Below are 72,089 nucleotides of genomic sequence, written 5' to 3' on the forward strand. Positions count from 1 at the left end.
ACTCCAATCCTCTCCTTCCGCCGCCTTAACCTCCTCCTATGTGTATCAGACTTCCATTTCTGCTAACAAGCTGCTGGGTGGGCAAGTGGAGCACACCAACCGCTAGACTGCAAACCTTAAATTAAATGTTGGCTTAAACTGACAGCCCTTTCCCTCGCTGCTTTTTACATCAGTTCTGACCCATCTTTTTACAGTCAGCAGGCATGTGGGCCAGCTTTTCAACTCTTTTTATATTCGTTTCCATGGAGTGTCTTTAAAAACAGCTTTAAAATGTGTTTTGCACATGGGACAGAATTATATCAGGAATCCAGCTAGTTCATCCGCACTTTACAGTCATTTGCCTTGAGTTTTTTTGTTTTTCTTTTTTGTGGAAAAAGTTAAAAGTTAGCTACATCCAGCCTGCACGAGCTTGTAATTCTAATGAAAGATTCACGAGTCCACTATCCAGAGAAGGGAGACGCTCTGAAGAAATCTATTGGACTTGGTCAACGATTTGTTGTTGTTTGTTTGTTTGTTTTTTTTTTTTTTTTTTCTCCTTAGGGGAAAAACTTTAATATTTTCAAAGAAAAAACTCAGACTTTGCCTGTCAGACGAACAACATCGCATCCACTTCCTATGCAGGAGGTAGTAATCAAGCAGCACTAATTAAACTGAAGCTGAGGAGACCCCCATCTCCCCGTCTCTTACTCCCCTCCCCGGAGTTGAATGACACTGCTCATCCCTTACGAGACCAACTAAAATTGCCGAATAAATTTGGAGAGGATTTTCACTAGGCCTCCATAAAGTAGATTTCGTTGAGCAGTCGATCGGAAATAATGAGTGTTGAAACATATTTACCCATCCTGGCTTAAGGACACACCGACAGCTCACAGGAGAGAAAAATGAGAGGAAGAAAAGGTGGTAGTGAGTCGACGTGGGAAGTCCCTACATGCTGGCAGGATGAGTGCTAGTCTGCATGTCTTCACGTTTGTTATAGCGGATCGTGTGATTGCACCGTGATTCTGTCCGCTCGTCCTCATCAATCATGTGATCGAGCGGTGATTCTGCCCGCTCGCCTGTATCAATCATCCGCGCTGTAGGGGTGCGTACGGCAACTGCACAGGCGTCCTTCCCTATAGTTATCACCCTTCATGCAAACCTAGCGAATAATAGCACTACCGAGAGACTCGGGTGGCCCTAGCAACCATCTGCTTCATCATTTTCCTCGATTATTATCGCCGTCTGCAACTTCCCGTCGGTCATTTATGCATCTTCCTGGATAGTGACTCCATCCCTTCACCCCTTCTCCCCACGATTAGATGGCGAAGAGCTTGATAAATTAATTTTTTTAAGAGAAGTAGTTTTCTTAAAATCGATTGCGGAGTGTTGAATACTCGAAAAGTGTTTCAGAAAGAACACGAGTTGATGTAAATGTCTATCGAGTTCTAATTAAAGACCCGAAGTGTGTGTGTTATATATCGCATATATGGTGCTCTGTTGGCCAGCATTTTGCACATCAGATTTAAAAATAAAAATTGCATTACAGAAGAGCAAAACATAATGATTGATGATGATGATGATGATGATGATGATGATGACGACGACGGCAAGTTGAAATCTTTCAATGCTTTCATCATTCTCCAAAGCAAACCAAGCGACGTTGGAAGGGAGAAAACTCTTACAAACTTATTTCTTTAAAGTTGATTATCTTTCTTGTTTCTGCCTTACTAACATTTACTGGCACGCTGATCAAGCACGTCTAAACACGCTTCACACAAAACTTCGCGAGCTGATTAAAGAATATTTTACATATTATGCCAATTTAAAAAACATTGATTTTTTAATTTTTCTGCTTTTTATCAGTTTATTCTGCTGAGGCTCGATCGGAACTTTTGATTCTGAGGCGAGACCTCGCGAGACTTCACGTTTAGAAAACAGTGGAACATTCTGCTAGCCGGTCGAGGAGGTCAATTTTTAGAACAGTTATCGAATCATAATGGTGAGTTTTTGTCATCTTTCTAACGGAAGACACAATGGTAATGATCGTATGTTATTGCTTGTATGCATGCAGAGGGTCTGATTAATCTTGATCTACGGATGCCGAACTCACGTGGTCACCATGCCTGGCAAAATGTCTGTAGGCAGACGCTCCACTCATATCCTCAGACACAGTCCAGTAATAATTATGCAAGTGTAGGCACTTGTATTTTGAGTATAAACAATGAACAGTGCATCAGTCCTTTTTAAGCTTATGACCTTACTCATTTGTCGGGGTATAATTACATTATGCTAAGCAGCTAAGGAAGTTAAGGTAGGAATAGTTGACATGGAAACATAGTAACTAAAAACGTCTCAACTTAGCTACTGTCCGTAACAGTAGATACATACTTTTTGCTGACATATACACTTATTAACACGTCCGCTATTTTATTTTCTCATGCAGGTTTCCTTAAATCCAGTTCAGATATTTAAGTATGGCGCAGAGGAGGAAAAGTCGGAGACGGCTCGAATGGTAAGTCTGTATTTTTTATAGCAAAAAAAAAAAACCAAAGAAACGGGACATAAAATTTTCATAGTACCGAAACACACGTACCAGAAATATAAAACAGATGACGTAAGTTGTTACCGGTCTTTCTAAGAAACATAATCATGCAATTAATTGTACTGGTACACTGGTAAGGATTGATTACATGAGTAAGCTTTTAGGCCCTTGGTCACCCAAGGTTTGTTGTTAGGATAAACATAAACTGCTTTGATGGACTGGTGCAACCTACACTTTTTTACTCCTAACTTTTACTCCTAACTATGTGTTAAATGTATGTATGAGTATGTATGCCTGCCCTCGTGAGCGAAGACAAATTTCTGTCATGGGTCTCCTCGACAGACAATAAAGTCTGTTTTGATTGATTTTGATTTTTGATTTGAAGCAAAAATGTTCAGGAGTTATCAAAGGACAATGTAACTAGAATGAAATAAATACAAACTGACTTGATGTCATACTAATCTTTTGGACTTGTAACACACTTTTTCCTAACTTGTGAAATCTCATGTACAATGAGAATGAATGCATTTTTGAAGCACACTATATGTTGGCTCAAACTGTTGAATTTAATTGCCTTGCACATTTTTGTCAATGATGGAACGCTATAGCAGTGAGAACTATGCAGTAGATAGCCCATGTCAGAATGTTAAAATATCATCCTTTTAGAATAGTTACGGAAGATTTGTTGGAGACATCTCCAGAATAAATTTTTTTTAGAACTTGGGTTTTGGTTCTTTGGCAAATGCTAATTTCTACAAACAAATCTAGTAACTATCTTTCATTTGTGAAATGGGTAGTTGGAGGATCATAATGAACTACTAGAAATACATAGATCCTGTCATACTATAGTTTTTATTTTTTAATTATATTTTGATGTTTTCTTAAGCACTGTTGCATTAATCATGGTCACTGGTACAAATGACAACATTCAGGGCAAACAATTCAAAAAGGCATAAATGTATAGCTTTTCTTTCTTGTTCTTTCAGCTCATCTAGAACCTTTTTGTTAATTGATTATTAACAGTGATTACATTTTAAAATTTATGCGCCCTCACCTTCTTATAGTAGAAACATTTTACATTCAGCTATTCTTGTTTTCAGTCATCATTTGTTGGTGCCATTGCGATTGGAGATCTTGTGAAGAGCACTCTAGGACCTAAAGGAATGGTATGAATCCATGTAGCTAAGTCAAAGATTTTATGACAGTTTTCAGAAATGTCTAATCACTAGCATTTCAGATTCATCATATAATGTTGGTGTTAAAGCACATGCATGTCTGCATTCTCCATCCCTGATGACATAATCCAGAGAATATTTGCTATACATTATACCTTAGAGTTGGTCAATGATCCAGCAACCCCCATGTTTTTAATTACTTTAATTTTCATGAAACACATAGTTTGATTCTAGTATTCATTAATGTTCTATCATCTTCTGCATATAACTTTTGTAATCTGCTATATCACACACAATCTTACCATGTCCTTAAAAACCATTGTTGCAAGAGAACAGCAAGGAAGGGGCAGCGGTTGACTTGGGAAACATTGTAAAACACACTTTTTGCTTGTTTCCTTTAAAGGACAAAATCCTGCAGAGCAGCTCCAACAATGACACTGTCCAAGTTACTAATGATGGAGCAACTATTCTAAAAGCCATCGGCGTTGACAATCCTGCTGCCAAGGTCCTGGTTGGTAAGTTAAAATTTTCATGGGCATTGTTCCTGTTTGCATGTCAGCAGAATTCTAGCTGCCTCTTGTTAGTTTTATTGATGATTTCAGCTGCCACTTGCTGCTCACAAGTTCAGCCATTTCTTGTATTTTGAGCATATGGATTAGATGTATGGTGATAGTTACAGACTACTCCTTTTCACAAGTTTTAACAAGTTTTTATAAGTATAAGTCATTTATAGCAGCCCTTTGCTCCTCAAGCAGTAACTAAAAATAAAAACAAAAGTCATTTATAAATTGTATGTTTGAAATATGCTTGTTTGAAAATTATATAACAATTTTCAGACATCTCCAAGGTTCAGGACGATGAAGTTGGTGATGGAACAACATCGGTAGTTGTACTGGCATGTGAACTTTTAAAAGTAAGTGAAGCATTTCTTTAAATTTATTAGTTTAGCAGCCTTTTTGTTTGAAATTTTAGAATCTTGTAAAAGCAGGTGAAAATGTTAGGGTTAGGGTGTGAAGTGTGTAATGATTGTACAATATCGGAAGATTATATAAAGTCACACATACACATTCAGTGAACATATTTTTAACATATATAATATGTACACTATATCCATTATATATGTAATTTATGTAAGCAACACATGAAAAGAAATCAAGAGGAATGTGGACTGGCTGTTACAGGAAGCAGAGAGTCTGGTGGGCCAGAAACTTCATCCACAGACAATAGTCTCTGGCTGGCGCAAGGCAGTAGATGAGGCACGTCGTGCTCTGACAGAAAGTGCTCTCGATAATGGGTAATTTGTTCTCTTGTTTGTTTGGGTTTTTTGTTTTTTGTTGTTTTTTTTTTTTTTTAAATCATTGTGCCTTGCATTTGTACATATTTGATGTGCAAGTGGATAATGTTCCAACATGCCGGCAATGGAAGATCCTTTGACTGGTGTATAGGTCCTGTGATAACTTCACACTGCTTATTTGGGAAGAAGTCAGGCTTTTATTGTCATCTAAGCATGGTGCACTCATTTCTACTGTGAAATGAATATGCATGTATAAATTGCAGGAATGATCCTGAAAAATTTCAGGAAGACTTGATGAATATTGCTCGTACGACTCTTAGTTCCAAGATTTTGACTCAGCATAAGGACTACTTTTCTACCCTTGCTGTTAATGCAGTTCTTCGTCTCAAGGTGAGTGCTCCTTTTCACAAATCATGCCATGTGTTTATTTTCATTGCTGTACAGTTGCATAAACTCTGATATACACATGTGAACATGTGCCAAAAAAAAACTTGCTAAAACTCAAGTGTAAGACAGCTTGCACAATACTGTTAATAAGGATCATCTGGGTTATTTTTGCATCTCATGTGAACTTATTATTACAACGGTATGTATAACAGGGAAGTGGCAACCTTGATGCCATTCAGATCATCAAGAAGTTGGGTGGAAATCTGCGGGACTCTTACCTGGAAGAAGGTGAGTAATTTAGCTTAGGGTGTGAATCACTAACTTGGTGCTGAATAGTGTCTGAGCATTAACTTGTGCTGTTTAAATTTTAGGTATGGAATGCAAAACCTTTAAAAATATGACCATTGAGTTTCATGATTTGTTAAGAATTTACAAGTGTCTGCATAATTCTAGATGTGAATAGACAAACACATCCACTACGGATTTCTTCATTTAGATCTTTTTGTTCTCAGGGTTTCTGCTGGATAAAAAAATTGGAGTTAATCAACCAAAAAGAGTTGAGAATGCCAAGATCTTGGTTGCCAACACACCCATGGATGCTGACAAAATCAAAGTATTTACTCTTGCAGCTTTTACATGGTTTTATTGTTTCCAAGATTTCTCTCGCTTGCACACACATATATGCACTTTTTTCTTTTGTCTTTGCCATAGAAATTATGATAAAGAGCATAGAATTAGGTTTTTGCCAACAATTTTTCGTGCTGTTGGGATATCTGTTATACTGCATTCAAATAGATGCTTTGATTGCAGGTATTTGGATCACGCGTACGAGTGGATGCTGTATCGAAGGTTGCAGAACTAGAGCTGGCTGAAAAGGAGAAAATGAAGGACAAGGTAGAGAAGATCCTGAAACATGGCTGCAATGTTTTCATCAACAGGTTGGTGAAATCTTGCTTATGGCTTTGAAAGAGTCAGTTTCAATCAAATTGCTTTAGAAAGACACTTTGTTTTAGAAATGATTGCAATAATTTTTTTTTTTTTTTTTTTAAATTTTCAGCAGAGGATTAAGGTTGTTGTAAATTTTATTAGTAATGTGGGTGTTTGTCTTGCAGACAGCTTATTTACAACTATCCAGAACAGTTATTTGCCGATGCTGGAGTGATGGCCATTGAGCATGCCGACTTTGAGGGTGTGGAGCGGCTAGCTTTAGTCACTGGTGAGTTCTACATCACACTGTTTGACTGTTGAAGCATTTATGCTCATTATTCCAAACTTAGTGCATTCACCCACTGTGCTCACAAACATTTGACAGTGATGGCTATGACAACTCCAAACTTGAGAAAAGCAGCAAATACACAAGGCAAGCACAAAAGAGGGAAAGAAAATTTAATGTTGATGACTGCATCAAACATAGATTCTTCCCTCCTCCCAGTTCAAAATTGTAGGGAAAATTCAGCTTTTAATGCAGTATATTTTACTTCCTTATGACTGTATTATCAGTTGCAGCAAGCTCGTGCATCTACACTGTGTTAACCTTTAGCATCATGGTCTCTTTCAGGTGCAGAGATTGTGTCCACTTTTGACTGTCCAGAGAAGACCAAGCTTGGCCAGTGTGCAGTCATTGAGGAAGTGATGATTGGAGAAGACAAACTACTTAGATTTTCAGGTATGCCTTGTTTTACAGATTTTTTTTACAGTTTTCTATTTCCTACCAGAAAATATTTGCCAGTCTGTGAAGCATTTATGTATATACTATATATTCCACATTTTTCCTTGACACATGTTTATAGCTATAGCTAATATTTTAGTTGGCTTTGTGCATATGTCATGTATAACTTGCATGAACACTTTCTACTAATCAGGTGTGAAGCTGGGCGAGGCCTGCTCAATAGTCCTGCGTGGTGCCACCCAGCAGATCCTGGATGAAGCAGAACGTTCGCTGCATGATGCACTCTGTGTTCTGTCTCAGACAGTAAAGGAGACACGGACTGTCTTTGGTGGAGGTAACACTGGATACTAAAATATCTGCTAGTAAGAGCCCTGTAATGTCCTGCTTTTGATGGGGGACTAAGAAATGCAATAAAATCATTGGTTGGAAAATCATAATTTTTAATTTACAGCAGTTTACAAGTCAGACTTTCAAATATTGTTCTAGGCTGCTCAGAGATGCTGATGGCTGAGGCAGTGTCTCAGCTGGCGGCCAGAACACCCGGCAAGGAGGCAATAGCCATGGAGGCTTTTGCTAGGGCTCTGAGAATGGTATGTACAGCTGTCACGTGGTGTATGTAGTACACAATTAACATTTGAGCATGTGTCCCTTCCCCCTCCCCAAAAAAAGACCTGAAGATTAAGATTAAAATTAAGATTCTTTGTACTTGTGTACAAGCTCATAGCATTTTGACCATATTATGTGCCAGCTGCCCACCATTATTGCTGACAATGCTGGCTACGACAGCGCAGAGTTGATTGCTCAGATGCGAGCAGCTCATGCACAAGGCAAGCACACTATTGGTTTGGGTGAGTATATTGTACTGCCTTGGATAACTCAAAAAATCCTCTATTACTTTTACATATTGCATGGGTTTGAAAAAAAATGTGGATGCGGTGCTACTTTTGTTGTGGGTAACTAGCAACATTTTTTTCTTCCTTTGGCAATGGTTTCAGACATGGTGAGAGGTGAAGTAGGTGATGTGGCTGAACTGGGCATCACGGAGTCCTTCCAAGTAAAGCGTCAGGTGCTAGTCAGTGGTGCAGAGGCAGCAGAAATGATTATGCGAGTAGACAATATCATCAAAGCAGCGCCACGCCAAAGGGTACCAGATGACAGGTGCCATTGATGAGCTGCCATGGAAGTTACAATTCAAATGTGGCCATCGTAACGAACGTATCAAAAGACAGTTTTGAAACACGAGAATGCTCTCCTTCAGCTTTCCATTTGTATTTTTCTGGGATCAATGAGGAGTGTTGAGATGCTTAACTGATTGACCTAGAGACTTTTGTCTATGGCCTGCGAGTTAAAAGTGTGGTTTTTCAACCTGAATTTCAAATAAACTTGTGCAAAAAAGAAATGCTGAGATAAACGTTTTTTATTCTGTACTTACAAAAGCTTTGAACTAATACTAATCATCTGCAACATACAATTAGATTTGTACAACAAACTCTTGCATTATTTTTTACAAGTTACAGGTAAATAGTTCTCATACAGAGAAGTGAAACTAGATGCCAGGTTCACTTGCCAGCAGAGATCCCATAACAATGAACATGAGAAACTAAAATGTCAAATTTTCTATTCCCTTTTAAGTGAGATCATTCAAGTTACCATGATGAAAAGTTCTTGGCTGAAAGAGAAAAACCAAGGTTTTGTAATTTTTTTTCTCAACATTATTGGCTGTCTTCACATTCTGTGATCTTAACATCATTTGTGACACCACCTTGCTTTTCCAAGACATACCTGCCAAAGAAGAAAAGAATGGCTCAGGGCATATGAAGTCTAGTCAGGCCAATTTCTGAACATGAAAGTCACCCTTCACATTCTGATATACCTACTTGTGACCTTTATATTTCAGTGACTGAAATAGCTTACAAGTCATCTGCTTTAAAATAAATGATTTAAGTTCATGTCTGCAAGACTTCAAGTTGAAAATATGCTCCCATGACATCCCATTTCACCAAATGCTCCTGATCTATGTCATATATTAAGCAGAATTAAGAAAAGCTACGAAAATGCTGCTTACAAAGATGATGAGACAAGACCTTCTTTGATCAGTGACTCGTAGGAGAGAGAACTAGTGCTTTCATCTGGATTGTCTGTATAAAGCTCCACTGTCAGTGGCGCTGTATTCTGGTTCAGCAAAAAAAAAGAAAAAGCACAGCTAAAAACTTGTTCAAATACCACAGTATGGTGCTGCCTTCAACATCTCATGCAGTTTATCAATTATTCATTAGTAACTATGGCCTATCCTATTTCAGTTCACATAACATACACATAATTGTGCTCCACCTATTTGCAAATGTGACATTAACTCTCAAAATTTGCTGGAACATGCTGAATACAAAAACTACATCTACTTTGCAGCCAAGCAAGAGACCTTGAACCATAACTTGTTAATTTTGATTTCATTTAAGGCCTAACTGCAACTCCAGATGTCTGTAAGCAACAATGTTTTATCACTGAATCGGGCCTTTATTGTCAAGATTTAGATATAACCCTACCTTGATTTTGGCCCAGTGACACTTGATATAAATAGCTTCAGCCATCTTCGTGTATAAGTCTAGTGTCCAGTACTTGTTGCCTTCTGGCAGACGAAGGTTCAAATACGCCCTCACAGCCTGGGCCTTTGTGTCTTGGAATCGCCGTGGCAGTACACGCAGCCTGCAGATGGACAAAATGCCCGTGAGACGTTATGCTTTCAAATCTGCTGCATAAACGAAACATTAACACTATCCAGCAATCCATGCTGTATAAGGTCATCAATTTAGTATGTTGCTCTTCATAATAAAATGAATTTTAGTGTTCCTGCCATCTGGTTTTAAGAATCTTTGTTACACAATATAACCTGCTTTTCCTCTACACAAACCACATCCCCACAACCTTTTTCATTGATCAGTCGTTAAGGAGGAAGACACCTGCATTTTGTTTTGCTTTAAAGGTCACCCTTCACATTCTGGCAGATACTGAAGATGCCAACTGACCCATCATCATCTTATCTGTGTATACCAGCTGAGGTATAAGCATACATTTACTGTGCTAACCATATCCATTACTTGCATCACTGTTAGCCGCCTACATAGCATTCTGGCCTGGCACAGATCCATAATGCAGTAGTGTGATTTCTTTTTTCCTTATGATATTGCTATTTCCCCCAAATGTAAGTGAATACTTCTCTTTCATTCTCAAGATATATGACTACAGACATCATCATGCACAGAAAGAGATCAAAATCATTATAAGCCTGATGTTTCCAGCTACCCCATTGGCTGAGGACTTTGCAACATAAATATACCTACTATCCTGATGTGTGGTGTTAGTATCTTTCTGTGCCTGGTAATGTTTGTAGACATGTATCTCAAGAATGGGAAGGTAACATCTTTTCATGACATACCCCTGCAAGCTGATGATCTCTGAGTTTCCATAATCTACATAGAAGATAAGCACAGTGTTTGAAGCAGGGTAGGACTTCACTACCAGCCCACGATACCACCGGTCATCTAGCGAATACTTTGCACAGCACATCATGCCAGGGATCGGCAGCTCATTTAATGCAGGTGTCTGTGATGGCAAATTGTTCAGATCATCCATCAAAGTGATGAAGTCTCTCAGACTCTTCTGAACAACAGTCAGATGACTTGATGCATCTTCTGACAATGGTGCATCAAGATCAGGTGAAAACCGTTGGAGGTAGACCTTTGACAAATGTGGACATACAGTTGACAGCGTAAGTTTGTAAGTTTTTCACATTTTTTCCATTAACATCAAAGATTCCATTAATTATATAAAAATATCTCAAGTTAATTTTTAATTTAAGAAAAATGGTTAGAACATTTTTAGTAGTCTTTGCCTATACTGATTGTCAGTTGAAGAAAATACCAAACAGTGAACAGGTTAAAGCATCCTCACCAGATCTGGTAGGTCCAGATGTGTCACAAGAACTTGCACTGTGTCTTCCACCTCCCCAAGATTGACAGACAAGTAGGGATTGAAATGCTGGATTATGACAACAAAAAAAAGACACTAAGATTATGCAGCAATGAAGATGATGGTAAAGAAATACAAACTTTACTGTTCAGTAGATCTGATTTCTTGCAACCAAAGCTTTTGTGAATGATATGTACTGTCTCATTCTTTATGGCAATTTGACATTCTGAGGCACTTATCTAGGGGGAGAGAGTGTTGCAGGCTCACCATCCTGAGTTTTAAGTTTTGCAATACACAAGTTTCAACTAAAAGCCAAGCAGTTACTTTGAGAGCATGGGAGATATCAGCTGCGCGCTGGTACAAGTCCTCCATGTCATTTTTTGGCACCACCATCCCCATGTCCAGCAGAATGTTGTTAAGGCTTCGACCATTTGACAGCACCAAGTTCACCTCTATCTGCGTCTTGCCATCATCACCATTATGCTGCTGTGCTGCAGAACTACTCTGAGGCCACAAAAAATATCCCATCATTCCATGTATATCCATAATGCACGTCAACCTAGCTAGCTTTTCTGAACTCTGCCTATCTGTGATTTATCCACCAGCCTCTAAGATCTAGAGTTTGCTATGCTTCAAGTTTAATTTAATTTAGCTTAAAGTCCATAGCTACCTTTGATTTTGCTTCAAATTTTAGTTAGCACCTAGGCCTCAAAAACCCAGGCTTTCGTCATATGTAAAGTATTGCTTAATGACAAATAATGCGAGTAACTTGATGTACAAAAATAACTGTAATGATTGCATCATTATCACACCTAGTATGTGAATAGCACAGCAGCAAGCACAGAATGAGAAAAAGACAAGTCATTCATTAAAAACTTAACTTACTTTAACCTCTGCTGTACACTTGTAATTTACAATCTCAGCATGCATGTACTCCAGGACAGGTGTTGGCCATGACCAATCAGATGTATTCTGTAAGCAAAATGGGTGTCAAGCTATGTCATTTTTAATTTTAAAGGTGTTTTACTGAATCGGTCAAACAAAGCATCTGTTTTGCTTATCATTATAGACTTTGAGAAGAGTATCTTGAGGTTTACCTTAAATTTTGATTACATGATCAACTAATTAATGAATCATTTTACCTGCTATCTTCTACATACAAATTAATTAAAGTTCAGCCTCCAAAAAGTTGATTTCTTTGATAATTTTTTTTTTAACCAAATGTAACTTCCAATATAAGGCTACTCACAGGTCTGATATTATGGAGGACTAGCTGTAATGCCAACTGAGGAATCTTGCAGATGTCTGCTGTGGCAAGCTTCAGCTTCTCTCGTGACACATTGGCTATGTTCCCAAAGTCTATATACTTCACCTGCAAGATTTATGTGCATGGAAATAAGTTTGTGATTTGTGAGATTCACATATTAACAAGTCACCAGTCCACAGGTAAAAAACAAATGTTAGGTGAGCTGGGACAATACATATAAATATATTGCTATGTACACAAATATAAATGAAATATAAATATCTGCCAGACAATGAAGTAAACTGATATGCTTGATTTTTTTTAAAGTATTTATAAAATAAAAGATTAAACAAAACTAAGAAACAATCACCTTATACTTAGACAAAAAAAAAAAAAAAAAAAAAACCACCTGCAATCATCCAAACAGTACAGATAAAAGAACGCATACATCACCTTTACATTATCCATGTCCACCTCTAATACCCGAGCTCGGTACCAAACATTATCTGCAGAAAAGTGGGCTAGACAAATTGACCTGGCTTTACTTCCAGGCATCCCTTTGGAGCCTCCTGCTGTGCATACTGATCCATGTTTTGTATTAGCTTGGTCAGCATTTCCTCTGTAGACATGTATTTGACACCAACATTTGCAATAGAATAGATACATTATAGTGGGGTAAAATGAATGGGTTATACCCATTTGTGAGCATACAGTTTTATATGTTTACATTTCATTTTTAAAATTATTTATCAGCCAGTCATTCTAATTTTGAATATGAAAATAATCTTACTGCTTTACTTGCATTTCTTGCACATTTCCATATGTCTATACTTAACAGTTTCTCTACAACCTACCCTCAGTAACATCATGAGCGAAGATGACTCCACAGTGATCAACGTAGACAGGAACCACAACCATTGCAGAGGCAGAGGGAGGAGGATGGGGTGCAACATCAAAGTCAGGCTGTATTAAAACCACTGTCTCAGGCTCAAGAGAGTCGTGGCTGTTGCTCTCGTGCACAGTCATAACAGGACTAGAAGCAGAGACAGTCACTTTTGCTTGAAAACATTGCTCTGGGTTACCAGATCCTGTATCAGCAGCTGCGCTTGATCGTTTCTTCCTGTTAAAAAACAAAGGATGGACATCGAGTAAGAATCACCTTGTCAGAAGCATGTCCTTGGGTTAAATATACAAATATACATGGGTATGTAGCTAGACAGTTAAATACATAAAGTGCTTGTACTGCTCAAACCCACCTACCCACACTGTTTGGCAATTGTCTACAAACTGGGACTGGGGAGTGTAAGAGGGGGGAAAGAGCGGAGCAGATAGCCAAGTGGTTAGAGCTCCGGTGTTTTAAATGAAAGGCAGGCTGGTTTAATACCAATGTGGCACAGCAAACCTCCCTTACTTAACACATGCTGTCAGGAATGGGTACCTGACTCCACAAAGTGTTGGGGAAAGTAAGGCAAGCAAGATAGGGAATAACCTTTACCTTATAAACCAAGGACATATTTGAACACGTAAAATATGGATGATCCCCCAACTTTTTGACATTCCATTTTCTAAACCTCCCATAATCATTACACTTAGTGCACTTTATACCTAGGTGGTATATATAAACCTGCATTAGTGTGTGTGTATTTAGCTTTTAAAATGTAATACTCTTCTAATAACATAAAAGTATAAAGAGGAACAAAATCTACAATCAGAACATAGAACAGAGAAAACTGTCAACTTAGGGGTGGGGGGGACTCCAACTGACCCCTTTATTGGCAGAGCCAAACCCTGACCAAGCAGAAGGTCAATTAAGGACACGTATTTCTTGAAGGCTGGGTCAAATGCTGTCTCTGGGACAATCTCTTCTACCACAATATCCACTGGCAAACCAAGCTCAGGAACTGCTTCACCCTGTACAGAAACAATTAAAACATCTGCTAGAAACATCAAATCAATCTTTATTGTCTGTACAAGGTGTTGTCCAAGACAGAAATTTTTCTTCGGCTCACAAATCACAGCACACATACAAACATCATATATATACACACACACTCACAAAAACATAACAAGCAAACGCACATACCCATACATGACATTCAACACACACATACACCCACCTACACCCTCTTTCTTATATACATGAACCTCCTGAAAAAGATACAGTTAATACACGATAGGCCTACAAGTCCTTGTACTTTTATTTAGGATGGTGATAGCATAAAGGATCTCTGATAGGCATCTGACATAGCACATTCTAAAGCAACCAATATGATATAGTAAAGTCCTTTTATGGCTACACAGGGGTGGCTAGTCACACATAAGAAAACAACCAAAGAGAGTTTCTTGAGTAGGGTACATCCTATTGTTACACACTTCCTTGCCCATCAGCTGAACTGAGTGAAGGCAACAAAGGATGTTTCCTAGTGCTAATTCCCACAGCCGTTTTGAATTTCTTAAATGAGGAATGCTAGGATTAAGAGCCATGATTTCATAAGTGGAAAATATTAGCAACAAAGGAAGCACGTTTTTTTTTACTGCTTTCAAAATGTGTGCACTGCAGGGCAATAGCCTACAAAATAACTCATTTCCTAGCCCTGCACCCAGATCCCATCACTACCCTCTCCTTGCCACCCGCTTTTTAACTTGTAAGGCTCTGCAACCACATCATTGCTGTGTGAAACTAGTTAAAATACTTTTTCCCATTTAAACCTATGAATATATAAAAATAGCAAATTAACACTGGTAAATTATAATAAGGTGTTACACTGAGATGTTACACTAACATGTGCTCTGTCTAATGCTTCACCCGGTATCCAATAATCTGGTTCACAAACTTTCTTACTGTATACAACAGAAATGTGTATGACTACATTTCACACTAATCTGACTGGAGCTACTTCATGTTTGTAATAAGAATAAATGTATGAAGCTAATCAAACTCTAATAACAAATCAAGTTCATTGTTAAGCTGTAAGTTTATAATGTACGGTTCTTTACTGTGAATTTTCTGTATGTATGTTCACATGTGGTGCAAGAGAGTGAATAAATCAACTAGCAGACCAAATGAAAGTAATATTGCAAACATTCAGAAGAAATCTGTAAACAAGACTAAAAACAAAATAGAAGTTTTACACACAGGGTCACACATCTCTCTCTGAAATACACACCTCAAGTTTGACAAACAACTGCTTGCCCTGGGTAATCTGCTTCATCATGAATTCTCTAGCTGTGCTCGTCCATTTAGAGGGATCTGATGACCCAGCAGACTGGATCCCAGCTAAATGGCATCTCTCTGCAAAGCACTCATTCTCCCCGTGCTTCTTCAATAAAAGGCGAAGTTGGCTTCGTGAAATTATGTCTGTGAAGCCATAATCTACCAGGAATACCTAAAGCACATAACAGAAATATTCAAAATAAATTACAAGAAAAATGATTTATCACAGCACTGTTTACTCTTAAAGCCATCAAGAAAGTAATGCCATACAGAAAAAAATGATTAAAAATCAGATAATACAGAAGGGTTCTCATTTATGCTGCAAAATTCTTCAGAAAAGTAAACATATCTAAATTGTGGACAGGCTGAGGAAAGTTTAAGGTTTTGATGAGCAATATTACAAATATAAATACTCATAACATGAAACACTCTCAAATTACTTGGTGCATTAGTTTTGTAGAGTGCAGAGGTAATTCTAGGATTTTTCAAAAAAGGGACCCTTCAAATGAAACAATGGGCCCCTCAAAACAAACACATTTTCACTGCTTTTTTCTGATAAATATTTGGTAAACAAAAGAATGCAACAAAATACTTTATTTATCACAAGAAAATGAAGATCAATCGCAAAGATATCTGTTTCCTTTATATCAATAAATCATTTTTCATTATCATTAGTGTAATCAAAGCATCCTAAATTTGCAAACCATATAGTCTTTGTGTCTGCCTCATTGGGCTATGAGCAAATGTTTAGACACTTTTCACATGTCTTATCAATGCAGTGGCTGTGTTTTGTGACTTGAAATGTTCTTCACTAACCTATTTGTGGTTACACTGTCTTCTGCTTTTTTTTTCTTTCTCCACAACATCACAGCATCACTGAAGTTATGGTCAGCAAGTGATTAATTTTCACATTTTATTTTCATAAGAACATTTTCCCCCTCAAGGTGACCTATGAGAAGACTTTATCATGTTTTGATGGCTGAAGCCCCTCTCACAATCTGAAGTGGTATGGCATAATGAGGCACAGCTTTCCAAGAACCAGAATATTGGGAAATGAATCCCTGAAAAAATTAAATAACAGTTTAAACTGACTATTTGTGTAATCTCTTAGATATACATTCTGCATTACAGTTTCTTTAGCCAAAATCCATTCCACTAAACATGCTGCTTTGTCAAGCAAGGGTTTACTGAATTAGCTGCCCACTTGTGCCGGCTTTCCAAAGAAATTAATCATTTAATTTAATTCCTTGTCTCCATAGGTTGCTCCGTCTTGATAGGAAAGAGATGGGGAGCATGGAAAGTATTAAATATGCTGAGGCCAAATCAAATGCATCTTTAGGGAACCTGTCTTTAATGTGCTTGCACAGATTGCAACAAAAAGCTGCCTTGACAACTTCTATGCCCTGTGATGCTGCACTTAAATCAGGGGCATATTCCTTTTTGATATCAATAAATCTGATCTCCACTGTGTCCCCATCACCATTTTTTCTTTTAAAAACAGTTTCTCCTTCAGTTCAAGCTGATGAAATGTTTTCACATCCCTACTGTTCTTGAATATTTTGAGATTGGCAGTCTTCTTCTGCAATCCAAAAGACAGTATGCATAGCAGCAAGAATACTGGCCTCTGTTTGTCAGATCCATGTTTGCAGCAGTTGATGCAGTCTGGAATAATTAGATAAACAAAAAAATGAAATCAAAAAAAGATGAAGGTTCACAATTCTACATAATGAACATACACAAATTATTTGTGCAAAGATATTTCTCTTAACTTTATAAAATTAAAATTTTCCCTATAAAGTGTTTCACAATTTATGTGCTTGTGTGGAAAACTTTAAGCAAGCAAGGTAAAGTATAATCACTTTTAACACATGTGGTTACTTCAAAACTGATTTGCATCGGAAAATGATCGCCAGTGGCACACATGATCTTGCTGACAGTTTTACTGTATATCTTAATCACATGAAACTGCCATATAAGCTAGCAAAAAGGCAATGAAAAAAGAATTGTATTAATAATGGTTCTCTAATAACTGCAATACATGTATACGTAGTCAGATTACTTTCATGGCAAATAAATTATGGCCGATCATTTTGGAGAAGAAATTACTTTTATCAAAAGCCTTTACTCAACAAGGATTATGCATTATAAAAACTAGAAGGAATCATCCACAAAGCGTTGAAATAATACAGTTTGCTATGCACAACTGTGTGACTTATTTGTAAGAGTTATAAAATACCACAGGTTAAGTTTTGAAAAGGCTATGAGGAAAGAAAAAAATTTGAACTGAAAAATAGTTTACCTGGCTGAAAACTTTCTGAAGAATTTCTGCTTCCAAAGAAAAGCCTGTGGTAGAAAATATGAACATGTCTCTGCAGCGCACTCATTCGGTAATTAACACACCAAGGCTTGTAAACGCGTTATTCTTTTCTTTTAGGCACACTTTACATCTCATGCTGTCGGCCTTGTTCATTAGCCAAGGCCTTTTCTTCAGCTATTCACACTGAAAGGTTCTGTGGATGAGTGGTTTGTTTTACTCTCTCTCGGTCGCTTTCGCTTCACTTTCAAATCCCAGCTTCCAATAGTCTTCGAACAATCCTGTTCCAAATTTTTTCGCTGTGCGGCATCACTTGTTTACTACCTGGCGCAAAATTTGCGGCAGGTTAGATGAATAACAGTTGGTCAGTTGGAAAACTGTCCATTCATAGATGATTCTAGATGGTTGGTTTCAAACCGAGAAGAATGACACCAATTATTTGTGAAGTGCCACATCACATGTTCAAATGCCAGCCACGGTATTTTTGCAAGCGCTTGGTCATACAGACTTTCAAACTATGCGCCCCTCAGCAAAATTTTGCAGGAATCCCGTAAGACCGCAGCCTAGAATTACCCCTATAGCGTGTACATAAAGATATTACTAAAATGAGACTAATGCGCACAGAGGCGGCTCCTTTCATTTTGCTGCAACCGCAGAACTTCTACAATAGTACCACAAAGTTTTGCCTGTCCTTAAAACCGTTTTGGATATGAAGCTGAACAAACTCTAATTTACTATATGCCAAAACTCCCAGGCATTTCTAGCAAGAAGCAAGACACACAACATATGACAAGGATAATGTCACCTCAAAACTGCCATCTTCCAAGTTTCTTCTGACACGTCCACGGTACCAGCTTTGATCTTTTGAGTATCTAGCAGCACAGTAGTCACCAACTTTCCATTCTCTGTCCATCTGATCAGCTGAATTATATTCTGACATCTCTGTCATCAAGCTGCCAACATTCAACCAGAGACCCTAACAACTGAGTCACAGGAAACTGTGAGTAGACTTTCTTTAGGAAATATCAACAATATACAACTTTCATTTTCCTGGTAATTCATTATTTCTACCTCGTGTATCTTATTTTTAGAACTTATAACCATTCCCATTCCCACCCCGTTTTCGTAAATATCCAACACCCTTTCTGATGTGCTTACTGCAGCTGTAATTTACCTGTCTAGCTCCACCCACTCTTAGACTGCAGCTATAATCATACCTGTCTAGTTGCCTGCTTTTGTCCTGCAGCTGAATATAAAAGTGACCTGGTGACTGGTACTCAGCGATTCTCACTGCCACTGAATGGATGCTGGGTTTCTCGTCTGTCAAGGAAGTTGGCAGACTCTGCTGACCAGGTGATGTCCCGCTCTGCTGCAGCAGAACTCCATTAGATCTGTATGTTTCTACCTTTTTACTGGCCCTCTGATCAGAAGAAACACCCCTCCCCTTTTTGCTGGCATGAGTGGAGCAGGAGGAGACAACTTGGGTGTAAACATTGGGGGATGGAGATGAGCGCGGGCCTGGGCTGAGATGGACAGGTGATTTCTGTGTCTTAGAAACTGTCTTGTCCTTTTCTGGAACCTGCATCATGACGGTGGCATTTGGCAATTTCCCAACAGTAAGCTATTAATAAAGACCAGTTATGGCACAGAATATATTAAGAAGATTTGTAGCAACTCAAATACACAACAGATTTGCCCAGCATGTATCCTCACTATGTGGTAGACTTTGTAGGCATCACACACATTTTCCAAGGATGCTAACCCTTCACCCCAATGCACAGATTCTAAAGTGACAATTTCTAGGGGAGATAGGTATGTTTAGCCAAACATTAATCAACATCAAAAGCTACGTTGTTTTTATAAAACAAATTACTTTTGCTACAACACTCACTTACTAACAACTGAAAAACTGTAAGATTTTAACATGCAATGTATTCATAGTTTGCATAAACACCTGCAAAAGATTTCTTTGCTCTTGTGGAGTAAGAGTCACACCTTCAAATGTTTCAGGTTTCGGTGGCTGGGACCTGTAGAAAACAGGTACAATGGAATATAGGTCAAATAAAGTTACATAATTTACAAATGTTAAGCAACGGACTAATTGCTTTTGTTTCTTGGAGGTGGGGGTGGGTGGGTAAAAATTCTGAATTGTGGTTAAGAGAAGTACTCTATTGTACACTCGGACTGATAAGACATTTTACAAAGAATCAGGTACACCATCAGGTAGCCTATGATGTCATAATTTGAAATATAAATCGAAACTTACATCATATATTACACTCTGGTATTACACATTTATTGAATAAAACTTAAACTTCTACCTACCATTTCCCAGTGCTCGATGCAAATCCATGTTTGACAAGTTCTGAGTTTATACACACCAGTCGACCACTGTTAACGTCAATTGCATACAGTACACCACTTACTGAGTTAGACTTGGTGCCTGCGCAAAAAAAAGCAAACTGAATTTTTCGATCATCTGTGGGACATATAAGCATATCTGTGCCACTGCTAAAAGGAAGACTGAGGATGCTGAAATTGACCCATAAAATTAAGGCATCATAACTGCTTTAAGTTCAACATGAAGGCACATATATATATAGTTCACCATCGATGAAAATGTACAAACTGTAAATCACAGGACTGACATCAGGGACAGCAGGATATTTGTAAAGTATTGCCATTCTGCAATTAGTGTCAACAAAACGCTGGTGTGGTGTGGGACTGAGGATAAATTGTTTTCCCATCTCACTACAATTCTTTTACACATCTTCAACTCAATCTTCAAAAAAGTAACATACTTGTGTATTTACATCTGTTTCAAACATCCACACCCCCACCAACCCATTCAACCACATCCACACCCCCACCAACTCATTCAACCACATCCACACCACCACACCACCACCACCATGACCAACCCCAACCCATTCATCCACTGCCAATTCCTCTCCCTGCTGTTTTCTCCCACCTTCCTGCTTGATATTTGTACACTTACTGTCTGTGGTAACTCGGAACTGGCACACCTTTAGGAGTACTTGTCTTGAAATCCAAGCCCTGGCCTGTGAAAAAAGTTTGGTGTCAGTACTATGGCCATCACACTTGATTCACAAATTAACAGATGTTGATTTTTTTAAACATGGTCATTTTCAGTGGCCTTGTCAGATAAGAACAGTAACATAACATTATGGGCATCTAAAGCCATTTTCTCAAGAGATACTATAACACAGTTCTAGCTTTCCATAAAACAAAAACAAAACAAAAAAACAAATGCTTAGCAAGAGAAATGAGTGGCAACATGAAAAGGGCCTATAATCCATATCTAGAGATAACGCTGCAATGATCAGCTAACATTCTGTAAGGTGCAAGTTTGCATACAGAATGATGGAATTTCGCAACGAAGGCTTGCAAAGGGTTTCACTCTCTCCCTCAGCACAGCGCACTCCATGTGAAAAAAACTCAATCAACTCATGTTAAAGATCATAGCCTCACGGTTGGTGCACTTGACTGAGCAGCTCCCTAATTTAAAGCTAACTCGGGTTTGGAGATGGAAAACTCACTCTGCCTGCCAAGCAGCTTTAGAAAGAAGGTACTTGATTCATGATGGAAGGCTCCGCCTTTCCCACATTGAGCCTCACGTTCACGGCCACAAGACTATGGAACTGTTTACTGTTCAAGGTCTAGTCTTACATTGAAATAAAAATTTTTAAAAAGTGTACTCGGTGACCCCTGCTTTAATATTTCCTCACTTGGAGATATATTACCTAAAATTGCTAGGGTATGGAAGGAATATGTGTAAATATTTACATTTCCCAATACAAACATATCCCAATCATTTGTGTGGAAAAAATGAAACAACTTTTATAAGTAAATGTTCACAATCACATGGATTACAAAAGGAAAGATTTTAACAATTACCTCCTCTGACCATTCATTATTACCATCAGCTGGCTCTACATCAGACAGACAGCATTCAATGGCCTAAGAAAGGAAATTTCATTATAAAATATTCACACACATGCAGGCTAATGCCTAATTATTATCAGTCCTACTTTTGAAAAATATATTATCAAAGCTACTTATATACCCTCACAAAGCTACTAAACATAAAGGCTATGTTTTTCCTGCATTTAAAGAAATATATTTAATACAGTCAAATCTCCCTACTATGCCACCTACCGGGACCGAGCAAAAGTGGCATAGTAGCGAGAGTGGCATAATACCGAGGGTTTGTAAAAACGGCTTTATTTGCTCAAGTTACCCATCAGTCCAAAGCTCACAAGAATCGTCGGCTGGCGCTAGTTGTCTCCTCTCATTCTCCCCCTCACCTCTTCATCCTACACCCCTCCCAACCACATCAGCGCACCTGCATCCTGTCGCTAGTCGACCCCCTCACACTCTCCCTCTGTCACGTGACTGTCACCCGGCCAGCGACCACCCCCCATCGCCAGCCTCCACCCTCCCTGAGTGCGTGCTAGGTTCCATCCACCTAACTGCCATGTCCCACACTACCATAGAGTATAATAGTCGAGCACTGCGGAATTTCACAGCTTGTGTCTTTTAACAATCACAAAAAAGTGGCATAGTAGCGAGAGTAGGGGGTGGCATAGTAAATTTTGTTTTACATTGAATTTATAGTCGAGACCGAGCAAAAGTGGCATAATACCGAGAGTGGCATAGTAGCGGGGTGGCATAGTAGAGAGATTTGACTGTAACAGAAAAACAAATGCAACAATGCTAAGAAGCAACAATCATTTCACAAAAAGTTTACTTATAATTCATTATTGTTTAGGAGGCCTTCATACTGATCTCCCTTTGCCAAATGTCAAAAAGCATTTCCTGTCAGTGGCAGCTTTAATAATAATAATTTATTTTTAGCTTTAAGGATATTCAGGTTTTAATTTACATTCCTGCTGAACCTTCTTTCTGTTCTTGGGTGGGGTGGAGGAAGGGAGAAAGATTTGCTGCTATAATTATACTATTTTATATTATACTAATTAATATAACTATACTAGTTATTTTACTAGTTTATACAGGTAGTCCTCGGGTAAGACGGTCTCAAGTTACGTCGTTTCGTGATTACGACGCTTTATACGACGCTCATTCCGACTTACGAGGTTTAGCACTTAGAGTACAGTATTTCATTATTAAACATACTGTACTGCACAATATTTTACTGTACTTATGTTTATTGATAATTATGTAGGGTACTGTGCTAGTATAGGTGATTGGATAGGCTAAGTGTTTGCAGTACTGTACTGTTGTTTTGGTAAAGTAGTGTATGAACGTATGATCCGACTTACGTCGAAATTCAGTTTACGATGCCGCGTAAGAACGGATCACCATCGTAAGTCGAGGACTACCTGTACTAAGATTTCACACACATATCAAAAAGACCATTTATCATAACAAATAGAAAATCAGTGCTTAAGTTACAACACACCTGACCTGCTATTTCCATCTGCACTTGTAGCTAATAGCTCTTAAAAAAAATGCAGTCTGTGTCTTTTAAAATAGCATTTTGGTAAGGGAATAAGGGATGGACAGGGCAGGGAGAGATGGCGATTAAGACAGAAAACAGCAAAATTTACAAATGAACACAGTAAAACAAAGATCACATCGGACTTTACCTGTTCTGGAAACTTAATGTCATCATCAAGAATCTTGCGAATCTTAGTGTGGTGGATAATCTCAGTATTACCGTAGTCAACATACTGAACAAGTAACCTTCTGCCACCAAGAATGTCCAGAATACGAGCACGATACCACATTTTATCTTGACTGTATTGGGCTGCACATATCATACCTACACACCACAAAATATGGAGACCAAAAAGTATAAAAATTCTTTTTCTTTTTTGTTTGGAAAAGATGTTCTTTCTATACTTTCTAGATTAAAAAATATGTACTTCTAAGAATCTAAAACAGAAAATTTAAATTTAAAAAATGAAAATATTCAAAATAATGTCACTTAGCATCATCCAAAACAATGAGTAGAGGGTGCATAATTAAGAAATAACAGAAGTATAATGTAACATAAATAACACAGGTAACATGAAATAATCAGCTGCAGCAGAAAGCACTGTCATAAAAGAAATATAAGCTACCAAAACAGTAAAACAGTTTTACTAAGCACCTTTTCTTGGACAGAAGACAGTGTACAGTCCTTCAGACTCTTGGCTGTAAAGCTCCAGCATTCTCTGTTCTAAGTGATGCAGGTAGGATTCTGTGCTCGTTGTGTGCTGTTTACACATTTTTTAATTAGAAAAATGCATTTTTACAGTAAATCATTTCAAACCAGTTTACTACACAAGATCTATGTACAGCATCATTTAAATTTACAAAATTTTTTCACACCTTTACAGCTTTAATAGGAACATTTTCTCTAAATGTCCATAAAAACAAATTAATTACTAAATTAATCTATCACGTTCTCACTTTTAAGATTAAAAATAGTGAATATTTGTGTTTTCAAACCTGTGCATAAATGGACTGAGGGGTGTTTGCACAAGTAACAATTATGTCAAGTAGCTTTCCATCCAAGAACCGTGGCAAGGTTAAAAAGTCACGCTTTATTCGACCTGAAATAAAATGTATACATGCACAAAAAAAACAAAACAGAAAAAAAAAACCAGGAAAAATTTCAAAGAGAAAAGACATAACTCTTAAAGACCTATCAGATTGGTGACACATATCACACTCAAAAGACTCCTTTCGTATTACTTATTAACGCCTCGAACATCAAATTGCAAGGAGAAACATGAATCTCGAGAAATTAAATACTCAGCTACTTTGGCCAGCACATCTACTTCCTATAATAATTTGATCTCGCACATATTTCACTCAATGCATGCTCCATCAAAACAGCTTTACTAAACGACAAAACACCTTTTTTCAAAACTGCAGTTTTAACAGCACGTGAAAGCGGACCCTCTGGGGGTGGATGAGCACATACATATAAATATGGGTGGTTAATTTCCTACCTGGATTAGCTGCAGCAGATGATCCTGATTTAAAGATTGCTGCTTCCAAGAAAACAAGGCTGTCCCGCACTGATACAGGACGATCATCTGAGAAGTTTTTATCAATCTCTGGGCAGCTCAAATCTACTTCTAACACATTTCCTGCCTGGCTGAATACCTGCCAACAACTGAGTTGTTACCTCAAAGATACCAAACCAAAGTCCACAGTACTAAATGCTTTGAATATATTTGTTATATGTGGGTATGTATATGCATATATATTTTTTTGAACACCAAACCTACCATCTTACAAATCAACTGCTAATGAAAATACTTCAAGAAGCTATTCTTCTTTCTGTTTAAAAATTTCTGCATTTTTCCAAGTTAGCTCAATGCCAAGAGAGTTTACCATACAAATTTGGAAAAGACAGTTATCCACTTACACTGACTTTACCTTTGCACTGCTATGACAAACAACAATTCTACCATAAAAGAATATCAAACTACCCATGTCTTCTCATTTCCTGCTGGATGACATATTTACAGGTGTAAATGTAGTATTTCTTAAATTACAATAATGATTATAACATTCTTAATTTGTACGGCAACAATGCTTGAGGCTTTTTGCTGGACTCTTGATATGCGAAGGGCTGTAGTACAAACTCTTTGTTTTGTTGTTACCTCTCTGCCACTTTACATAGTACAAATTATTCAAATATTCTCGGAGTTCTGTAGATTACCAAGCTTACAATGTACATGCACTGCAGACCACAATTAACAGAGGTTACATGTATCATGGCTTTGTATTTTAAAGCACAGTGTACACTTGATTTTTTTTTAGCCACCCAGTACATGAGCCAGCTACATTCTTCTGTGAGTCTTATAATGATGGCAACTTACCGTCATTATCATAGGCCCTGAGACCGTCATTTGAAGCATCATCTCCACAGATTCCCGTGACCACCCCTCCTGCTGGGAACATCAAATATTAAAAAGGTTCACTTTTTCAAAATGTGTGTGCATGCAGCTCAAGATAGGTCATGCTGACTAAGACATGGACAGTTTATTTGCCATTTTATCATGACAGATGTCAGACTGAACAGAACTGAAACAAAATAATACATGTATGAAATTACATGCAATGCAAATCCCTTACTTCATCTGATGGGGAGATGTCATGAAGTGCACACTCCAGTGCAAAGGAAGGTGCCTTGAAAAAGTTCTTGTGAGCTTTCCTTAAACTGAAAAAAAGTTGATATTCTCATGAAAAATATTTGTTTTAATAATCCTGATTATATGAATGCCTCAGTGCATAAAGTATGAAAAATCTTGGTCTAAGACTAAAGCACAGCATACATATAACAAAGATAATGTCTATAGCAGGGGTACCCAGTAATGCCTCTATTGATTTTTCCCACATTTCTTCCATCCATGATTTTACAGCCCCCTTTAAACCTACCGCTTCACTGGTGACAAGATTATTTACTTCAGTAACTGAAATGCAACACAGTGAAACACTTGTCCCAAGATGTGTTGCACATATAAAATATAACTGCTTGTTCAACATATCTGCATTTCAGATATATGATCTTGATGTCCATTCAGTAACTTGATGCTCTCTCAGCAGTCTGGTAGTACAATGATCAATGCCTATCTCCAATACATTGAAGATTGACTGTGCTGGGTTGAAATCTCCTCTCTTCTGTTCTTTCACTGTATACAATATCTGTTTACAGGGCTGGCTGCTTTGCTGTGATGTACTCTTAGCTGCTGGCTTGGTGTAAAACACCAATTCCTCCCCCTCCACCTCTCTTTTCAGTCATGTGTGGCAGAACCAATGTGTTGGAGATCCTCAATGATTTGTCACTAGTGTATCACCCAAAGAACGAAATCAGTTTTATGTAAATCGTTCAAATCCCCTTTTACTGATAGTCCTTGTCTGCCAACAGGTGCATCTCTAATAAAAGTCCACATCTTCAGGCAATAATATGTTATTTTCTGATTTCTGTTGTCCATTTTGCACAAATATAGACAGAGAGCTTCATGTTTATCTGTCTCAATTATACTGATCTTAGTGTGAACTGTATACCTCTGAAATTTTATAGAAATCTATGTACAAGTTAAATGTTGCTACTAAGTAGCTGTGGTATGATAATATGCAACAATGCTCTGTAAATAATAGTAAGTTTGTGACTATATTATGTCTATTTTTGTTACGGACCAGTCTATGTCATTTTGGTTTTTCTTGGCATTTTATTCCCTTCATGACATCTAGGTTGGATAGGAGTGTAAGAATGTTTAAGCAAGGTAGGACTGAAAGGGTTAACTGCAAGTGGATGTGTTGAACCTCACTCATAAATAAATGTTTGATGGGAACTGTGTATAAAATTCACTCAGGCCAGGAATACTGAAGGAGAAAGACGTGCCTGAGTCACAACATCTACATCTAGCTGAGATTGATGTATCATAGCATGGTAGTATCAAACAATGCTCAATGCAACGAGGTACTGACCCCTTTGGATTAACCTAGCCTAGAATAGGTATATCATTTTCTGTTATTACTTTGTCAAAATGCAATAAAACTGATGTATGTTTCAAGATTTTGTAACACTAACACACAAGAGAAAGCTGTATGAATAGAGAAATATGGTTAAGAATATAAGTGCAGTGCAAAACGGAGTTGCAGGTTATTTTGTTTGGGCTAGTTTGAATGGAGCTCTTCTGCACATGAATAGCCTCCCAGGACTCCATTTTCCAATCATCTTGTGATCTGGAACACAGCAGCACTTGGATCGGCACCATGAGATACTAGAACTCGCCTTTCAAGAGAATATCATCGACCCCATGATGTCACTGTGGCCATACCTCAACTCTGACCTACTGTGAGCCATCTGGCCAAAACAGCCAAGTTCCTATGGCATCCTGTGCCTCATCAGTTGTGGAGTTTATTGAAGTGATTAAGAGTGTTTCCTGCTGAGAAAGGATTTGCAGATTCAAACCCAGATTATAAGTGTTAGTGGTGTTATTTGGAATTGTTTGACGACCAGGGGAAGGACGACAACTCTCAGGTAGTTTGATTGACACTAAACTGTGAATATCATCATCTAAGACTGATATCTTGAAGAGAAACTGTAAGCATTCTTAAAGAGTGTGTGACTGTGTAAGTGTGCATACAGATAATATTTATATAGAGGATCTGAATTTGAGGTTAATTTATGTAATTTAAGAGCTAGAATCTACTTGAGACCGATTTTGGTGAGTTTAAGGCTATTGGATTTGGGGGTTTATGTTTGTGTCAGAACCCGGTGCTGTGGTGTCTATTTTATGGTTTGTTACTACAGTGTTGTATTATGCAGTCCTGAAACCACAGCAATTAAAAAATAACATGCATTGCCAGCCTCAGGCAATTGTTTTGTTTTGTTGTTGAAAGAACATGCAATTATTGGGTGTGTGTTGGTTGGACCATTCATGCCGTGACAACTTTCTTGTATATTTTAGAAACAACTGAAGGACTAACCCCCCCAACACAAACACACACACAAAATTGTAATATGGGTCAATAACCTAAGAAATAAAAATTCTTTTGTTTGTTCTCTCTTTTGACCAGTGCCAAAAATTGCTGTGTTGAATTTTATTTGATGTCACTGATAACACCTTATGATGGGGTAACATCAGAGCCGTGCTTAGGGGCAAGCAGACAAGGCATCTGCCTAGGGCCCCATACTTTTGATAGTCATCAGGGGCTCCTTGCTTTTGATTAAAAGCCCCCACACACACCCTATGTCTCGTGCCCTGCGGGGGCTAAAAACAGGCCTGGGTAGAATGAACATTAAAATAAAGATGTTACACAGAATATTACATGAACCAGATAAAGTCTACAACTTCCCCCTAAAGAAATACACCTGCAAAACTTGGTTCAAATTAGACATATTGTGTGAATATGCATCCCACTAGTGAGGACAAACACATGCATTTTACCACATTCTGCTTTCTTATGTAATGTGGTTATATTCTGGGCCAAATTTCTCTCCTTCCAATCATAACCTAAACAGTTACCATACAGTTTTTTTTTTGAATAGGTCTTCAACACACAAAGATCCTTCGAAATCAGAATATCTATGGACTCAGGTATAAATTACAACCATACTGCAAGACAAACCCACCTTTTCATAGTGGTGATTTCGCAGTTCCCATAGTCTATGAAGAACACAATAAAACTGTCTTCTTCTTTGTTGGATTCCTCTGCTAGCACAATGTTATTAACAATTGCTCGATACCACTTTTTATCCTTAGAGAACTGGGCTAAAACTCGGTCACCTGCACAAATACACACACAAGCGTATCATGGTATACATTTTTTAGCTTCAAATCCTGAGCTGTCTACCCATTCAAAGCTGAGCCAGACTATGTTACTACAAGTTACGTCAAATCTAGTTGGCTCTTGGTCAAGAAGAACAGTCTGTCTCAACTCAGGGCAACATGAATCAGTATTGATCACAAGGTATCATTCCCTGAAATTCTGCTATGATATCTCTGGAATCACTGGTGGGAAAACTATTAGAATGGTTACACTACGTCACAGCATGCAAAAAAAAAATCATAGCCATGTAGTGGCTAAAAGACAGTAGGATAGAAAGTGCGATTAGGAGACCTCAGAATGGTAACAATGTACGAAATTCCTCCATGGCATCAAAACCAGGTAAACAGCTGACAACCCAAGTATGAGGCATGGAGACTAAAAAGCATGACAGTTACGCCCGCAAGTTTAGCTGATGAACCAAACGAAAACAAAAAAATCTCTTTTTACAGAGCTTTATACTACAGTCGAGGGTACATGCACCTGGGAGAATGAGACAGACTGGTCGAGGGGAGGAAGACTGGAGGGGAAAGCCTGCCCCATCATAAAAGGTGTTCATCGCAGATATGCTTTTAGAACTTAGTCTATCAAGTTCATGTACTATAAAGGACCTAGCAGTAAGCCTTGGACACAAAAATAAGGTTATGCAAGCAAGCATTTGAAGACATCATCATAGACCTGGAATAACATAACAATCATTACTGATAAAAATGATCAGAACCAATACTCACCAGGAACAAGGACACCAATAGGGTCTTTCTTGGAAGCAAAGCTGCGACAGTAAGAATTTAACTGCTGTGACAGCATTGCCAGTTCTCCAACTTTTGACAACTGCTGTACAAAAAACTGTCCTGGTGTGCAAATATGTGTTACCTGTACCTGCTCATTGTGGCCTGGCATAAAGAGAACAGAAGTCACGTCAACTGATCTTTTTGAAGCATTTTCCTTATTTTCTGCTAACAGCTATTAAATATGCATCTGCACCCAACACCCATGTGTAAAGAACTCAATCTTACCTGGGATCATAGGTTTCAAAGATGGGTAGACAGCCATCTTTGGTTTCACTTCTTCTGCACCACACAGTTCTTCTTTTTCCTCTAAAACAAAGTTATTAAGTCCATAAAAGTAAAAATGTTAGGCAATAATGAAAATGTTCATGGGTGACAGATAGGTCAAATGGGAAAATGTAGATGCCATGGAAAAGTCGCAACACTGATGGGTGGGAGTGAGGCACTACAGGCACTTCAATGAGCATCTTAATAGCTGTTTCTTCTTCTATGTATACCTTACCTTACCACTAACTTCCAGCCTTTAACATCCCTGCTAATTTAACTAAGTGGTAAAGTAACCACATACTGTTAAGGATATTTAAAAAAAAAGAAAATATTCAACAAAGTGACATTTCTTTATGTAAAGTATTCTGACATATTTGTTAGCTTCTGCTAACTGCCACTCTGGTGGTCATTTTAAGCTTTTATGTTCTTGAAGCATTTCAAACCTTAAAGAAAATGGTTAAGCAATGAGTGCTAGGGTTTCATTTCATTAACTTTTAAAAAAAAACTGATCACCATACTCTTCTTGAAGCCTACATGTAGAAATAAGACTAAAACATGTCCTAACCTTCTAAAATGACAGAGGCAGAGTCTGCCAAGGACTCAGATTCTGTAAAAGAAAGGCTGTCAACATCAGACACATTTGGAAGGTAGCGTTCCTCTAATGGTGGTTTTTCATCATCAGGTCCTGGCAACCTCAGCTCAAACATTCTGAAAGCCATTATTAAAATATCATTCCATGTAAGAACCTTTGTTTTGTTTTTTTCTTCCATTACAATTTCATTCAGATAAACTACAGTAATTCTGCATATCATGCTTTCTGTGCAAAACTAAACATGAGCACACAAAAAAATTACATTTGCAAGATAAGTTATCTTTTTATATTTTTTTTAAATTCAAAATCTCATTATATGCAACTTTCTGTGATTTTTGCCCAACATGCATGCATGCATGCTCTGAAACAAGACTTTCAAAATCATATAATTAGAACTACATTAAAGCTTATTTAACCCTAACAGCATTTCAAATTTACACTGTAGTAAAACTGTGCTAACTCTATGACCCATAGACACTTCCCATATTCAGAACTTTTGGTCCACATGGATTAATTTTTAACAAGAAAACACATTTTCATTGGTGCTAAACATGGACATACATTTTAAGTACAAAATTTGTCCCCTGACCTGTCATCTATTTTCAAATCGTCAACCAGTACAATCAAGTCAGTTTACATCACTTAGTGCAGCTTGTAAGCAGACACTTTTGTCAGTAGTCATACATAAGAAAATTTGTCATAAGCAATTGTGGCGACTTACTGTTATTGAAACAAAGGTTGGTCATTTTATTAAAGAAAACAAGTCAGGAGAGGCTTTTGCTGTAAAGTATTTTAGTACTGCATCAAGATTATGAAACAGATTGTCCAAAACCATGACGAAGGAAAGTATTACTGCTACAGATAGTCCTTATTTTTCATATTAAGCAAAACAACATTTCACAGATGGAAAATGACTGCCACCAACTTGAAAAAATTGACAAAGAGGTAGGATTGATGCTGAGCAACAGGACTCAAGGATCTGCCGGTTACTGGTTGCACGATACTGTTTGCTCATACCATCCCTCCCCACCCCCAACAAATCAGAGCAGTTTTAACTAAACAAAGAGATTCATCACGTTGCAAGTTTTACATTAAACGGTCACTTACTGAGAGGAAGTCACCGAGATACTGCCATACTTTAAGATGGATTCTTTAAGAGGCTGGAATTCCCCATGCAAAAATCTGGATGAAACAAATCAATAAATGTAATTAGCAAACCCAAAACTGCAGCCTTTCACAAACTCTCTTTCACAGACTCAAACAGTACTATTCACAAAAGAAGACTGTAATGCTTGTGCACAGAACACAGAATATGCATATACCTTATATGGTTGTTCACACACCCTTCTCCATCCTGTGTTAAGACACAGGGCATATTTTTAGCATGCTCCAGACGCTCCAAAACAAGATCTGCATCCACAAGTCGACGTATACTTCCTTGCAAGGTTTGTAGTCCATCTGAAAGGCACTCAGATTAATAATAATAATAACAATGTTACCAACAGCACAAGATTTTAACATTTCATTTTCACAAGAACATGACTGCTGCGAAGAAGTTACATTCAACAAAATTTTGCAACATTTATTATGAAAAGCTTGTACTGAAAACAGTAGTATATTAATTAAAATTTTGTCTAGGTACAGTGCTCATTCAACAAGTCTTTGGTGGCACTGTTTAACATTATCAGCAACTTTTATCATCAGTTGTCAAAGTATCTGTCAGTCATGGTCAATATGTTTTTCAGCAGTGGTCAATTTGGTCAAGCTGTCTTCAGTTCATAGTAAAATCATCTTGGTCAATTTGGTTCATGGATAAGCTGGATCAAGCTCAGTCCTGGTATGTGTCAGAATCACAGCGCAAACAGCTTGTAATGAAGGTTAGTGAAACACCTCAAATGTATTAAAAAAAAACAAACTTGGTTGGCTAATACAATCACATGCATGTTCCTGTACATTTCCCCACTTCCATAAAATACAAGATTAGCTAGCACAATCACATATAGCCCCCTTTATAAGTCTATGAATAGAATTTGCTCTCCTCCATAAAACACGTTAACAGATACATAAGTGTATGATAGAATTCTCCATAAGAAACCTATTTACAATTGCTATGTGTAGCGGACAGGTGTGTAATAGAGGATGGATGGAAGGTAGATGCGCGTGATTGGCCTGTTATATGTGGAAATCATGGGTCATTGGACACCACATGTATTTTGGGCACCACGTGAGTTGTGGACCTCGTGAGCGAGGCATGAAGTGCTCACCCCGAGTGGGGTGTGACAGGAGTATATATAGACGAGAGTTGGAAGCCTAAGGGGGCGATCTTTGGATTAACACACACGGTGTGTAAAAGTGAAGAAGCTGTTTTGGAAGTTGCTAGCTGGAGTGAGGTGTGTCGTGTGCTACTGAGGGGAGACTCAAGAAACGAGCAGGACCGGAGAGTCTCGCAGCACAGTCTCCAAGAAGCTTTGCGATTGTCTGCAGAGAACCGAACTCTACTGCTGTGTGCAGGGAGTGAGGCGCCGGGCTCGAGACGGCTAGAGGTTTGACAGCCGGAGTCGGCGTGACAACGACACCTGCAACTGGAAGGATGGTGGCCCGAGTAGAGGAACCCCCCATCATCCCAAACAGCTAGAGAAGGCCTGTCTTCAGCAACTCTACTGCTGTGTGCGGGGAGCGAGGAGGACAAGAGCTGCCGCAAGGAAGTCAGGAGCGACCTGACTACAGCGAAGCAGGTGCCAAAGGACTGGGGCCCCATCGTCACCCACGTGGAGGGGACAGTGAGTCTTTCATACTCCTTTGAAGAATGATCAGGGTAAGAGCCCATGTTTGAAATGTTTAAGAAGACAGAGACACTGTGAGAAGTGAACTTGATAGAGCAGGACATTAGTATTAAGTAGTGGTGCATGGGCACCCTTAGTCCTTGATTTGTGTGTGTTGCTGAATATTTGAGCATGTGGACTTTTCTTGCGATTTGAAAAGTGCTCTTTAAGACTTATCTTTACCAGTGCCTTAAAACTGACATGTTGTCATAGCTACCAGTGGATTTAAGTTCACTGTGGAAACTGCTGTCTTAGTATTTGAGTTTAGTCATATCTGGTGCATGCTAGTGCAACGCTGATATTGTTGTGTATGAGGAAAAGTGCATGGTAAATGACTTTATTTGGAAGTTTCATGTATTTGCTATGTATTGTTGAAGTCTTCGTGTATATTAACTAACGGAATGTCCCAACCTGAAAGTGATCTCGTGTTTTCATTTGAAAGAACGCGCAAGTCCGACTGCCGGTCGTGACACTATGTCTAGACAACATCAAGAGATTAATCTGCTTCTAACTCTAGCTTTTTCTGCCATTAATTCAAGACTACGTACTACCTTGTATGGCTTCTTGCAGCATGCATTTCTTTTCACATATGAAAGCCTTCTGCAAAAAAGAAAGCAAATTTGTGTTTGGGTATATATGTATATATTAATTTTCATTTTAAATCTATGAACCAATTAGTAACCCTAATAAATGAAACAAAACAAAAAAATCCCCAAATGCAAGCAAAACCTTCTTATGCTGCCGATAGCCAGCACTAGCACTAAAATTAAGCAAACAGAAAAAAATTAGAACATATAAACCTTAAAGTTTATAAACAGCATTCTACTTTTTTCATCAACATTTCACAAAAACAGTCCACTACATCAAAGTTTTACTAAATCTTGGAGCACTGTACATTTAACTACATACCATTTCTTGAGTAATATCTCCAATGCTGGTAGATGCAGTTTTTATCTCATCTAAAAGTTGTTGTTCTCTACAACAAAAACAATAAATCATTTGTACAGTGCTCTTTATGAAGGTGATTTTAGAGAAAAGAAAGACTGACCACTTCATAGACAATTAAAGTAATAATGACCTCTGAATTAAGGCGAGTAAATGTGAACCCATCTTATGCTGCTTGTGTGATCCTTGCCTTAAAAATAGTCACGAGAAGAGTTCTAATCATTTTTAGATGAAAGAAAATATGTCATGTTATAAAGTTGAATACAAACTTCATGATATCAAATGAGGATGCATATATCGTCATTGTGTCTGGGTGCATGTGCCCCTCCCCCACACACACACACACTTTTATTTAGATCTCTGGTGACTCGGACAGAATTATAAAAAGACAGAAAAAGATGTAAATACAAACATAAAGAACAGACAAAACAAAGCATAATCTACATAGTATAATCCTATTATGAAAAAAAAATGTAAAAAAGAAATGTAACATGACAGATACACAATGAATTATTTCCTTGCAAATTATCCTTCAATATTCAGATGACTCAGTTATTAAATGCTTAGGGGCTACAACTGCTATATAACCAACAAATTATTGCCCCTGGTCAATAGGGGTATCCAAGATGGGACCCAGCCAAATGCAGAATAGCAGAATGGCCAAACTAATTACAGAGGGAGAACAGATAAAAAATATAATCAAAGAAGTCAAGAGCTATATTCCGATGGAAATCTAGGCTAGCAGTCACCGCCCACACCTAAAATGCACAAATTTTAAACTGGTGAAGCTGAAGGTGATAGTTGTTCATAAGCATCCTCAATGAATCTTGATCCAGAAGGACAAAATCTGTGCAGAGACATACCTGAGCTCAGGCCTAAAAAGAGTAACAACTGGGACTGTCCATCACACAAAGGACCTGTGCAGATAAATCCTCACCATCCTCACCAGATCTTGCAGACACAATGGGTCATTATATACAGAAGAGAAGAACCAGAACCACTAATGGCTGTTAAGTATACAGATTTTGTCATCTCTCAATTGCATGTAGTTAGAATCCATTGAAAAGACATGTAACTGAAATGCTTACTGCTGAGGCTAAGGCCAGCAGAAAGACAGACTTAAAGGAAGCCCAGGTGAGAGGTTCAAAGGTCTCAGAGTTCAGATAAGAACCCAGGCCAATATCTTGATGGTGATTTATTGGTAGGTTGGAGGAGAATCCAAAGTCTCCACAAGTGTTGCTGTCACGGATCGATCATGCAAACATGGGAACCCTAGAGATGCTTACAATTTTTATGGACATGAAGCCCGCAACAAAAGAAATGTCTGGATAAAGTGAGTACCATGTTCATAGCAAAAAAGATGAAAGGTAGTAAGTGAGGGTAACTGACCGAGCAGTGGGGGGAGGCAGGTTTTTTTGTGAAAGTGAAAAAAATCCAAATGATGTGCAAGTGTTTGCAGGCCTTGTTTCGTTTGTTACCTCACCCAGATGACGTTTGACAACAGGAGCGGCACAGGATGGAGAGTGACAGAATTAGCATAGGATGTTGCTTCAGGGTTCCCAGGGATCAGGGATGGTGCCAAGTAAGAACCTTATAAGGACCTTTCATGCATTTGTAAGGACCTAAGTGACAGTTATCAATGCTTAAGTTTTTCTCGTGTACGGCCAGAAAGGGGTATTATTTATTAATCTTTGGTCTTCTCTACATTCTGAAATACATGTATTATTATTCTAGTAATAAATAATCAAAGAGTTAATTTTGATGCCTATCTGCCATATTTAGATAACTTAAAAAAAATCTCTTTAGCGCGGTGATAATATACACCGTTAATGTTCAAGTTTTCTAGAAATCTAAGTAATAATAATTGCAAGACCTGAAAGCCATTCTTTGGTGTAATACAAAAGTCAGTTCATGTTTCTATCTCTCACACACTCAACAGGGGGAGAGAGAGAAATAGAGCTATGCACAGTACTAAAAGATGAAGACTCTGCTTCAAGAAAGAGATAAGTTTCTAAAGACCTTTCGAAAGCAGAGTGGGTTGTTTTTTTTTGTGTGAATACGGAGGGGCAACTAGTGTAGTTCAGATGTGTAGACCAAACTTTTTTTTTTTAATTAAGGTGACTACAAGGAATGCAAAGGCTTGGAGTTTATCCCATCGGTGGCAATCCTCCATTTTGTCTTCTGTGGTTTTTGTTCGACTTTCTCTTCTCTCTTATATAAAAAACCAACCGGTGAACAGCTGACAAGCAGCAGACATAAGTCAGCAGGCTAAAGAGCATAATGACAGCATAGCATGTGTGTAATGTGGCCCGTGAACAAAATGAAAAGACAGCTGAACTCTCTTTTGCAGGACAAAAAAACCACCAGGGTTTAATTGGTGCAATAACTGGTAATTAAAAATAAAAATCCCATAATGAAAGAAAATTTCAGTATGAATGCTCCAAAATGATAAGAAAGCCTGTTTTTAATCTCTTTTATAAAATGAGACTCAAAGTGCATAAGCCAACGATAAAGGAACAGTATATTTGGAAAAACTAAAATTTCAAAGAGTGCACAATTCACAAAATGTCTTTCTAACTCGTATATATTCAATAATAGTTAACTCAAAGCAACCAACCTGGCCTGTATGAGCGAGTGAAGTTCTTGGAAGTGAGTTCTAAGTTGCTCTTCTAGTTCCTTTGTGTCCCGCCTGGCAAATGGGTGAACATCAGTCAAACTCTGAAACAACATGAGAAAATACTTAGCCACCTACAAAAAAAATACTCTACCGTCTTAAAAAAGTATATATATACTCAGTTAGTTAGTAATTACCTCAGATAAAACCATAACGCAGTCCAAAGATTTTATTTTTCAAGGCTTTGACAGCCATTTCAGCAATACTAGCTATTTTTAAAAAGTAGAACTTATGCACATTCCCATATAATTATTCCTTCTTCAACAGAACCTGTCATTATAAATAGAAAATGTAGCTGCTGTAGTTAAAGCACAATTTCATTTTTCGCTTCAGTTTTACAATTCTCCCTAATACTGTTTTTTCATCATTTGTAAAGGAGAGATGTCTTAACTTTTCTATTCACTGGAAATCAGGAAATATAAGTTTTGTCATTTTGTACAACTCTATATTACCAATCAACTTACTTTTTCAGCTTTATTCAACCTCCACAAAGTTTCTTGGGCTACCTGAATGGCTGGTTCCATGTATATCAAGGTATCTTTGTTCTGAATTTCAAGAAAACGGCACATTTTCAATATTGCTGATTAAAACATAACTAGCATTTTAAAAAAAGACCAAAATTAGGCTATAAGATTTCTCTTAACACACATCCCGACTGAATCCTGAAAATCAATTTCTTGTCATTCAAAAAACTCCTAAAAGGATATTACCAGCTTTCTTATTTTTATATCAATGACAAAGCAGAGAATAATAATTTGCTATCATATTTGCTTTTCAAAACAGTTTTTTCAAGAAGTAACATTTTTAATAAGACAAAAGGCAAAGTGCTAAAATGTAAATTGAATAAATAAAATTTCAATTATCCTTCTCACTTTGTCTTCCATTGTCTGAACATCATGTCCTTTGTGATCACCCACAATGACACAGCGAGAGCAGATGGCTTCATTGTCTTCTTTGCAGAAATATTCAATCTGGCACTGCTCGTGCACCAAACAGGTGCGTGACCTTGTTTTGGTTTCAGCTAATCTACAATGAACAAAAAACACATACACTGTCAAGTGTATGACTGAGTATACATAACCAAAGCTATGAAACCCAATGACTATCAAAGTTACAAAACCAGCAAGACTATCTCTTGCCATTTAACAGAATCATTCAGAATGTCTTATTAAAATTTAAATCACCAGACTACTAAATAGTCTGTATGATGAACTTCTTCATAAAAGCATGCAATATAGTTCATCTTTTGATGAAGCCCTCAGTTTCATCCAAATGATTTATGAAGCCAACAGGGATGAAAGAAAGCTAGAATTCTTGGTTGGACTCACAAAATAGTTTTAAAATTTTGCACAAAACTGTATCAGATCTCTTTCAAACAAGACAGCAGCAATAATACTTATTTAAGAAACCTGATTAATACTTTAAAGAAAAGCCAGGAAAAACATCAGGTTTTTTCAGTAAGAATGCAAAAAGACAGATAACTTTCACTCACAAGCCTCTGCTCACACATGCACACACATTCACACCCCCCGTCACTCCCAGGCAAAGGTGGTTACTTTTTATCCTTAAGTCCAGGCTGGACATATTTCAGCAACTATTAAGTCTGGGCAAAAGAGCAAGTCCTTTATACATGTGAATAACATTTGAAAGAAGTTACATCCCCTAATGAAATGGTAAGATGATAATATGAAGATTTTAATTTTTTCAGTTTCTTTTCAAAACCAATGGCAGCATTAGTGCACACACAGAGATGGCTAGCGATTTTTCAATATTTAGGAGCCTATTTCTGACATTTGAGTTGTTCTTCATCACCATAATTTATGTTTCTTTTACATGGTGTGCGACCATTAACATTTACTAAAGGCAGGACTAAACATTGCAGTGATTATCAATTGTGCATAATTTTCCTTTCTGAAATTCAATTTGATATACTCAATTTCCTTTGGATTTAAAAAGAAAGTGCAATTTCATGAGGGAATCAGATTAAAACTGTTTCTTTTTCTTAACCTTGAACTTAAATTATAATTTTATCTTCCTGTCATGTTTATTTTTTTTATAGTTTTTTTTTTATATTAAAAATCTGTATAAACCAGGGTCAGAATCAAATGTCATTGACTAGACTCAAAGCGCTAAAAACCAGACCAAACTGTAATCCTTGAAATATAAGATTATATACTTCATTCGTGTATTGATTGGTTTTAACACTCACAACAGCCATTTAAGAAACTACTTCCCCTGTAAAACTAGTTTTTAAATTTTAAGGATGTATAAAACAATAACAAAATAAAATAAGGAATAAAAGAAAGGTCAAATCCAGCCTTAAAACTATTTCTGAAATATTTGGGAATTAACAGTAACATTCTTAGTCGTAATATAACAAGTAACCCACAGTGGTAAGCGCATGCACCTTCAATAAACACTGAAGAAATTTAGAGCTCTCTTACCTTTCCTCTGAGACAGCAAAGAACGGTAAAGCTTGGTGTCTTTGAAAGCTAAAAGACATCTTGTGGACCTGCAGCAAATAGTTTTTTCTTGATTACCCATTTTGGTACACAATGGCCACCAGCAAGGAAATGCAGTACAACCTGTTTCCTGAAATCATTTCCTTTCAACAACAACAAGAAAAGAAGAAAGAAAAGAAAAAGATTAAGCAAGAAATCTAATAAAATCTAAAACTTCGCACTGTAACTGAGTTAAGATGCATGTGAAATACCAACCTTGTCAAAGCACTGCTTGCACATTTTGTCTTCACATTGTCTACATTCACAACTTGCTGGTTGGACTTTGCATTCTTTGCAAATAGTACCTGCTAGGCACAAGATTAACACTTTAGCAAGCAATGTCATCTGCATACCAACATTTTAAATTGTTCCTTGTGAGTATTTACCACTAATTTCCCTTCTTGAAACTAAAAATAATCTATATACTTACATATGTAATCTCAATGTTAATTGTATAATTCATTTTGATCCTCTTTTACTGATAGTCAGCATCTGTACTACATAAGAAATGCCAACATTAGAAGTGCTTTAATCAGACTTGGAGTAGGTGTCTCTTTAATAAAAGTCCATACCCTTAGGCACATACACAGTATTTTATCTTTTGATTTCAAGTGTCCATTTTGTACATAGATGCAACAGAACTTCATTTCTTGTTTATGTGTCCCCGGCATACTGTTCTTCGAGAAAAGTATATACATTTGAAATTTTATAGAAATCCATCAATGTTTAAGTTAACGTTGCTACTCAGCAGCAGTAGCAGGATATTATGTAACAATGCACTCTATATTTTAAATGCCCATGAAATCTAAAACAATGCTCTGTAACTACATGTACGTTCATGAATATACTATGCCTATTATTTGCATGTTGTGTAAAAATTACAAGAGTGATTACCACTCCCTGTAATACGGACCAATGGCCAAAGCAATAATTTGTTTTGTTTTAACTCTTAATGTGATTTTTAGTTGTAGTGTTTTAGTACCTATATAGATGTCTTCTAATACAGTGGTTTTCAAAGTATTTCGGACCGCAGACCACTTTACTAGAAAATACGGTGGATCACCAAGGCCTAAAATCACTCTGTACCGTGAATTTCACATTTAAATTGCCACTTGTTTCATTACAATTTAAAACTAAATGTACTTTTGTGACAGTAGTATAGTAATAAGCTTACATAAAATTACATACTTCGCAAAGTTCTTTATTAATTAAAATGTTAATGTGATAAATGTTGTTATTTTGATGAGATATTAAGGTGATAAACATCACTTTGCTGACATACGATGACTGTCAGTCGTAGACCACCTGTCTTATACATGTGGCCCACAAGTGGTCCGTGGACCACACTTTGAGAACCACTGCTCTAATAGACAACAATACGCCCAGGTTACAAATTTGTATAATTATTTGCTTTGTATATTACACATGCTGAAACATATCTTTATGTAATGCATTAGAAACGTACAAAGTCATTGTGATGTCACCCTCCTGTTAGGGGCCAATGGCCTAAACAATAAAATATTTGATTTGATACATGATTTATATTATATATTCTGCTAATAAACTTTGGCTTCAAATTATGTATGCAGTCAAGAATATATATATATGCGCAATTTCTCCTCTAATTGCATATATCTATTGCAGTCCCTTTTCCTCATGGTAATTTTTGCACAAAATTCTGTATTGCATCTATATTAAAATCTGTACATTAGACTAAATGCTCATGATTTGATCACTGTTGCTATGGATAACAGTACCAACAGAGGTAGCAGTTTATTTACAGAAGGGAGCAAATTTTAAAAATGTATGAAAGAGGCTGATATCAACAATAAAGACAGAAGAGTACAGAGAAGCTTTTTTCAAAAACAAGTTTGTTAGACAGCACAGAATCTGCTATCTAGCAGAGTGGCAAACAGAGACTGACAGCAATTCTCTTCTGGTTATTTCCAAGCTGGCTGTATATTCTAAGACTCACCGTGGAAGTGAAAAATATTATTTTCCTCTGAAAACAACTGAAAATTCTTGAAAGTCTAAGAAATGACTTTAAACTTTTATGCCTTAGATTCGTTTGTATTTTATCAACACCAAGCGAAAACAACCAAAGTGAATGTGTAAGGGAATACCTGTTTTCTGAACACTTTTAACATTTCTTCTCTTTTTTTTTGGATTCGTTCACATCCCTCTGTCTGCCTGCCTAAAGTTAACATTAACATAAGGATTTCATAATTAATGACCAACAAAACACGTTAATACTCATCTTGTTCAGGATGACAGTCATTCCTTAATGAGATTACAGAATAAAGCAACCCCAAAGGCTCCACTGTTAATCCTTTCTCAAACAGCGTAGGTACAAAAATTAGCATTCAATAGTCACATTGATATCAATAATCAGTACAAGACCTGTTAAAATGAGACTTTGACTGGACTCCAGATGTAAACCAATTCCAAAAGATTTTTTTTTGAACTTTCAAATAAAGGTACTGTCAATGGCTTGAAGTATCAACTACTGAGAAAGCATAAAAAGCTGCATTATTTAGAAACCACAAGCAGAAGACTTACTGTTCCAGATCAAGTTGTTTGGCCCAGACAAGGCCCACAAATGTAGATATCCAGACTGAGAGGCTTGTACAGAGGCTGCCCTGATGGTGCTTTGGTTGGCACCTACAATAAGTCACAAAACAAATTGGAGGTTAACAAACTAGATTTAATGTAGCTCTGATGATAACACTGAAGGTAGTTTACATAAGTATCCGAAGTATTTCTATGAAAATGTTGATCAAAAGAAGCCTGTCGTATTTTTCTGCAGTTATACACAAATTTGGTCCAATTGTTACAACACTGAATCAAATCACTTTTCGTCATATATGGCTAGGATATTTCTTTCTGCATTTCAGTTTCATTTGACTTGGTTGAACTATCTGGGTCAGGCTGTAACTACATGATTCATCTGATTTTCTCTCTCTGTGGTGTAATATTTCTATAGACATATCAACATAAAACACACTTTCCAAACTTCAGGAACATTTAAGAAATTTTCCAAAAAAACTGCACCAACTGGGAAAAACGTGTGTGCTGAATAGACAGAGGTGTTATTGTTCAGAAGAATTACAGGTTCTATGTATGCAGACATAAACATGGTCTGTTAATAAAATGTAAAACACTTTTTCATCAGTCTCAAATGGAAATATGATAATTAAATTACATTATTTTCAAATCTTCATCACAATTGCTGTCTGATCCTTATCCAGGCTAATTGTTCTACACATGCTCAGAATCAAATTCAGGCTATTTTCTACGTGATATGATTTCCAGCTGAAGGTTTTCTTCTTTAGCATACATTATGTGCATCAGTTCAGGCCATGTTGAACACTTGCTCTAGCCTAACACAAAGTAGAAGCTCTACTGCTATGTTAATTTCAGGCTAAAAATTCACCTCATTCACATTTTGTAGTTTTCTTGAAATAGGATTCTAGGAGACAGTTCAGGTACATTTGGAAATTTCCATGTATCCCTGGCAAGCCCACAGTCTTCTAGATTTTTGTGGAGAATGTATAAAATTCCAAAGGCACAACAACAGCAGGGTCAGCAACTACTGCTAGAAATCGATATAACAGTGAATGTATGTGCCAATTGTTGCAAAGGTTTTAAAATTGTATAATGCGCCATCTAACAAACGCTTCTGTCTCCCTTGTTCAGATAAGAAAGCTATGACTTGACATTCATCTCTAGTGTCTGCCATCTGAAAGATCCTATCAGTCAAAGAGGTCTGTCCTGTCTGGTGCAGGTGCAACAGACTGGCTCTTCAACTTCACAACAAGAGGAAACACAGCAGCCACTAACTATATAATTCCAATGTTTGCAGAAACCTTGAAAATTTCTTGTTCCAAATCCCTGATGCTCTAGCACTGTACACATGGATACATTGTCATCTAAAATGTCTCCTTGATAGGATGACCAATACTGATGAGATATAGGTTACAACTAAAAGGTGGCAATCAAGACAACCATCAAATTGGACATTTGTTTTGAGTGCAGAATTACAATACTTTAAGTATGTCTGTACACAATCCATAATGTGATCTTCTGGGGGCAAACATGTTATGTCAGTCACCAGGGGAATAAACTGAAAATGTTTCATTATTGTTATCCCTGCTTATGATTAAAAACGATATAGAAATATAGAAAAAAAATAAAAGAAAGCAATAAAAATAAAGTATTAAAATTCAGATGTCTCTGTGTTTGTGTCATTTATTTTCTATTTTATGGAGAATATGTTCGATTTTCCGTCCCTACCCTGACAGTATGTTCAGTTGCAAAACATTTCACCACAGCTTTCTAAAACGCCAAAAGCAAGTACTTGGTGGGAAAGACATTTCATTGCTAGGGTAGTTGGCAAAACCTGTGATCTTCACTGAGGCAGTCAGGGTAGCAATTAGGGAAAACTGACCGCATGTAAAAGTCAGCACTGTGTGTTCCCTTGTCCTGGTGAAACCATTTTAAAAACCACTCACAAGAAGTTCTGCCTTTACACTTACTAGAGTTAATAAAGTTGCTGATGTGATTTTCAACATTTAAATACTCATCCTCAGTTTGCCTACTTGTTGAGTCCAGAATTTGAAGATAGCTTCAAGTTCACAATTCTAGCCCTTCTGACAAAAAAAAGAAAACAAAAAAAAATAACAACCAAACAAACCTGGCATGTTGGACAGTTGATACAATCATCTTTTCGTGGTAGCTTCTGGAGGCATGCTTCACAGAAAGTATGTCCACAACGCAGCAAAAATGGTTGTTTTCCATAATGTCCAAATTCTGCAATAGCAGCAAACTAGAACTGTAATGTGACTTGCTGGATATGTTAGATTACTTCAACTTTCGTTTGTTTTGATGATATTACGATTAACTACAATGGTCCACAGAAACAATACAATACCGAAATGTATTTTATTTTCTGCCATCAAAAATAAAAAACTTTTTTTTTTTTTTTGCCTTAAAGGACTTAAGCTGTAAGAAATTAAGAAAGGTGTTTATCCTCAACAAGAATAGCGTTCATAAACGGATATAATAAACACGAAAGAAAAAATTTTTAACCCTACAAGAAAACTAATTAAAAGCATTGTTTATGTTCAGACAAATAAACTCTGCTAGAACGGGAGAGCTTTTTGTTTTGCTTGCAGACATTTTACAACTGTTATTATCATCTTCGCTGTCGTTCATCGCCTCTCCTATAGTCCACAATCTATCGAAGTACTTTCGAAAACTGTCGCATGGCATTTTGGAAAGTAAACAAAATTTGTAAGATTTAAAATATCATAAATATTATAACTACCTTTGAGTTTAAGTGTATATATAGATTGACATTTGGGACACGTTGGAGCTTTCATAGCTGGCAGTATTCACGAGGTCAGCTGCTGTTCGATACGAATTTCTTCTAGTTGCGCTTTTACAATTCAACATTAGGCTTTCAATGGCGGGAATGAAAATGATGGATCGGAATCAGGCGAGATAGTATGAAAAAATTATGTGTAAGTTTTAAAAAAAGTGTTCAGAAATTTTTTTTTAACAGAAAATATGACAATTAAAGCAATGAAATGTGTATGCGAAACAGTTGACAAGACAAATACATTCCAATCTTGATATTTTTAATGATGTTTACAATGGTAACAGTGACACGTGCAGATCAAAGATCATTAGCAGAAGAAAGATAAATAGGCGAATAAAAAAAAAATCAATAACACAGAAGTCAACACACTTCATACAATAGGATAAGAAATACAAATGTTAGAAAGAAGTGTTTGTTTTAACACAAATGAGAAAGACGATCATACTATTTGACATCCATGGATAGACGTACTTGAACCGACATTTTGAAAATAATCTTAAAAACACAATTGTGAAATGTTATTTGCCTGTCTGAACGACACTGTTATAGACTACCTGTACTATTTAAGACTAACTTGCTAATGAGAGAGACTGTTAACTGCTAAATGAAGATTCTGGGTCACCGGGCCGATCATGCAGCGATCGAACATCGAAAGCGACTTAATTATGATCACGTGCTTACTCCTCAACAATCAACTGGGAAAGGTTAAATCTTTCAGACAAAAAAAACAAACAAAACTATTCTGTACCAAAGAGATGAGGAACACAAAGAATAGCCCCCAAAATGTACGCAGTTATTATAGTCATGCCCCTTCAAAAAAAAAAAAAGGGGGGGGGTGGATAAACAGCAAACCCTAGCAGCATGGCAAATAGGTCCCATATGGGTCCCATAAAGATTGTCCCATATGATCTCGAAAATGCGGTTCTGACTGGATCTCCTAATACAAGCAACTACTTTTAGCCAATGGCAGACGTGCACAGCCACCGCGGCCGCCATTTTTAAATTTTTGTTTCAATTCGCCATTTTGTTCTCCAGCAGCTGAGCGGAAATTTAACAGGGTTCCCAGGTCCTTGCAAGGTCCTTTTAAGTCCTTTTATATTGAATTTTCGCCAAAAGGCCTTTTAAGTCCTTTTATTTGCCATGCGGTCCTTTCAAATTCTCACACAGGTCCTTACATTTTCTCTGTGACCCTTTTAAGTCCTTTCCCCAGCAGCAAAGGAATATTGGCTACAGGTGGGGGACATGTCTTGAGTATCCGGGGGCCATGTGGCAAAATGGCGTCCGACCCATAGCGAAAGTGAAACCGGGCCGTAACAACGGGGTCATGTCGGTTTTACCTGTGAAACAAGCGTGGGACGCTTCTCTCCCCCTTGTGACCGCTAGTCAACCCTGATGGCTCATGGGTACGTCCCATCTTTTTTTTTTTATATATCCCACTATTTATATCTTCAGATTATTGGTATTTTTAGGGATTTCGGCATATCCTGATTTACATATTTCTAAATCAAGACATGCCAAAATTCCTAAAAAAAATACCAATATCAAATGGATTAATAATTTGTGTATTTTGCAATAATTATATATATATAACAAGCAGCAAAAGAGTGCACAAAAGTGCAGAAAATGTTATAAAAAACAACAAAACATGATTTGTTATTTATTGGCGTTTATTGAGGTAAAATAAGGATAAAAAGCAAACTAAAAAAAATTTTTTTTAATATAAAATTTTTTTTAAAGCATTGTCTCATTTGTATACATAAACAATTTATCATTTTATCAAGGTAAAAATATTATCACAAATAAGGATAAAAAGCAAACTAATAAAAAAATAATGTTAAAAAATATACAATTTTTTTTAAAGCATTGTCTCATTTGTATACATAAACAATTTATCATTTATCAAGGTAAAAATGTTATCATAAATAAGGATAAAAAGCAAACTGATAAAAAAAAATAATTTTAAAAAATATATAAAAATTTTTTTAAAGCATTGTCTGTTTGCATACATAAAAGATGTTTCCTCTTGATATATTAATGCAACATTCGTTATTTAATTATAAGTTGTAGAACGATGCAAACCATGTATCCATTGACAAAACAATTAAAATTAAATTGCAGTTTCCTTAACACTAATTACATTTTCCCAAGAAAAGGTTCAAAGATCTATGACAATATATCAAATGATAAGTATGAACTGAATTGCTGTCAAAAAAGAGTGATGCTTTAATAGACATTTCTTAAAAATAAATCAAAGTCATGAAATTAACTATAAAAGGTTCTAGGTTGGATTGCAGCTTATGGTATTAACTACAATCTTTTAAAACAGATTAAAATTTTAAATTGCACCTTTATCACTAAGAAAAGGAAACCATCAACACATGTTTGAAACACAATTATGTTCAAGAATTTTAGAAGGTATTAGAAAAGAACTGTAAACATATAAATGATTCTGAATTTACCACAACACATCTCTTATTGGATCGGGTGAAAATATCCTCATTGATAAATTATGGGTTAGAGTAAATAATAATCCACAGCACAGTTTTATATAATTATATAAATCCAGATTTAGTATATGCAGGTTTATGTACAAAGAATTTTACAACTGTAGGTAGAAAGTTGCACAGCTTTACTTGTCCTCCACCCCAGAACAATTAACTGACGTATAGGCTGTGCTCAACCCTTTCCCTTCTGCCATTTCTTGATCCCTAGCACCAGCTAACCAAGTTGATGCATGCAAGTCAGCATCCGTAGCTTCAGGATAACTTTTTCTTGCAGCATCTAAAAATAGAAAAAATATAAGAATATGAGATCTGCATAAAAAGTAATCACTTGTAGGTCACTGACCCTAAAATCCAGAATATAATGTGAAACAAAAAGAGGTACAAGCAAATTATACTGATATGTAAAGTGGCATAAAATTTAAAGCGTTATAAACAGAAAGGAACTACAAGTGGAACTGCATTTGAATTTCAGTTAGAATTTCTATAGGCAGAAAAACTCTGGAAATTCTAATTTCAAAAACAATCCCAATACATGGGAACTGTAAAGATGTCTATAAACTGTCATTTTAATTCCTTTCTACACAGTGTTAACCAGCTGATTAAAGGACTACAGTCACTAGAAATTGCGTAAACATGTGTCCATATTTTATTTTGGCAATGTAATTCAATCACAATAAAATGAGGTAGGGACAGTTCTCCAGGCCTGATTTATCTTCCTGTCATGTTTTTTTTTTTTTTATGACTCATGAAAATTCTTGTCTGCACCTAGCAGAGTCAAAGGTTAAGGTTCATAACTAAAAGATAAAGAAACAATCCAAACAGTCCTATTTTATGACAGGCATGTATTAATGTACCGTATACACACACACACAGAGTCAAATATTTAAATCCTTACCCTGAACTGTTTGTAAAATGAAGGGGTGGTTCTTGAGTCCATTGAAGTTGTAAGATCAGGCCAACTCAGTGAAAATAGCACAGATAGAATGCCCCTCACTACATGCTTTAATGTGAAGCCCGACGCATCACCGAATGGCATTCCTGAAACAGACAAAAATAAATACACATCATTTAAAAAAAAAATTGCAGTGGGCAACATTATAATACCTGTTATGACAACTAGTATTTAAAGACACCCCCCCCCCAAAAAAAAAGACAGCAACAATTCAGGAAGTTTCAATACAACCAAGCAAAAGTGGGTACAGAAAATTTACTATCTGCTCTAATCAATGCCACCATAACAATGCCTTTATTACTTTTTAGTACTGCAAACATGTCATTAGTTTTATACAATGAATGGTATGGTATGGAAACCTTTAAAGGGAATCAGATAAAAAGATTTGACTCCTCCTACTAACAAATCAGAATAAAGCACATACCAAGCATGTCCTTTTTTATGGGTCTGTCTTCATATCTCCCTCAAGACTCTCTACATCTTCTGCTGATTGTTAAGCGAGACTGGAACCCCTCTGGCAGATTTCCCGTGTCATTTGCCTTTCCTGTTCTTGTTCCTCCATCCATGTAAACATCCTTTTAAGGTTGTTTGTATCATTCTTCATCTCTTCCAGAAGAGACAGTTGTTGCATCCCAACTTTCTCTAGTTTAGTTCTAACCTAAGAACACAATAGCAGAAAACATGTAAAATAATGATCTTTTCTAGCTTTGCTATAGTTCACAATGCCTGGAAAATACCATTAATTTTGGTTAATCTTTACCATTTGTCATATCTATCTGATATGTGATCCATATTTGTTTCAAATTTTTTCACTATGGCAAAAGGCTGGGATTTTCCGCTTCCAGTTTAACTCATAAAAGCACTGTTCATAACTCTTGGCCAAGGGTAAGAAGAAAAAAAGCTAAAATGATTATAAACAAAATGGCTTTAAATTACCTTCCAAGGGGTTATGGGTCTTTATGCTGGCAGGCTGAAAACCAGACAATGGAATCGGAAGGCGCTGGGGGTGTGAAGGCAAAGGTGAAACAGTCCTTTTTTGAAAGCTGCTACTTGGGGACACCCTTGAGATGGTGCCAACCACTAGTGGCAAAGAGTATGGCAATGGTGGTGGACATTGCTGCATAACTGAATGGTCAGCATATAGTGATTCCTCGGCATCCTTCTCTCCTTCGCTGTTAGCTGTGCATCCCTGTGTCAAATGAATACATTTTGCATAAACTTTTTTCAGCTTAGTACATTTAAACTGTCAGCTGCTGATAGGTTGTTAAAATTTTTTTTAAAGAACATTTTATTGTTATTGTACAAAACTTGTTTATCACTGTATGCTATTTTACCAGAAAGAGGACACAGCCTTGTGTCCCTACATGATGTCCACCAAAAAAAATTCCCTAAAATTAAGCAGAGGAAATGAAAACAGACCGAAATCTAATCGGAGTTATCCGTATCCTTTTTGTTGAGTGGGAGCATTTTTGTCATCACTCTCCACCTCCGACATTTTTGTCCCTTGCAGATTCAGCTAGATTCTTGGTAGTTACCTGCATGGAAATAAATATAGAAAGCAAATAAGATTTCACAAATCAAGATCAAAAGTATAATAATAACACACTCTTATAGTGCAGCATCACAACAAAAGCTACACTATCTGTGGTGTAATGACTGTGTTCAAACAGTTCAGGTATTATCTTTTTCTCCTTCCTTAAATCTGCAGCACACAATAACATAGAAGTCATTTTGACCATTAATGGTCACATGCTTCATAAATTTTTCTTTCTGCACAAGGATTATGAATATTATGAATCAAAAAGTAAATTGCACTTACTTAATGACTTGTGCAGGAGAACTGGAAGCATAGGACATGAGGAATCAGCTTTATAGCTCTAATTAATGAAGCTTGCATCTGGTTCAATAGATTGTAGTGGGAAGTTGCACACCCTGTGACCACTTTCATCTTAAAATGCCAGCAGCCAGCTATCTAGAATAACAGTAAAATAAATTATTGACCATTATGCAGTTATTATGATTTGTTGTTGAAAAAGACCATTAAAGTTGTCTGAAATGATACTTCCAGTCACAATCAGTTGTCAATGGGCTATCTATATAAGTTTTTTTTTTGGTTCACCACTGGGAACACAATCCTTATGCTGCTCTTTGACAAATATTCTTAATTAGCTGCTGCAGTGGAAAGTTTGGTGTTTGAAAAAGTCGTTTAAGCTAGCCTAAAAAAATATAAAATTGAGAGGCAGAGTTAAGAGTCCAAAGGACCAAATCTGTCAACATTATCAGCAATATGTGACAAAGCAAGTACATTTTACACCAAAAATCCTTTACCATACAAACACTGCTTCTTGAACAAATAAACATGAAAGGTTATGCGCCTAATAATCAGCATAGTTCACACACAGCCCAGGACTTGCAAGACAAAACAAAACAAACAAACCCACAATAAATAAGAGAAAAAATATTATACTGCCCAAAGAAACCTGGCGTTTTAACGCTATCGTACCAGTAAACAGACGGAACTGTCGAAGCTCTGTTACGTTCCACTTTCGTAATCGCAATTTGAGGAAATTCTGACAGCTCCAAATTCTCTCCATTGCTAACGGCTAAAGAATTATCAAATGCAAGCGTTCAGAACTGCTGAGCACGATTTCTACCTCTGTCTGGAAAACTTGTGCATTTATTGCGTTAATGTGTACTCTTAATCTTTTTTCTCTTAGAATGATATTCTGCATTAAATTTGGACATTTCTGTAGTTAAAATCTCAATAACTATGTTAATATAGAGTATAAAAATTATACGTACTGTTATCGAAGCGTCGAACACATGTATCAGTATAGAAATTGACCGCTTGAGAAGCTTTTCTGTTGGGAAAAGTGTAGACTCACACATTTGAAAATGGCGGCTTTGCCTGCACGCATGTGGTCGTATGTAGCACGCCATGGCGAAGAGTCATTGCCATTGTTAGGGGTCACGACCCTATATGTGGGCATGATCTCCCGCACTCTGTTTTCGCCTCGGCGAGCGTGGAGCTTGGCTTATGTGCGCATGCGCTGACAGCGGCATGCAAGACGAGTCAAGCATTGCGATAGATTGACCCCCTGTATCACAGTCGGATCAAGACAAACTTGGTGGACCCCTTGAGCTTATGGTTTCCGATGCTGCTAGGGTTTATCGATAAAATATTACAACAAATTTATTTCCGGAGTAGACTTTGGCGCAAAATACCGACGATTTTTCGCTGCATTGCTATTTTAATCACATGACTACCCAGTCTCGCTCGCGGCGGGAACGTCCGTTTCGGCCTTTCGCGAGTTCACTCTCGTCGTGTCGACCACATTTCTTTGTCTGCTTAACAATTTGAAAGATGCCGGGGAAGTGCTCTTTTCAGGAGAAGTGGCTAAAGGAAGACAAGTATAAAGATTGGTTAATAAAAAGACTCGAGCAATAAACATTTGGCACGATGTGCTGCCTGCAAAATATCTCTGAATCTTTCATCAATGGGCGAAAGTGTTCTGAAACAGCACATGGTTACCGAAAGACACCAAAGGCAAATAAAAGTATTTCTGAAAGATGCGCGCTTTTGTGTAACTGATTACTTTCGTCATCGAGAACATCCACAGCCCGCTCAAAATCAGACGGCACCGACCAGCTCTGCAAGTGTGTCCAGTAAGTTGACAATTATTTATCTTTAGCGATTCATTTTAGTTAACGATGTGGGTACTTAGAAAAACACATTAAATTAAAGCGTGCATAACATTTTGCGGTTTTTTTCCACTCTTTATTAAGCCTATCGTCTAATTTACGGTGAAGCCAATAGCTTAAAGATCAGTAAATAGCAAAAGAATTATTTAAATTAAAAAGTTGAGATTTTCATTTTCTCATGATTCGAACTACAAATAGAGTTTTATACAATCACGAATCTTACTACAGCTTTGCTGCAGAAAATTGATCTGAATTTTTGGCATCTGATCAGGAAAGATTAAAAAGAAAGTATAATTCATAATGTATGCTTATTATCCTATTTTACCAGAAAATACATTATTTTTTTGGATTTTTAAAATCAAACAATTTAACATTAAAGCTAAATCAGTTAGCTGAAAATAACTTTCATTTTCAACTATGCTGCCATCTTTATACTTTAACTTAGTTTAGTATTATTTATATTATCATGTCATTAATTATTGCTTTTTGAAACCTGTCTTTTATTCAGACAGAACATAATGTTTACAGACATAATGGTAACTTAAATGTTTTCTTTGAATAGGTTTCGTGATGAGCAATGAACGATTGAAGGCAGAGATCCTGTGGACTCTCAAGATTGTGGAATCACACTACAGTTTCAGATCTGCTGAAAAGTCTGCTGAACTGTTTCGACTTATGTTCCCAGACAGCCAAGTAGCTGCAGAATTTAAGTGCGGTCAAACAAAAGCCAGTTATCTAACTTCATTTGGGCTTGCTCCTCACTTTTCGAAATTGCTTCTGGACTGTGTAAATTCGTCGCCTGAGTATGTTCTTTTGTTTGATGAATCTTCTAACCATAATACTCAAACTAAACAGCTGGATTTCCATGTTCGTTACTGGAGTGACAATGCTGTAAGGACTCATTACCTGACCTCGGAATTTTTGGGTCATTCCGCGGCCATAGACCTTCAACAAAAGTTCAGTAAGGTAATTAGCGAATCAAACTTCAAGCAAGCTAATTTACTTCAAATTTCTATGGATGGACCTTCTGTAAACCTAAACCTTCTTGAGAAAATTAATAACGACATGATTACCAATCACAATGTTGGTTTGTTAAATGTGGGCAGCTGTGGACTCCATGTTATGCACAATGCATTTAGGCGTGGGTGCGAGGCTTCTCAATGGGAGCTTGAGTCATTTCTTACATCTGCTTATATCTTGTTCAGAGACAGCCCAGCCAGAAGAGAAGATTATATAAAAGTAACTGGTTCCACATCTTTTCCAGCCAAGTTCTGTGCTCACCGATGGCTTGAAAACAATTCTGTTGCTGAAAAAGCAATTGTTATGCTTCCATACTTGGAAAAATTTGTCAAAGCTGCAATGGAGAAAAAAATAACATTGCCAAAGAACAAATCTTTTGATATTGTAAAAGCTGGAGTCTTATCTTACCCTTTGCTTTCATGTCGTCTGGCTTTCTTTAGTTTAATTGCCAGTATACTTGAACCTTTTTTGAGAAAATACCAAGCTGATCAGCCTCTTCTTCCTTTCCTTTGTTTAGACTTACATGACATTATGAAAAATCTGATGCACAAATTTATCAAGTCAAATGTACTTAATAAATGTGAAACTGCCCTCCAACTTGTGCAGGTTGATATATGCAACAGTTCTAACCATGTCAATCTGAGCATGATCGAACTTGGCTTCAGGGTTGATAGACTACTGGCTGTAGCTAAGAAACAGTCATCAGTAAACGATGGAACTCTCATGGCCTTCAGAGCTGAATGCAGAGATTTTTGAAAGCAGTTGTTCTAAAATTGCAGGATAAATCTCCACTGAAGTACACCCTAGTGAGAAACATAACTTTCTTAAACCCAAAGACCATGGGGGAAAAAGACAAATCAATACAAAAAATGAAAAAGGTTTTGTTGTATTGCCAAGGTGTGAAAAGGTTTGATGATGTGACTTGTTGACAAGGTATTGTCAGAGTTCCGTAATTTTCTTGACAGTTCTGCAGGTGAGTGTGGTAGTAAGGCTTTTGACCCTATGACACAAAGACTGGATAGTTGGTTTTATGATGCCCTTGCTGGAAAAGCAGAGTTTCAGGTGTTGTGGTCTGTTGTCAGACAGTTACTCCTACTCTCTCATGGTCAAGCTACAGTGGAAAGAGGATTTTCATTCAACAAAGAAACAGTAGCTGACAATCTTAGTCAGACTGCACTAAAAGCACGCAGAGTAATTCTTGATCATATTCACAGTGTGGGAGGGGTGGAAAATGTTGAGATCTCCAAACCACTGATGATATCCGCTTCTAGTGCCTATGGCAGGTATGAACGTTACCTCTCTGAGCAGAAGCAGCAGAAGGAAACAGAAGAAAGCAGGTCCACAGAAAGAGATTAGGAGATGAGCTGGTAATACTCACAAAAAGGCTAAAGACCACCAGTGCCGAAGAACGACACCTGCTGAACTGGCTGACAGACATAGTTTCCAGGCTGAAGAGCAAAAAAGTTTTTCACTTATTGAAAGATCTAACAACATGCGTTTGTTAGCCAAAGACAAGAAGAAGGAGATAACAAAGATTCAGTCAGACATTGATAGATTACAGGAAGAAATTAAAAGGTGTTGAATTGTGACATTCAGAATTAATGTTTATTTCAGTTTAAAATAAGCCTGCACAATTCTGTACATGTATGCTATGGAACATGTTAAAAAACCAGAACTATTTTAGAGGAAATTAGGTTGTGTAAAGAAATTGTATTGTTTAGTATTGGTAAAGCTGTAGGGTGACAAAGAATTGAATTTCATCAATGAAACTTTTGCTTATAGTAGATGGATTGCTTTGTCATTTTGTAATCTTAATCTTATGTGTATTAGTATATCATGCTGTTTATGTATATGTTTGCATGTGTTACATGTATGTGTAATAAGAATGCTTAAATAATATCTCAAGGTTAAAATAAATGGGCTGTAATGCTTGACAGTTTCGACTCATTCCATCTTTGGTTTAGCATTAGGATCACACTCTTTTCATTCCTCATCTGATCCTCCAATCCTTGGCATTCCTTGTAGTCACAAGAAAATGTTTGGTCTACACATCTGTACAACACTAGTTGCCCTTCCGTATTCGCAAAAAACGCTCTTTTTTTCAAAAGTTCTTTAGAAACTTACTCTTTCTTGAACTTTGATCTTCTAGTACTACTGTGCATAGCTCCTATTTCTATCTCTCTCTTCCCATTAGAGTGTGTGTGCGAGAGAGAGACACGTGAACTGACTTTTGTATTACACCAAAGAATGGCTTTCAGGTTTTGCAATTATTATTACTTAGATTTCTAGAAAACTTGGAACATTAACGTGTATGTTATCAGCGCGCTAAGGACACTTTTTAAGTTATCTAATCTAAATATGGCAGACAGGCATCAAAATTAACTCTTTGATTATTTATTACTAGAAATACATGTATTTGAGAACATAGAGAAGACCACAGATTCATAAATAATACATCTTTCCGACCACACAAGAGAAAAACTTAAGCATTGATGACTGTCACTTAGGTCCTTTCGAATGCATGAAAGGTCCTTTTAAGGTCCTTTTTTGGCACCATCCCTGATCCCTGGGAACCCTGTTTAAGTGTTCTCCAGGATCAATTGCAAGCAGCATTCGACTGTTCGACAATACAGTACGTTTTTCTAACTTATACATACTCTAAGGTAAATATACTAGCTATTTATTCATTCCAATAATGTCCAAATTCAATGCAGAATACCACGCTCAGAGAAGAAGAATTAGAGCACACGTTCAGAAATACACGAAAGCAATAAATGCAGAAGTTTTCCAGAAAGAAGTAAAGGCAGGCTCAGCAGTTCTGAACCCTAGCAATTTGATAATTATTTAGTCGTAATTAATGATGCAGAGAATTTCGGAGCTGTCAGAATTTCCTCCAATAACTTGTGATAACGATTTATCTGGCGATATTCATCAGCTGTTATAGCATCCACTCGCGATCGGTTTCAGCTTCGCAATACCTAGATCAGGATCAAAACGAAACAGATGTAATGGAAAGGGATTCTTTTCTTGATTATTTAGATCAGGAAGATCAAAGTGAAACAGGCAGCGACACTGAATTATTACAGAATACCAAGCGCATATCAGAAAACGATTTGTATCAGGATTTAGCACTGGGCAAGCCAATGTAACATTACACTTAGTTCTTTGTCTCGTTTACTGAGTATTCTACGTAATTACCATCCATCTCTCCCCAAGCATCCCAGAACACTGTTGAAAACCCCCCAAACGTTAAACATTAGATCTGTAGAAAATAGTTCTGAATATTATTTTCACTTTGGACTTAAAGAATCTCTGTCTAAATCTAGTCTGGTTGGATTATCAGAAAAGTACGTTCTTAAGAAAGATTAAGGTAAGACTGTTCCACTTCAACACATTTTGATCTGTCATTATCAATTTGAATTGTTCTTCTGTCTTGTTTAGTTACTTTTTAATAATTTCTTGAAAAGGGGGTAAATTCATGGGTACAGGGGTGGGGCCTTTAGGAGGGAAAGAAATGTACTGGGCTGTGTTGTGTTTAACACCTGCATTTGAACTATCAGTGCAAATATGCTGTACACATACATATTTTATTTATGCTTGCTTTACACATTTAACAGTGATGTTTACAAAGAGATAGGCTTTGCATATTTAGGATAAAATGCCTACAAACTGCATGTTGTTTCAGCAGATGGCCTATCCCTATGCGCATCGTACTGTCAACGTTATCTAGGTCCTATATAGGTTACCTATATTGACGGGGGAGAGTACTCTTACCAACCAAGGGCCATAACCCCTAATAATGGCACGTGACTTTTAGCCAATTGTGTACTACGTGATCGGAACTGCGCGCCATTTGCAAAGCTGTGTTTCTACACTTTTCGCAAAAGGAATTATAATTAAGCTTCTTCAGCCGTCAATTCCAATACTGATACATGTGTTGGACTCTTCAATAACAGTATGTATAATTTATATACTCTAAAATTAGCATAGTTATTGAGATTTTAGTTCCAAGTTCAGTGCAGATATTACGCTAAGAAGACGAAAGATTAGAGTACACATTAACGCAATAAATGCACAAGTTTTCCAGAGAGAAGTAGAAATCAGGCCAGCAGTTCTGAAAGCTTGCAATTTGATAAATCTTTAGCCGTTAGCGATGCAGAGAATTCGGAGCTGTCAGAATTTCCTCAAATAAATTGCGATTACGAAAGTGCTAGGTCACGAACTTTACGATTCGAAAGCAACAGAATTTTCGACAGTTCCTTCTGTTTACTGGTATAGTAGCGTTAAAAGTTATCGATTCAGACAAATTAACTTTAATGGCATTTTCTCTACAACAAATGGTAATGACTGTATGATGGTCAATAATTTATTTTACTGTTATTCTAGATAGCTGGCTGCTGGCATTTAAAGATGGAAGTGGTCACAGGATGTGCAACTGGCATCACAATCTGTTGAACCAGATGCAAGCTTCATTAATTAGAGCTATAAAGCCAGATTCCTCATGTTCTATGCTTCCAGTTCTCCTGCACAAGTCATTAAGTAAGTGCAATTTATTTTTTGATTCCTAATATTCATAATTAATTTCTTGTGCAGAAGAAAATTTATGAACTGTTTTGAAACTCTATAACATGTCAATTACGGCACAAACAGTGTAACTTTGGTTGTGATTTTTGCCCTATAAGAGTGAAAGGGACTAAAGTACTTGATTATATTAAAGTGAAATTTATGCTGTGCTTTTGGTCTTGATTTTGTGACATCTAATTAGCACCTTTGCCTTCACGCCTCCAGCGCCCCTTGTCTGGTGTTCATCCTGCCAGCACAGGGACCCCCAACCCTTGGAAGGTAATTTGAAGTCATTTTGTTCATAATCATTTTAACATTTTGTTTGTTCTTACCCTCGGCCAAGGACTTTGAACAGCTTTTTGTGAAATATAACTAGAAGTGCAAATCCCAGGCTTCTTTTGCCATAGTGAACAAAAATTGAAATAAATAAGGATCACTATTTTACATGTTTTCTGCTATTGCATTTGTTGGTTCCAGGTAAACAAGATAAACTACAGAAAGCTGTACAGCATATACTGTCTCTTCTGGAAGAGATGAAAACTGACGTGAAAGACGTGAAAAATAGGCTTGCGCAGATGGAGTGCCAAACCCAAGAAAAGGAGCTGACATCTGACACAAGGGTTACAGTTTCCCTTAAAATCTTCAGAGGATGTAGAATATCTCAAGTTGGATTTAAAAGACAGATCCAGGAAACGTGCCGCTTGTATGTACTCTATTCTGATTTGTTAGGAGTCAGGTGTCTGTGTGCTATTCCCTTTAAAGGTTTTCCATAGCATTATGTTGTATAATGTCTGCAGTACTAAAAAGTAACAAAAGCATTGTTATGGTGGCATGAATTACAGCTGATAATAAATTTTCTGTAACCACTTTAGCTTGGTTACGAAGAAAAATATGAAACTTCCTTAATGGTTTTCATCCATATTTTGGTCTTATAATACTAGTTCTCATAACATGTATCATGATACTGACCACAGCAGTTTTATTTATAAAAAAGGATGTTTGTTTATTTTTGTCTGTTTCCAGGAATGCTATTGGCGATGAAGGGAGGCTTAAACTTAAAGCTCGTGGTCAAGAGTATACTGTCTGTGCTATTTCAACACAATTAGCCCGGTGTTACAAACTATAACGGCCTGAAGGGAAAGAAGGGTCTGAAAAACCACCCCTTTATTTTAAGAACAGTTCAGGGTAAGGATTTAAAATTTGACTTTGTGGTTTTCATGAGTCATTGAGAAAAAATATTTCAGTGTGGTCGAATTTACATTGCAAATTTTAAAATATGTACACATGTTTATGCAATGTCTGGTCCTTTTAATCAGCTGGTTAATACTGTGTAGAAAGGGATTAAGATGACAGTTTATGGATAGAGTTCTCCTGCCTATAGAAATTCTAACTGAAATTCAAATACAGCTCCACTTGTAGTTCCTTTCTGTTTATAACGCTTTAAAATTTTTATGCCACTTTACATATCTTTATAATTTGCTTGTACCTTTCTTTATTTCACCGTATATTCTGATTTTTAATTTCAGCACATACAATTAAATGCTTATTTTTATGCAGACTTCATATTCTTATATTGTTCTATTTTTAGATGCTGCAAGAAAAAGTTATTCCTGATGCTACGGAAGTGGAACTGCAAGTTCAGATTTCGAGCTGGCTGACTGGGGCGAGAGATCGCGAAAATGGGAGAAAAGAAAGACTTTTAAAGCCTATAAATTAATTCTGGGGTTGAGGGTGAATTACAGGAGAATTAAAGCTGTAAAATTTCAACCGATATTTGTCTGGAAAACTCTGACATAAAACCTGTACAGGTCAATGCTTTAGAATTTGTGTAATAATCATTTTTTTTAAGTAACAATTAAATAAACATCAGTAAACAAAAAGTTATGTTTGTTTTTGTAACATTATGGATTTTTTATGAACGTTTTTGCTGTTTCTTATGCAATCATTGCAAGACACTCATTATTAATCCATTTATTTGCATTTATAGGGTTTATGTTGATGTATTTGATATTTTTTGCAAATCAGAATACACCAAAATACCTAAAAAATACCAATAGCAGCTGAAAAAGTGATCTGGGATTTATCTGGGATTTGCCCATATTGCCTATATGGAAAATCCATATAGGACCCATGGTTAACCGTTTGCGCTTTCTACGTTGGGACCTATATAGTTTACCATATGCCCCCTAGATTCCGCTATATAGGGTCAACGTGGGTCCATGTGGGTCCTGTTTTCTAATGCTGATTGGGATTCCATGGTGAGTTTTTGGAAGAAGCAGAAGGTTTAAAGGGGCCAGTAGCTGTAATTCCAGACAGCTGGCTGCTAGCATTTTTAAAGATTCCAGTGGTCGCAGGATGTGCAACTGGCCATCAAAAATCTTCAATCTTCATTATTAAACACCAGATTCCTCATGGCCCATACATCCAGTTCGCCTGCACAAGTCATTAAGTAAGTGCAATTTTTTAATTCATAATTAATTATACCAGAAAGAAAATTTAGAAGCATTTGGAGCACATTAATTGTCAAAATGACTGCTATACCATTATGTACTGCAGGACAAAGGAAGGAGATAAAAAGATGATATCTGGACTGTTGGAACAAGTAAACAGGTACTGTAACTTTGGTTATTATGCTGCACTATAAAAGTGTAGTATTGTTAAGGGAAATTTATGATATACTCTTGGTCTGGATTGTGAAATTTAATAAAGTTTTAAACACATATCAACAGCTTATAGTTTTAAATTAAGTGAGCTAAATAAGTTTATGCAAATATATTCATTTGACACAGGGATGCACAGCTAACAGACAGCGAAGGAGAAAAGAATGACCATTCAATGCAGCAGTGTCCACTACCATTTCCATACTCTCTGCTGCCAGTAGTTGTCAGCCCTTAGGGTGTCCCCAAGTAGCAAGCTATCGCCAAAGTACTATTTCACCTTTGCCTTCACATCTCCACACTCATTTCTTCAGGTTTTCATCCTGCCAGCATAGGGACCAACCCCTTGGAAGTAATTTGAAGTCATTTTGTTATAATCATTTTTAAAAGTTTGTTTTTTCTTACTCTCGGCCAAGACTTATTAAGTGTTTTTGTGAAATATAGCCAGAAGTGGAAAATCCCAGCCTTCTTTTGGCATAGTGAAAAAAAAATGGAAATAAATTATGGATCAGATATCAAATAGATATATGACAAATAGGAAAAGCAACCAAGAGTAGTTATATTTTCCAAGCATTACCACGGTGAATCTATAGCGAAGCCAGCAAAGATGACATCTTATATGTTTTCTGCTATTGTGTCGTTAGTTTCAGCTCAACTAGAGAAACTTGGGACAGCAGCAACTGTCTTTTCTGGAAGAGATGAGAGATGATATAAAAGATGTGAAAAAGGAGGCTTCAAGGATGGAGAAACAACACCAGGAAAAGGGAGGTGACAGGAGGAAAACTGCCAGAGGGTTTCCAGTTCCCTTACAATCTTCAGAGGATGTTGACCATCTGGAGTGGGATAAGACTGACCCTGGAAACGGACACACTTGGTATGTCTGTATTCTGATTTGTTAGTAGTGAGGAGTTCAAATCTATTTCTGCTATTCCCTTTGAAGGTTTTATAGCATTTTATTTTAATAGAACAAATGACATGTCTGCCAGTACTAAAAAGTAACAAAGGCATTGTTATGTCGGCATGGAGTTACAGCTGATATAATTTTCTGTAACAACTTCAGCTTGGTTACAGAGAAAAAAATGGGAAATTCCTTAATGGTTTTCATCCATAATTGGTTTTATAATACTAGTTTCTCATAACATGTATCATGATACTGCCCACAGCAACTTTTATTTTAAAAAATGATGTATGCTTATTGTCTGTTTCCAGGAATGCCATTTGACGATTGGGTGGAATATTCACTTTAAAGCATTGGTGAGGAGCATACTATCTGTGCTATTGTCAACTGACTCAGCCCGGTGTTACAACTTCAATGGTCTGAAAGAGAAGAAGGGACTCAAGAACCACTCCTTATTTTTACAAACAGTTCAGGGTAAGGATTTAAATATTTTGACTGTATTTTCATGAGATTAAAAAAAACATTTACAGGGAAACAACTCTAGCCTGGCGAACTTTTCCTACCTCATTTCATTGTGATCCAATTACATTGGAAAATTAAAAATATGGACACATGTTTATGCAGTGTCTAGTCCTTTAATCAGCTGGTTAACGCTGTGTAGAAAGGAATGAACACAATAATTGATAGACATCTTTACGTTTCGCATGTATTGGGATTTTAAAAAAAATCAGTATATGTCCAGAGTATGTCCAGAAATTCGAATGCAGTTCCACTTGTACCTTTCTGATTATAACACTTAAAATTGTTATGGCACTTTACATATCTATATGATTTGCTTGTTCCTTCCTTTTTTTTTCTCATTATATTCTGGATTTTAGGGTCGGTGACCTGCAATTAGTGATTACTTTTTATGCGGACCTCATATTCTTATATTTGTTCTATTTTTAGATGCTGCAAGAAAAAGTTATCCTGAAGCTACAGATGCTGACCTGCAGGTGTATACATCAATTTGGTTAGCTGGTGCTCGGGATCGAGGAATAGCAGAAGGAAGGCCTGAGCACAGCCTGTACAAGTCAGTAAATTGTTTATGGGGTGGACGACGAGTAAAGCTGTACAACTTACCTGCCAGAAAAAAAAGACTGTTAGGTTTTAACGAGATTTTTTTTTATCATGCTATTTATAAAAGTACAAGTTTTTAAATGTGCATATTTTTAAATGGTTGTAGTTAATACCAGAAGCTGCAATCCAGCCTGGAAACCTTTTTATTTAATCTCGTGGATTTTATTTATTATAAGAAATGTCTGTTGAAGCTTAAATCACTCCCTTTTGAAAGCAATTCAGTTCATGCTCATCATTTGATATATTGTAATAGATCTTTGAACCTTTTCTTTGGGAAAAAATCTAATTAATGTAAAACTGCAATTAATTTTAATGGTTTTGTCAGTGGTACTTGTTTTTGCTTCTTCTACAACTCATATCAAAATAACGAGTGTTGCATTAACATCGTCATGAGGAAACATTTAGTTTATGCATTTAAATGGGGGACAATGCTTCACAATTATTGTATATTTAAAATTATTTTTTTAATGACCTTGCTTTTTATCCTTATATTGGCACAGACATTTTAACTTCAATAAACTCAGTAAAAGACAAATCATGTTGTTTTTTTTTTTTGTGTAACATTTGCATTTTTTTGTGCACTTTTTTGCTGCTTATTTTAATGTAATCATGGCAAAAACAGCTCCTTGTTAATCCATTTGTTTGGCATTTATAAGGTTATTTGATGTATTTGATATTATTGTATTTTTAGGAATTTTGGCATATCGTGATTTACATTGTTGTCATCAGATATGTCAAAATACCTAAAATACCAATTAATATCATCAAGAATTCAACTGGATTTATCTGGGATCTACCCGGTTTTTACACGGGAAAACACATATGGGTCCCATGCTTTGCCAGCTTTCATTTTCGGCCTGGAACCCATATGGATTTTTGCAGATGAATCCCAGGTAACCGGGTAAATATTGGTCCCACATGGGTTCCTCTTTCAATGCTGCTAGGGAACATTGCCAGAACTCAAACCAATTAAAAGGCTAAAATCAACCACCAAAATCATGCTGACACTAATACAGAACCAGAACACATCAGAACGACCACCGAAGAACTGCTAGCAGAACAAGCTATATATGGTTTCAGACCAGGTATAGGAGCAATATATGCTTTGCTGCTCGATCTTTATATAACTGCATGGTACGTAGGGAAACATATATATATCTTAAACAACTATATGCAGTCTGGAGTCTGGCATGAGGTGCTATGACATGTGATTCTAGAATTCAGCATCAAAGAGGGTTTCGTTCAAGACAATGAAGCTTTTTATAAGAACTCAACGAACGCAGATATATGCATATATATATAACCAAACGGCAATTTTATCGGCACAAATTTTCATCGTCATCGTGATCCAGTGTTCTGTTTGATTATCTCCTACACCTTAGGCAACCATTTTAAGAAAATTTAAAAAATGTTGAATAAGAAAGCACACAAATAAGTAAACTTTCAGACATCTTCTTTAGACCGTATTGCACGTAGAGGAAAGTTTTACAAGATGCTGTGCAATGCACATTAAAAGTGACTGCTTTGCTTTCCAGCCCCGTTGCTGTGCAAAACCTAAACACGAATTTAACAGTTATAACATTAAAAAACTATTTTATAATTTTTTTTCGCTTGGGATGTTGCAGCTTAATTGCATTGAATACTCATAAGCAAATTAGTTTGTGAGCTAAAATCCAGAATTTTAATCGTGATATCATCCGAGACCTTACCTTACATCTCATCTTTCCACACTTGTTAGTTTTGGCGGTTCGCGCTGCGACTGCATGGTAGAAATGCAAGAAAAGGCCGTCTGTTATAAGTTTAAGTTTAAAAAATATCGTTTAAGTTGAAAGAGATCAATATATTTGAAGTAATTTCTTTTTATGGTAACGCCAAATGCTAAAAAGTGTTTTTAAAATATTTGACCGAATTCTCATTCCCCATCAATAACATAAGAGCGTATACAGTGGGAACATCCCGTTTCACCGGGGTTAGAAAAACAGAAAAAAACTAGTAAACTGTTTTCTTTAGCAGGTCGCAGCAGATGGCGGGTTTTTCGCGACGATGATGTGTTGGACTATGGTCGAGTAACCTATAGGTCTTTGCTAGCTGTATGTGTATATGGCGCTCTGAAGGACGAGGCTGTATATAGTTCGAAAACCCTGCAGTGGAGGAACAATCATTCGAATTAGGTAAATCACTGGGCCCTAAGAAAACTATGACCACAGTGAAACGAAGCCGACTGAAGTGTATGGACGAAATCTTGGATCATCAGAACTTCAAACACGATCTTTTAGGGGAACAGGACAAGGGAAGAACAATAAGAGGGTGACAAAATAAAAATGACTTACGAGGTCTGAGAGTGGACTAGGTTGCAACTCAGTGCATCACGGAGAATGAAAGAGAAGTGATTATAACATTTATGTTGACATTTTATAAGAATCATCATGTGCATTCTTTAATGTTGTTTACACAGAAACCTCAGATCGTACCTCTCCCTTTCCGCAAATAATTGTTAGCTGCTGATCACATGCAAACAACTGAATGAATTCGCAAGAGATGTTTATCTTTATTCTTGAAATGATTGCAGTTAGTACTGCTTGCGCCCAGCATTGAAATAGCAGCAATTATCCACTTAATTGTTTATGCTTCGACAAATCTCGTTTGGTTTGTCTACCATTACATGTGTGTCTGAACTAATGCTTTTTCATAGGTGTGAGGGTGGATGAGACGTGTGCACGCACATATCTGTATCAACGTGAGCATGATTGCATTTAGGAGATCAAACTGTAATAGATATTGAAATGGGACAACTATATTTTGAAAATTATAAAATTAAAAACAGCATCTATCCTTTGTGTTTTCACAAAAGAAAACAGTTAAATAAATAAGTTTGGTCAAATTATTGATAGCTGTCGGGAAGTGTACATGCGAGTATTTACTCACCGGGAAAAGTACTTTTTCTTTCTCTTAAATTCTCTATTTCACACACACACGTACGTACGTCGCAAAAGAACGGAAAGTGGGGGATGCTAATTTTTCCAGTCTTCAAAAAAGGTACAATTACCAATTAGCGGTTAAAACAAACGTCTAGCACCATCTTACAATTAGTTCAACGCTTTATATACAAGCATAAAAAGTGAGTGGCTTTCCTATAACTAGGAGGCGCGGCATCGAGAAAGGAAAGAATACACCTTAGACACGATTTCACCGGCTGTCTTGCATAGTAAATAAGATTTCTGACGTGACAGTAGTTAATTCTTGTGACGAAGGATGTCCCACCACAGTGAAATCTCGCTCCTTTAATTCTGTCACTTCAACGCTGTTACATCTTGCCTTATTTCATGATCTCTGCGAACTGAGGAACAACAATGTATTCCCTACAATTAAATGTCAAAGTATATAAGCGATTAAATTTTTAAAAATTACAGAAGTTGTATTACATCTCTTAAGACCTAAACAAAGGATGTGACCGTGTAAATGTATAAGCGTTGTGTAACTTTTATAACGTCTCCAACTTCTAATTATCGACATAAATATGAAAGAAATAATGAAACATAACGAAACACACGACGAGTCTGTCACCACAGCGGGTAGTAAGAATATGTCATTTTTGCCGGAAGTGCCTGAGGGGTGCACGTTGCTTCGGTTCAGTGACTTCAATCCCTTTGACAACCCTGACAGTCTCGTATCACTGGACCAGGAACGAGCATGCGCTGCAGTCATTACGTCCAGTGTTATTTCCGTCTTTCTTCTGATTGGTTTTCCTGCAACGTCATCACGGCCATCGTGTTTTATAAACATGGACTCAAGGAGAGAGTCAACCTGTGTGTGTTCTGCAGTCGCTTCTTAATGTAGCTACATGGTCAACATCGTATTGTCTATGAGAAGACATCTTCGATGGATTCGACAACAATAATAACAAAGAAAGCGTTGTACATGACTGGTATACAAACAACTATTTAGGTGGGTTCTACGTTTGAATCAATCATCCGTTTTCTTACGACAGTTATAGCCTGTGAGAGATGCTTCTGGCTTAGCATATCCTTTGAAAGCCCAAGGTCTGATGAAAGTAAAAACCATGGCTTCATATCCTTTTCCTCACAGTTGTTCACTGGATTTCTTTATCGTCATCGCACGATAGGTCGGAGGGCTGTCTGTTTAACCCCGTGACAAACTCCACTTTTAAGCCATGTTACTCTCAGACTTCACCGTCACGAACAGGTATCTTGTGGATTTTATGGACGTGTTTGTTTCTGGTGCAATCATAATCCCTGCACTACTTGCGTCTTGAACATCAACACAGCGTACACAGCATTCAAACTGAAGCAGATGATGGCATGGCGGCTGAAGTCCACATCGGCTGCAAACTGTTTCTCTCCAAACAAAAATAGCTCTCACACGCATGCTCATCGTACGTCCATCTTATTTGTAGGTGTGTTCTATCCGCATATTTCTGCTCTAGGCTCTACTTTTGTTTTATCCAGAGCTCAACCTAAAACGGTCGACAGGCAAACTTGTTTATTTTGAAGTTATGTTAAACTTAGTTCTGACATTTTTCAACCCCGTCCTTGAACTTCTTTGTCTTTTACAGTATAGGTTCTAGATTTCAACCACTGTGCGTGAGCTTTTTTTTGTAAATTTACTATTGGAAAAAGATTTTGAAACAAAGCTAGATACTTTACAGTCTGGAGAGAAACGATCAACATTATTCTAATCTTCCCTGCTAGTTCATAGGGTGGACAAACAAATCTTTCATTTTGAATAACAGCAACCACAATAATGAATTTTGTGGGTCCTCAAAATGCATCTGTATTTTTATGTTTAGGTGTTTGATGGGTGCCCATGTGCATGCGACCTATAACTGACTCAGTTCTCATCCAAACTATGGCCTTTATCAAACCGGATATCAGATTTTTCCAGATGACCTAGACTCCTAGAGACACTAGTTTTGCGTTTGGCCAATAGCTACCTTGTCAGGAATGTAACTTTTTTTTCCACGTGCGCCCCTCATTATCAGAGTTCAGTAGAAACCTGTTCTTCTCCTTTAATAATTATCGCTATTGCATTTCTGGGTGAACATGACCTATTCGATCAACTGAAGTTCAGGACATCAAACTTTAATCACTCAGTGTGCAGCATGACATCCATTTTGAAACTTCTTCGGCGACGAGGCGACAACCATCGTAACGCTTATTTTCCCTTGTTCCTCTCTTATTTCCAGAGATTTTTTGCTCTTTTCTCGGACCGAGGAGCTTGTCCAGCTTTATTTAAGGACTGGAATACAGTTTCAGACAGCTGTTCTCTTAATGGTCTACCTACAAGACTGCGTAAAAAAATTTAAATCACAGTTGAAGATACGATTTCTCAAAATCTGATTCATTAGATACAAGTCAACAAAGACCACTTACAGGAAGAGGCCAAGAGTATATTCACTCAGATTTTTGACTAAACTTTCTACCTCTTACTGACCACTGCTCTATCAAATGTATACCTTTAACATGGTCTTTGTTCTCAAACGCCATCTACTGCTTTCAGTGACGACTACCTCGTCAGGGAAGAGTCCTTGGACGAAAGCACAGTACATCAGTAGGCGCTGTCTTGATGGCACAGGCAAAGCTGTCAGCTAAAACGCTTATAAAATAAAAGCAGTTCAACTTGCGTTGTCCTATTTAAATATGATGTATTCACATTATAGAGGTGGAATTGTGAGGCAGGGGGACTTCTGAGCACATGACAATGGCTACGACTTGGCCTCCCAGTTACCGCCCAGCGCGGCGTTCTGAGTCGCAAATCTTCACTGCTTTAGAGCAAAGTATTTGGTTTCTGACTTTTTGTCTGTCAGGAATACTCGGCACTAGGTCCGTTCGGGTAAATCATTTAATATGAGGGATTGTCGATGGACGTGCAATACTGGTTTCTGACTTTTTGTCTGTCAGGAATACTCGGCACCAGATCCGTTCGGGTAAATCATTTAATATGAGGAATTGTCGATGGACGTGCAAAACTGTCAAGATAATGGGGAATATTGCTTTCGACATATGTACAGAGGGGTAGTCTCCTTCACTGATGTGTGTTTAAGGCAGCGTGTGCGACTTACCTCCAATACAGTCACACATTTGTGTGATCGCACATACACATCGTATTTGCTTAGCAACTGGTACACCCGTGCGAGAACACACACATGCATGCACGGGTACATCTTATATAACGAACCTGCTTATAGATCGAGTAACATCTATATCTACACATTTATTAACACAACAGCCATTAAATTTTTGTATGTTATGTATTAAAGATTAAAACTAGACAAGAATGAAATGATGGCTCGCGTAAGGTTAACGGAGCATAGCGTTGTCATTTGTTTGCAACAAAAAGGAATAACTTATTTTGAGAAAAACACGTCGAGTGATCAAGATTCTAACAACTGATGACACTGAAAGTTACAGTATGTGCAGGTGTCGAGCATCTGCTGAAGAAAATAATTCTGTTAAAAAATAATGTTGCGCTCGGGTTCGACTTTAATACTTCAACCGAGCAATTCTCATGTATAAGATATCGTGCCAGCATAATAGAGACTTTGACTTCTCTCTCCCAACCCTGACGAGAATGATGAGAAGAACTTGTTTCTCAGGACTTATGTTCAATTTATTTTTCTGCGGTCTGTCACCGAGACAAGAAAACTGGCGTTTGGTGGCGATGAAGCTTCTGTGTGGTTGTAAGTGGAAAATCTAGCCAGTCCACAACGAAATTCTAGCCAGAAGGACGATAAGCGTTGTGATAGGCATCAAGCAGCTGCACTTACGAAAGTTGTACAGCTGCAAGCCCCTGAGCAGCTGTCATAAATGCACATGCTGGCTTCCACTCGTTTTGCCTTTGCGGAGGTAAGCCTAAGCCATCTAAGCACAAATTAAATCCATATATTCTTTTCAAACTCTAGGCAAACGTGTAATACGGATGAAAAGGAGTAACTACAGTTACGCCAAAACTTGAAAATGATAAATGATATTTGTTCATAATCCACGCCAGCATATAGAAATTACTAAATGCATATAAAAATAATATTAAGAACGAAAAATTACGGGTTTTGTGTTCTGCTTTATTAATTTGTTTGGGGGGGGTTGTTTGTTGTTTTTATGGTACTTGTTAACTGTTTAGTGGAAATCGCCGCTACCAGGGTATTTTGTGCGTCACCCGAATGCATTTAAGTTTTATCAGCTGGTGTATAGTAAATCTTACAGTAGCCTTACTAATTTAAGAAAATACATCGCCTTGCATGGTTACTCTTTCAGTAACTCTATACTCCTTCGTATTTTTTAGTATGATGTATCTGTCTTATGATAAAGAATGTCGTGTTCATTTGCCTATTGTTAATATTGCACTTGCAAAATGCAATATATATATAAATGTAGGATTGTTATTATGTATGTCTTGATGTTTATGGCAACAAATGCCCCTTCTGGAGTTTTAGCCATGTAGAGGGCGACCAGTGGGCCTGGGTTTGTTATTAGTTGAAATTTTGGCGCTCGAAGCACACGGACTTGCTGGTGTAAAGAGCCCCGATGTCCACCCATTCTGACTTGCGCATCTGGTGGTACAGCAAGCTATATACCTCAGGCAGAACCAACGTGTCCTTATGTCTGTACATGCGAAGGGATTTCATTAAGATATAGGCAGACACTGGGTCTTGTGGTGTTAATGAATGTCTTCTACGGAACAGATGTCGGTATAAATAGCAGACATTTTGATGATTTTATTGTCGAAAACCAACGCATAATAAAGGGTGAGTTGGATGTGTTTTGTTTTTCGTTGTATTTTAATTTAGATTTTCCTTGCTTCTATTTTTTTTATTTCTGTAATTTTGATGACATTACACATTTAGTTATTTTTTAGGAGATGAACAGACGCGGAGTGCTATCTGCTACGTCGACAATGCCTCGTTGGGGTCCTAAATCTTCGGTGCCAACCTCTTCAAAAACGGAGTCTTTGCAGTCGATGATATTTCAAACAAAGCACTTTATTTTCAGTTTAAACAATAATGTCCACTTGCATACACGCTGGTGAAGCATCCAAAATCTACTCGTTACGCATGCGCTCTCTCGCACAGAACATTCCAGACACCAAGGCTTCCTTCAGTCACACTCACAATATCGCGGAAAGTTGAAACCAACTCCGTAGTTTAATCTTTGCTAAGTATGGTCTGAAAAGTCGACCGGCTCGAGATTGGTACCTTCACACTTATTTTCAAGACTTTGTATGCACAAAAGCCAACGGAGATTTTTAGGCTGTTTTTAAGCAGAACTAATTGGACTTAACATGAAATCAATCCTTTACCGTGAAATACATACTTTGTAACGTTGCGTTGATATTTACATTTCTCAGGAATATCTATCAACTGATGCCGCTGAGTATATTTTACTCCTCGAATGCTGTTTAAATAATTCGTTCTGACACGCTCAGTTACATTACCAAGATAGTTCTCTCAAGATGGGTGGGGCGTATATGAGAGGAATTGTACAGCTTGAAATAATTAGCAATTTCTGCTTCAAAACACTCTGTAATAATTCTTGTATTTAAGACATCTACAGCAGCTTATTGCCCGTATTCACTCAAGCTATTCCTAGTCTTCAGTGTTTCCATTGTGGACGACATACAAACCAATGCAGCATGTAGAAATACATTCTACTTTTTTTAAGTCAACACTACCTGTTTCGTTTTTAACAGCTTTTATAATTTAGTTGTCAAAAATACTGAACTGGTTAGAATAAAAAATTTCTTCACAATCAATGCTGAATTCAGTATTTCTTCACAATCAGTCAATTAATCAATTTTCTCTGGCACGTAAGGCGACACCAAGGGATCTCCGTCCGAACCTGTCTGCTACTGTTGCCGGAACGATTTTGTTCTGAGCATATGGCTTACTACCAAGTATATAAAAATATATTTACATATTACAACGTCAGCACATGGCGGGTTACCGAGCCGCACCTGTTAATGAGTATAGGTTTGGTTTTTTGTGGTTTTGTTGTTTGTTTGTTTGTTTGTTTGTTTGTTTTTAATGACTGGAAGAAGGGGGATACAATATAATTAACTAGAACTGGCCAATGCTTCACTTCCCAAGAAGACACAGCAAGTGATGTGGGGGATTGGGGACTGCGTCTTTCTTTTCTACATTTTTTGGTGTATCTCGGACTTTTACCACGGAGTGATGGACCTGGCAGATGCCACGGAGAGTATGATTTGGAGTATTGGCTCTAGTAACCAGCTAGGAGCCACTTACATTAGAAGAAAGATAATTGCTAACCTAAGAGTAGCAAGATAGCAAGAACAGGGTGTGGTCGCTTATTGCCAAGAGGCATCGCCGATTTCTTTTTAACGTCTGTGCGCTAGTGAAAGCGTCAGTGATTTTCAGATATTCGTGGAATTTCTTTTTCTTGGATCAGTGGAACATCCAGGCCCAGGACTGTAATTAATAGTGTTGTTAAAAACAGTATCAAATGTGAACAGCATAAAGTAACCTTGTGCCGAATTATAAAAGCCAGTATTCTTCTGTTGGCAATCAAAACTGAGAAGAAGAAACTTTTTCTGTTAGGACTGTATATAATTGAAATCGTTAAAAAA

General features: G+C 37.1%; 2 protein-coding genes across 6 annotated transcripts; one reads left to right on the forward strand and one right to left on the reverse strand.

The window, feature by feature from the left end:
• The first annotated feature begins 1,959 nt into the window (after positions 1–1,959).
• On the forward strand, positions 1,960–8,445 carry LOC112566394 (T-complex protein 1 subunit beta-like). 2 transcript variants are annotated; one of them, XM_025242559.1, is made up of 16 exons: positions 1,960–1,980; positions 2,425–2,491; positions 3,622–3,687; positions 4,100–4,211; positions 4,533–4,609; positions 4,878–4,990; positions 5,254–5,380; positions 5,590–5,665; positions 5,890–5,990; positions 6,188–6,315; positions 6,490–6,593; positions 6,936–7,043; positions 7,240–7,380; positions 7,533–7,636; positions 7,795–7,894; positions 8,042–8,445. In XM_025242559.1, the coding sequence occupies exons 1-16, from the start codon at positions 1,976–1,978 to the stop codon at positions 8,212–8,214; spliced, it is 1,602 nt and encodes a 533-aa protein (XP_025098344.1). In that variant the 5' UTR covers positions 1,960–1,975; the 3' UTR covers positions 8,215–8,445. The 2 variants fall into 2 exon arrangements, with proteins under 2 accessions (XP_025098344.1, XP_025098343.1); XM_025242558.1 differs by lacking the exon at positions 1,960–1,980 and having other exon boundaries at positions 2,417–2,491.
• A 3,815-nt stretch (positions 8,446–12,260) lies between these two features.
• LOC112566393 (tudor domain-containing protein 1-like) lies at positions 12,261–45,178 on the reverse strand. Of its 4 annotated transcripts, none has more exons than XM_025242555.1 (34): positions 45,021–45,178; positions 44,388–44,503; positions 42,254–42,355; positions 41,818–41,888; positions 39,911–39,999; positions 39,638–39,705; positions 38,066–38,219; positions 37,658–37,738; positions 37,137–37,237; positions 34,484–34,550; positions 34,126–34,174; positions 32,075–32,210; positions 31,860–31,934; positions 30,726–30,868; positions 30,122–30,202; positions 29,837–29,998; positions 28,912–29,065; positions 25,905–25,989; positions 25,649–25,717; positions 24,770–24,926; positions 24,264–24,367; positions 23,923–24,028; positions 23,417–23,592; positions 21,705–21,767; positions 20,785–20,848; positions 20,112–20,229; positions 19,741–19,813; positions 19,004–19,407; positions 18,592–18,739; positions 15,426–15,644; positions 14,024–14,169; positions 13,113–13,378; positions 12,712–12,877; positions 12,261–12,384 (listed from the first exon to the last, which is right to left on the reverse strand). In XM_025242555.1, exons 5-33 carry the CDS (start codon positions 39,932–39,934, stop codon positions 12,780–12,782), a joined length of 3,591 nt encoding a protein of 1,196 aa, XP_025098340.1. In that variant the 5' UTR covers positions 39,935–39,999; positions 41,818–41,888; positions 42,254–42,355; positions 44,388–44,503; positions 45,021–45,178; the 3' UTR covers positions 12,261–12,384; positions 12,712–12,779. The 4 variants fall into 4 exon arrangements, with proteins under 4 accessions (XP_025098340.1, XP_025098341.1, XP_025098338.1 ...); XM_025242556.1 differs by having other exon boundaries at positions 19,004–19,365; positions 25,649–25,720; XM_025242553.1 differs by having other exon boundaries at positions 25,649–25,720.
• Between the last annotated feature and the right edge of the window lie 26,911 nt (positions 45,179–72,089).

The sequence above is a fragment of the Pomacea canaliculata genome, linkage group LG6 (assembly GCF_003073045.1).
Source record: "Pomacea canaliculata isolate SZHN2017 linkage group LG6, ASM307304v1, whole genome shotgun sequence".
Lineage (NCBI taxonomy): Eukaryota > Metazoa > Mollusca > Gastropoda > Architaenioglossa > Ampullariidae > Pomacea > Pomacea canaliculata.

Excerpts from the sequence above, each read along its gene's own strand:
- LOC112566394 (XM_025242558.1), top strand. The coding sequence starts at position 2,417 with ATGCAGGTTTCCTTAAATCCAGTTCAGATATTTAAGTATGGCGCAGAG. Across the intron at positions 7,044-7,239 it reads CAAACTACTTAGATTTTCAG|GTGTGAAGCTGGGCGAGGCC; the intron begins GTATGCCTTGTT and ends TCTACTAATCAG. Across the intron at positions 7,895-8,041 it reads CAAGCACACTATTGGTTTGG|ACATGGTGAGAGGTGAAGTA; the intron begins GTGAGTATATTG and ends CAATGGTTTCAG.
- LOC112566393 (XM_025242553.1), bottom strand. The coding sequence starts at position 39,934 with ATGTGCAAGCAGTGCTTTGACAAG. Across the intron at positions 29,999-30,121 it reads TTTGAAACCTATGATCCCAG|GCCACAATGAGCAGGTACAG; the intron begins GTAAGATTGAGT and ends TCTTTATGCCAG. Across the intron at positions 15,645-18,591 it reads TGGAAGATGGCAGTTTTGAG|GTATTCCTGGTAGATTATGG; the intron begins GTGACATTATCC and ends TATGTGCTTTAG.